Raw genomic sequence first — 66,180 nt, 5'->3', positions numbered from 1 at the left:
GCAAAACCATGAAAATCCTTGTAAAAAAAATGACGCCTGTCCACGTGATTCTCTCTAATGAAACACACTTCGACGAACATTAAGAACCCAGTTTTGACCAGGATGCAGTGCACGCTGTGCAGCATTAGAAAACAATAGAAACCTCGCTATCATGTAACCAAAACAATAGCAGACGCGCAGAAAGCATTATGGTCAATACTCGGTCTTTAAGTTTGATTGTACGCAACTCCTCTATCCTGTCAGATCCGCCACTGTTGGTCGCCATGTTGTTCTCGGTTGTCCTCAGGAGTCCTTTTATTCTGTTTTCCCAGTGTCAAATTATATTTAAAAAAACACCAAGTTTTAAGAATCTACATTCAATTTCCAGGCACACAGAGCTTGAAGGCTTCGTTAAAGTGGATCCAAAAATAGTGGAAAGGCAGTACAACTACAGCAAGACAATGAAAGACCAAATCATGACACATGGAAGAAACGCCCTGGTCGCTGCCATTCTTCTCGGAATGATTCTTGGCGGAATAATAGCATGGAGGACCTGCAAAAAACAAACTATTCCCATTGTGCTTGGAGTTTTAATCGGAGGAGGAACTGCAGTCACCATTAGTGGGCTACCTTATCTCGTTTTGACAAGTGTGGCAAGAAGAGGAGTATATAGATGGGAAAGCCTACAAGAACGGATATCGAAGCTTAAAGCCCTGGATAAGATCATAGATAAGAAGGGCGAGGATTTGTATCCTGTTGCTCACATACTGCTGGATAGAATTATAAACAAGCGTACTAGTGTAAGGGATGGATCAGAGGCACTGATTGAACAGTGCCAGGAATACCAAGGAACATCGTCTTAACAGACGTGTTTAAAAGAAACATTAATATCACTGAACTCTTCCTACCCCTCCAAATTTTGGGTCTAAACCTAAGTAGCGGGAAGGAGAGTTTAAACAGAACTGCCCATAGGGCATGGAAGGGAGAAATTCTGGTCTTAACTACACAGAAAAGTGTATAAGGTCTTGTGTTACACTACCCAATATTTCCCTTTATAATAATACATGTACATGCCTGAAAAGACGGTATTTTTTATACGTGGCATGTTTTACGTTTGTGATTCTCGGTATAGCGGGCTGGCACTTCCCATAGCCTGTTCCAGGTGTTTATTTTCGCCTTTTCTCACAATCTGAGAAACTGGAACAGGAGAATCTTCCTGAAACTCAGGAACAGACTCATTTCCAGTTCTCCACCAACGCTTCGCGATTCGTGCTCATTCTTAGCTCTTCCACGCCATTTTGGCTTTCTCGTAGCGTTTATGAGATTGTCTGCAGTGCATGTGAGATAAGCATTCTCTGATTTTTCTTTCCGTGGTCGCTTCATATTATTGCATTTTATTTTTGATGGACAAAGAGAAGTAGTGTAAAGTGAAAGTATTTTAATCGTATTGCTGGTTTTCAGTGTCACGCAATTCAAAATAGATCAAAATAAAAATCAAAACCGGTCAATAGATAAAGTCCAGAATCTGGGAAATGAAAGAAGGTATATATGCAAAGACTCTCGCCAAAATTCTGGTCACAAGAATTTTTCTTACGCGAGATATGTAGAGAAAATTTTTTCCCAAATTTATAGATATTTGTATGGAGACGCCATGCTGGTGCCCATCCGTATGGGCACCAACATGGCGGCTGGAAACCAACAGAAACATCCTGCCACTGAGTTTTGCTACAAAACCGTTAATTTATCCCTCGAGGAACTCTAAAACATTAAAATAATACTTTTTTAAGACATGAACTGTTCAGATAGCCAAGTTCCCCGAAATAAGTCAGTTTTTTAACCATCATGACAGCTCTCTAGGCCGTCATGTAAATGCCGCGTCACGCAAAAGTTTGGAAATTCAAGCGTAGTGTATTACAAAACCACGAAACCATTCGAAGCGAAAATTTGTATGAATATTAGTTTTCAGCTGCTCTTATACATCATCAAAGTAAAATCTCAGGAAGATCAATAGTTTTGTAGTTCGAATTTAAGTGACGTCATGTGAAAACCAGCTATACATGCCACAAAGTACGATACACCACTCTACAATCAGTGTGAAGAGGACTGAAGAGAAGCGTACATACTCAGCAGCCGTCTAGGTTTTTTGAGACGGCCGCGTTAAATATTGCAGTCGTTAATTGTAACCATTAGGTAATCTGGTATAAAGAACTGTTTTTACTCATTCATTACAGTTTGTCATAATAAATATTTTTATCCCTAGTATATTTATGGAAACATTCACTTTCAAAAAATTACGAAATTTTTCATCGTATTAAACGCTAAAATTTACCACCAAAAATTAAACATGAAAGTCTTCTAGCATACGTGTTATGGTTTGCAAGCATACATTCCTAAACATTACATGATTCCTTTCGATATATAATCAATCGAAAGCGGTCTTAAGTCATTCTTTATGGTCTTTATGTTCCTTGCTCATGATAAGCAATTCGTATAGGCTTTTATAACGAAAGCGCCGGTGTAGTCCAAATGGTTAAAAAGATCCGTCGATAATCAAAAAGTAAAAAAAAAAAAAAATCAAATGTAACAGACGAACCTGTTAACAGTCAAAAGTTACTTTGACCACTGTAACTTTGCGTGGGATAGCGTTGGGGAAACTTAATCTCCTTTACTTAATATCAGCTAAGCTTCAAAGATTAGAAAGCGGGGCTGACGATAGTGCTAGGACGCACGACCTAGCTATTTGTCGATTGTTCAACGTTTTTTAAAAGGGCTTACACCCTGCCGAGTGAACTTGCAGCTAACAAAACGATGACTTAATTGTATTTGTCACGTATCTTTCACGTAACCTTTCTTCGATTGTACATATGGAGCATGCACAAAAACTGGTTTAAATAATCCGTACTTCCAGCCATTGAGAGCTGCAAGTACAAACTGTATGGTCCTTGGCTTAACGACAAGGGACACTGGTAAAGCGACTGAGAACCGCGTGTCCTTGTGGATTCCCCCGAGTTTGACTCTCATGGTATTGTCTTTGCAAACATTCGCGACTTCGATGCTCAATAAGCGAGTTTGCTTCTTGGAAACAACCAGCCTTTTTAAATATCGGATTGTGACCAATAGGCATTTGGATTCGAGAAAACGCGTGGTGCTTTTCATTCCGTAGTCTATAAAATGGCGCGTGCGGATTAGTTTTTCCACGGCCGATCCTCCGCGCTTCTCGTGTTTGTTTGAATGGTGCACCGCGCATGCGCAAAGCTGGACGTCCACGAGTCTATCGACGCAAGTTTTGTATTTACTGTAGAAGCTAAGTCGCGTGTATTTTATCAAGGTGATGCTGTGTTCGCGAACGCTTGAATGTTTAAGATGAACTTCAAATCGTTCTTTCGATTTTACGCCGTAAGCTGGTTCAACGACTAAAACTAACGTAGTAATGTAGTGTTTGCCGACAAGCTCCTGTCTCGGCCGCTCAATTGCTTTTCCTACATATCTGGCACAATTACCGAATCCACTATTGCGTTTTGCTTTTGTTCTACCCACTCCTCGCAAGTATTGCGTCTGTAGCATGTTATTGATTTGCCCGAGGGCAAACTCCGCTAGCCAAATCACATCAGTCGATTGAGGGCTCAGAAGCTTTGTCCAGCCCTGGCATCGACACTTGACATCAGAGGAAAGACCTTTTATATCTGCGCAAGTGCGATTTGGCGAGACAGGTTTAAACAATCCGCTGGCTTCGACATTTGCGCTTTCGTCGTCCGTCATTGCTGCAATAGATGTAAGTGTATGATGTAAGTCTGAAACCGTGACTAGGCGTTTCTGGTTTAGAATAAGCGCATTCATCCTATCCTTACCAAGCCGCTCTGCAACTTTGTGCGGAATTATCATAAAGAACATTGGGCTGTACACTTCTAAGCTGCCTGGAAGTGTCTCGATCGCGTAGTCCGTTGTCTTGCCCCCGTGATCTGAAAGAACAATGCTCAGCGTGTTGTCACTTCTTGCCATTTCCTCAAGGAACTTGGACAAAATAATATCATCACTTCGAATGCGTTTTCCAGAGGGTTCGTGCCCTGTATTGAGATGCGTGTATGCTAGTGCTGGCGCTACTTCTGGGTTTCGATCGACCAGCGAGAGAAACCTCCTAACGTAAAACAAAAGATATTCACTCATCGATCTTCCGTCCCAGCAATGATTATTTTTGTAGTTTCCACTAAAAGGATTTGTAGCACCGAGCTCCTTTAAGATATCACAGGAGAGCAAAGTTAGGCCTTTATTGTCCACGTACGGACTAGTTGCTTGTTCAAAACTTTCAAAGACGCGTTTAAATGCCTCCGTAAAGGGCTTCACTTTTTTCTTGTAATCGGGCGAGAAAAAACTTCCCCATTCATCGAACCAGCATAGGTCCTCGTGCATTAAAGTTTGGTAACCAAATTGTTTGAATATCTCAGTAAGCACATTGATACCGTTCACTCGCTTTGGATTTTTGCCATTGCTGCTAGTGCCTTGTAGGGATTTCCCCGCCATCATGAATTGGGCATTTAGAAGAGTGTACGCCGCATAACTTTGAACGAGCTCAAAATCGAGAACTGTGGCCTGGAAGCTAGAAGCTCTATAAATATCGCGAAGGGACTGGGCCGTCCGTGGCATGGACCGGTAAAAGTGGGATCTTGAAACAGAATCCTCGAGAACAATATTCACATTTATTTTCTTTGCTGAGCGCGTGGTTTTCTCTGCTGCGCGTTTTAAAATTGGCGGGAAAATGAGAGCCTGCTTGACTTTTGTCCTTCCCATTTTACACTTAAGAAGGCAAGAGTTAAAACCTTGGATTGAATTCTGTGTGACTATCCCGGGCAACTCCTGTTCCAGTTCGCCTACGCTGTGGAATTTAAGCCAGTTCTTTTCCTCGTCTGCGATCCCATATTCTGGATCAGAACAACCAAGGAGAATCGGCGATGATTTGGAACAAACGTCTCTCCAGCATGTCACTGACACCTTGTCTCTAGGACTGAACCGGGACTCGGAGAGAAACGTACAGATCGGTCGACTTGCTGGCTTTCTGCATCGAGGCGGCTCGGACGTCAGGTTGTACTCTCCAAAGTATTTGAAGGCCTTGTTACATTCTTCTTCTGTTTTCTTGTGCAACACACAGCTCATGTTAGGCGATGGGAATTTCCCTGAAGATTGTAATCCTTCGTACGAACACTGATGAGTGGCTGTAGAAGTTGAAGGGGCTCGAGCCTGCTCTGACGTTAGTTCTCTGGGATTTCTGTCGTCGTCGGACAACGTACGAAGCCGTTCCTCTAGTTCAACAGCTCTGTGTTTACTGAGGGTTACCGCTGCCTCCGTCATATCGTAGGCACCATGAATCAACAGGTGTTCAGGATAGGCTTCAAGGAGTGTCTTTTTATCTACAACGGAAAAAGCGGTCATGATGGCTACATAAGAGGCAAAGAAGTGTCGTCAGTCTTACAGGTTGAAAGTCAGGCTTAAGTTTCTTCCAGTCTAAGGAATTAATAGAGGCAGCGTAGCGAAGTCAGCTGTTAACTCCTGAGGCCCCAGAATGGGTCTGTGTATCCCATATCCCGTCAATTTTTGGCCTAAATATCTCGTGTCCCGTAAATTTCAACTTCAACAACTATCAATTTTCCTACTCGATATCAAGGAAAATTTGTTCTAAACTTGACTTATCCAGTTAATGTTTCCCCACAAATATCCCGTTTCCCGTGAATTTTTTTACCTTAATATCCTGCATTCCCCCCAAAACCCCTTGTGTGACTTGTCTGTGGAGCATGGAGCGAAAACATTAGCCCTAGATTTCACGGACTAGGGAAGAGAAGGATTGTTTGTATTGTAAAACAACTCACCGAAGGAAGACAGATCATATTTCTGGCGTAGAATTATGATAGATTCCAGGCCCCACTCGGGATTTCGGTAAAGAAATATCAGTGACATCACAGCAAGGCATAGCAGAGTAAAAAACAGTTGTTTCTGTAAAGAGATAATATAACCAATTTACTAAAGTGAATATTCGAGGTTAGTATCCCATCAGGTTGGTGCTTATTTAATGTTTTCCGTACCATAAGGATGAGATACTAGTTCAAGGCAGCGATTCGTGAGGAAACGATTCATGAGGTCGAAGACAGAATTAGCTGCCACCTGATAGAAATCAAGAGCGAATAAACTAACAGTTTTAGAAGAATTCTAACTAAAATTCCTTCAAGTAATGATTTTCAATAATTATTTCTGTACATATCAAGTAGTAATACGCTTAAAGGACATTACGCACAAACTAAATTATCATTTAAAACTTGCAGCTAAGTACTCACTTTCATTAATTTATTAACAATTTTGAATTCTTTAAAGCCACTAAACAAAACGCGAATTTCCTTCTTTTAGACTTCACGGGATTCAAATTTTTCTGTAATATTTCTAAATCCTTCCAAATTAAACTTCGGAAGAAACGAGAAAACGTCGCCATTTTGTAGACGACCTCTGCCCAGTTCTCACCAATGGTCGATAGTGTGCGACAGCTCAGCCAATCAGATTGCATCTAAATTAGTAGAATTATACTAAGCAGAAAATTTGATTTAATGATCTGTTCTAATAATTTGGCGAGTCGTGAAAAAATTGTTCTGCAGTTGACGATTTCCCGGCCGTTATTCTCAACAACCGGCTACTTAACAAGTTATATATATTGAAATTGTAAAGAGAAATTACACGTTGATCACTCTTGTAACTAAAGTAAAAGCAGAATAGTTAACCTCTTTAACGCCATAGTTCTTACTATTGATAGAAGACCCCTCGAGAAAAAGCATTCCTTCATCCTGTCACCTTCAAGAACATCAACGTTAGACTGCCACTCGTCCGGCCATGAGATGTTGTAAACAAAACTGGTGCTGGACCACGCGGCTATTGCACGGGGCACGTGCTGTTATACGGTGCGAGTCAGTCCTTGTCAGTCTTTAACCCCAGGCGGTTTGAGCAGCTTAATTAAGAACACAAACACCTTAACTTCAGACTGTGTGGGTCATGAACAAGGAACTAAATGCGACAGGCATCTCTTAAATTAACCCGAACAATTTAAAGAAAGGAAAAATTGACCGATCAGCGTGAAAAGACCAGAGCAGTACCTTTGTGGGTTCCTCATATACGTCGGTTATAAGTTAAGGCGTTTTGTGAAGCCGGTGTGTTGTGATCCGTGCAGCGATCGTTCAACGAATCGTTGTCTTATAACGAAACTATGGAATTAATCTCCCGAGCGAACAACAAAGAGATGTAAAGTTCTTATGAATAATCCCTTGATTTCTTAATGAATGGATCACTGAACACCACCTGCTCCCTGCTGTTGGTGTCTAGAATGCCTGCTTTTAAAAGGTTTCCGAACATATATCGATTACTATGGAATTTCGACGAACTCTTCCGGCGGTAGTTCAATGGAGAGTGTCCCTGCTTTGGAAAGGTTCCCGTAACTGGGAGGCGTCATGGTGAAGCGTCTACCTGCGGTTGTACAGGTCTGAACTTGTGGCTTTATTGACAACGCCATCAAGTAAATTTTCTTTTAAGCTCATTTTAGGGCTATTAACTAGCCAAAGGGGACATTTTACTGATGTAACATCAATTTCTCAGAACTCAGTGAGATTGCGCGAAATTTAGTAGAATCAGAAAAATAAACAACAGAGATCTACTGTTTAATATTCTCGTGTTTGAGTTAGGTTTTGTTGTTAGTGCACGCATGTTGGTCACCGGTCATTAGTCACTTGCAAAAAACTGGCTTGTTGCGTGAAATTTTCTCAAGAACTTAAAATTTCATTTTGCGATTTTTCACGACTTAATATTATATTTCGCGAACTTTTTAAACATGCGTCTCTTGTAATAAAGAAGCAGAGGGAAGCCAGAATATAGGCGCTTCATTCGACCAAGTTTCTGTTAAATTTCCGGAAATTTCCAGTGGACAATCGCGGTACACCCAAATTTTCTAAAATCCCTACCCGGGAATTCCCGTTCCATTTGTCCGGAGTCCTGAACTTTCGCTTGAATGGAAAGCGCCCTGGCAGGACCGTGAACACTTGGCAGTTTTTTTGTACGTTGTTTTTAAGTGACCATAGAAAGAAGACTCTTCCTATTAACAAGAGTATGTAGTGTTTTTACACTGCATACGATTTGCATTTTTACAGTGTACCACGCTAAGATGAGGCTTCGAATTCACTCCATAGTCATCCAAAAAAATGTAGAAAAAAGTGTCAAGTGTTCACGGTTCGATTGCCATTATATTACTGTAATATCTCGAAAATGTCGTCAACAGTAAGATTATTGTTTGTCCAAATTAGTTCCAAATCTTAGAGATTATTTTAATGTACTTTCTGGAAACGATACTCTCTGTGTTCTGAAGTTAAAGCATGTTAAACGCTGTGAAGTTGATGGAAGTGTACATGAGTGTCATACTGAGCTGAATAAGTTATGTTATTGGACCTTACTGGAGCCCTGATTAGTTCTGATTATGGACAAAACGTTAGCTACTGAGCTAGGTCTGATAAATGACTGTTTTAAGTGTTATAGCCAATACCTTATCACTTTTTAGATTTTTTATCCTGACTTCTTAAAACTTCTCAATTGTAAATTATTAGCCCTAGAAAAATATAGAAAGCTGGTTGTACAACTGCGAAATATTTTCGTTATCTGTGTTTCTGATCTTGTACTGTTCATGAAAAGGTTTCGTGTCGATACAGTGCTTTGTTTCAAAAGGCCTTGAAACTTACGATCACGTTAGTACAAAACAGTTGTCTTGCGCGCTTAAAATAATGAGGAGTTATTTCGAATCGCAGTTGTATAGCCATATTTAAATTACAAAAATACTAGCTAGTTCTCTTCCGTTGTCTTTGACTACCAAATGTTTCTTTACCAAGGGCGTAATATCTTTACACAGCTGATTTTGCAGAGTTACTTATACTCGTTAAATTGGAACGAGATATATAGAGAACATAGTGTTTTGTTACTAACACACTTTTAGAATAAATAACACCACAAAGCAAGTTTCCACACCACAAAGCAAATTTCACTCCTCATAGAAGTCTCCATCGAGCTCATAATCTAATTGTTTTAGCAGATCTCTTGCTTAAATTGTACTCAGCTAACCATTTCCAATTCTTTTCAGTACATTGTATTTAACTTTACGCTTTAGAAAAATCGCGCGGACTGAATTGTCGTTTGGAATTTACAGCTCTACAGCCTTTTCAAATGAGCCCAGTAACCGGGCTGGTAACCGGCCGAATTTTGATCAGGGAAATTTCTGCCGCCCGTTCGACCAGGATGAAATTCAAGATAATAACTATGCCTGATTTTGTCGCTAGGTTGCGAGAGCGAAGCTATTTTGTCAAACAAGTTTCGTCCCGGTCACTCGGGCTGGACTGTTCATATGGGAAAATTTTCATCCCGGTTACCGAGATCTCGGTCCCAAAAACCGAGATCTTAACCGGGCTAGCCCGGCAGTTTCCGTCCTTCTCCTTCCGTTTGCCCAATTTTCTTGTATTTTTTGCTGGACGGCTTTAGATCGCCCTTGGTTGTTGTTTAGACAAGAAACAACAAACACAGCAGTAGCTGTATGTTCGATGCTATTGACATTTCTGCAAGAAGTTACGCATGACATATCAGTCTGGCTCTAAAATTACTTCATCGCCGTCAAATAAATCATGATAGGACAGATAATCTGACTTTTTACTGAAGTCCACTTTGAATTCATTTATCTAATTTAAGAATTTTCAAAAGAATATTTCCAGCCTAAAGTCGTAGAAAAATAAGACTATTCAGCCTGAGCGGGAAAAACAATATTCTTATAGAAAAAGGAAAGTAGTGTACCATATATGGTTTTTTCCCCTGATTTAAGGGAAAGCCGGGATGGCGGCGTCCGGAGCATGCGCATGTTAGTTATCATGGACTGACTCCTGGCTCTCTCTTTGGCCGCCAGGGTTCATCCTCTAGAAAGAGTGCGCGGAGATTGGAGAGAGGTCAGGGACTGGACTATATGATGACGGGTCCGACTACACAGATGTAACGTTTCGTGCTCGCGGTATGACTCTCATACGACAGAGAGAGAGAAGAGAGTTCGAGTCCCAAAGTGAACAAGGATTATTTTTCATTTCTTCGTTTGTTTTTCTTGTTGTTATTTTTTGACGTGTACTGATCCCGGGGTACTGATATTACATACCAATTATGATTTCAATTCGGTCAATGGGTTGAAACCATTGACCGAAACGGCCATTAGTTGTACATGTATACACCGGATTTCAGACGTTTCGTGACTTGGTTACAACTTGTCAGGCTCTTTCGTCAACCTCAAGATCATATTCCAAAATACACGCCGCATCAAATCTTCCTTTCCATGAAAGATCGCTTGAACCGCTTTCAGAGGTCCAAAGTCATCTATAAAGCTGATTGCGGGGACTGTGATGAATTTTACGTTGGCAAAAACAAAAGGAAAACTCCAGGACAGAAAAACAGAACATTTCAAGGCCCTCGCTAAAAGTGACCACTCATCAGCCATTGCTGATCATGTAAAAACTACTGGTCACAACATAAAATGGGATTATTTTGACATTTCAGAACGTCCGGAAAAACTGACTTTCTTTGCAAAACTTAAAGACACTCTGTTCATTCAAGAGCTAAAGCCTTCTCTTAATGTCAATGTCAGTAGAGAAGTTGTAGCTGTTACTCTTCAGGTTAACGTACTGCTGCAGATCATTTTTCTCAGTCGAGGTTCCAGATTTCTAATATTTACGATATATAGTTTTCATGTCTGACTTTGAAAATGTATGTAAACTAGCATAGGAAACGTCAATTTCTGTATTAAAATGGGTTGGAATACAATGTTAATCACCGCTGTTTGCGTTACAGTATTCTTAATCAAGTTACAATGGCCTAAGAACAAGAGTTTATACAATAATAGACATAATCGTACCTATAACAGAACTCTCGATCGTGATTGGTACTCCGCGCGCCTATTTGTCACGTAATCGGCGTGCGATCACGTGGGTGTCCAATTACAGGTATCCAATTTGAACTTGTTGTAATTGGATACCTGTAATTGGATACCCACGTGATTCGCACGTCAATTACACGCGCTTTAATGGCTTCCTTCGCAATGTTTCCTACAGTTTTCAGAACTTATGAAAAGCGCTACAGAAGTTTTCGCTCAAAAGAAGTTCTTAACCTTAAAAGACATTTTAAATTTCGAAATTTGTTATAGGTACGATTAATTAGTAATTGGACCTCGTGTCGTACAATTCAGGGAGTAATTGTGCTTGTAATTTCAAATCGGCCTCGCGCTTCGCGCTCGTCCGATTTTGAAATTACTCGCGCGATTACTCCCTGAATTGTACTCCACTCGGTCCAATAACTATTACTAATTTAATATAGACATAATAATAATAATAATAATGATGATGATGATAATGATAATGATAATTATAATAATAAACAACGATAATAAATTTTATTCTTCATTAAAACTTTACGTGATAATTATTTACAGCACAAAACTATTTACAATAACACTTCTAATAAAGTCAAGGCAAAATGTAGTTAACAGACATGAATGAAATTGAGAAGAGCTGGAAATTGGAATGACTTGTTTAAAATGTCACAGAAGGTAAGAAAAGTATCTGTGGTTTGTGTCATCGATTATACGCGAGAAGTAATCAAAAACAAAAGAAAATAACTCTCACATTTACAGTACACATTCTACTAATTATGGAATGTTACTCGTCTTCGCTTCAATACTGCTAATAGTAAAGATAGAAAACTGATAGAGAATACATTAAAAACAATAATAATAGTAATAATAATAATAATAATAGCGATAACGATATCGATGATAATGTAATGATAATGATAATGATAATGGTAATGCTTATGCTAATGCTAATGCTAATGCTAATGCTAATGCTAATGCTAATACTAATGCTAATGCTAATGATGACGATAATAAAATTATTCACACAGGGCTAAATCCACTAATTGACCATGGCGCTTTACATTAAGGATTATTAAAGAGCTAAAAGAAAGGAAATAAAGGGAAAAAAATAATAAAGATAAACTTAATTAAAACACCTCCTTGGTCAGCTTACCCATTTGACCGGGTTCCTGCCGTACACGACCACCCAAAGAGAAATCAAAGAATATCGCAAAATTGATGAGCCGTTTTACTTTTCGAGTGATTAAAGCCTTCAGTAGATTGAAATTTTTAAGATTCGAAACGGACAGGAGAATTGCGAAGAATTCGAACGCTACGTTTCGTTGCGGTACTGTAAATAAACATGATATGGAACGGCGAAATTATGGAAACAAGTACGTTGATAAAAAAAAAAAAAAAAAAATAGAGAAAAAAACATTACGCTCACTCGTGCTAGAAATGGATCCCACGACCTACAAATTACAAAGCACTAACCCTATCTAAGTCACCACGTAGTTCTAATTATAAACTTGTGTAATAAAATAGGTGGAAAAAGCGTTTATGAAATGATGCCTCACGGACTGACTCTGCCCGAGCATGAATAGTGTTATTATTGATCCACCACGGCGCGCCTGGGTTAAGCAGTCACTGATATCGGCTTAGAAAAGGAAAAACAGAAGGAGGTCGTTAGAAATCTTTGAAACGCGGTGCTTTTCCCGGGGGGGGGGGGGGGGGACTCCTATATAAAAAGGACGGTTTGCTCGTCAGAAATTCTGAAAAGAGCCCTAAGAAGTACCAAGATCCTGTTTTGTGGAGCGTGGTTTGAAATGTTTTTCTCCCCTAAGAGTTACCAATTCTTACGAAACACATTATCTCCTGTCACATTTTTTCGGCTCAATACCCTAAAAGGTACCGCGAAAGCTCCTGCTGTGGACTTTTGATGCAAAACGCCCTAAGAGGAACAAAACTGCTTTTTTTAACCCCTAAACGTTACGACGAGCTCCCCAGTCCTATTGATATGGGAGTCCCCTCCCCCCGGGTGCTCTCCTTGTGGTATAGAAATGTTCTTAGACAAGGGTGCCGTACGAGGAAGTAACTCCGACAATGCTTTCCGTGCTGGCAGAGTGCTTCACTTCTAAGCCTGATCTCTGAAAAGATATGAAAGAAAGTTCACTTGAAAAAAAGCAAATTCAATCGAAGCACACATCTAAAATTGCACTCAAAACCTACCGATTTTTCCACGCACTAATCGAAGACGAGTTAGTCATGAAAGATATACAACCTTTATATTGATGGAGCGTTTGATATCTCGTTGTCAAACCGAGGCAATCTGAACGGGGAAATTGCGCAAAGTCGAAGACGAAGGAGCCACGGTCTCACATCTCCTTATGTATTTTGTTACCATTACATTTTGGGCCATTTAACAATGCCTTCACTTTTCTAACTTCGCTTTACTCCTCTGTAGCTCGATAAATCTGATAAATGGTGGCTTTACACAGGACGCAGAAAAGAATCCCATTCTTTTCTGCGCCCTGCGCGTATCGAATGGTCTTTGCGAGCATTTACAAGCATGTGAGCAGTGCCTTTATTTTTACGAGCACGAGGAGTGATCAAATTTGCCATGCGAGCAGCGAGCACTTAAGACTTGCCTCAAGTCCACCTTTTCTTAATCCTTGACTTACTTATCTCCCTCGAGCGAAGCAAGAGTGTAATCTTCGCGCGACGAAAACCTTCGCCTAGTCTCGCGAAGCGAGGGGCAGATTGAGCGACGAATGCGCGAGCGCGAGCGACGAAGTCGCGAGAGGTCGGCGAAACTAACAATGGAAATATTATTGGAAAGGACTTTTAGAAAGTCTACGAGCACTTTAGAAAATACCTGATGACGAGCAGCGAGCACTTCGTAAATTTAACGCACGCAACCGGACAAATATAGCACACGAAACCGATATGATAATAATTGTACTGCCAAAACCTATTTTCACTTTTTCAGTTCCACTCAGATCGTTTCAATTTCTAAGCTCAATTTAAATCCCACACAGTTATTTTTCTTTAGTTGCGATTAATTTGACAGCAAAACTATAAATAATTCTGTAATTAATATTTTAGCGACAGTGGACACACTGTAACAACTAACATTATTGCAAAAGTTGCAGTCGCAGAAAGCCGTTATTTGAAACCCTTTCAATCCAAAGCAAAACTAAAACGAAATGTGAATTAATACGTACCGTGTTTCCTGAGTCAAAATTTGCTTGTTTTGCTGGTATTTACGCTCAGCTAGGGCTACCTGCCTTATAAACACGTCCATGAAAAAGAGAGAGAGAGAGAGAGAGAGAGAGAGAGAGAGAGAGAGAGAGAGAGAGAGAGAGAGAGAGAGAGAGAGAGAGAGAGAGAGAGAGAGAGAGAGAGAGAGAGAGAGAGAGAGAGAGAGAGAGAGAGAGAGAGAGAGAGAGATGTCGGATCGTTTCCCAAATGTCCTCGTTCCTTTTGCCACTTTTCGTTAAATCTGTTTAAGTCTTAGATATTATATCATTTCATTGTCGCTCCATGGCGTAAAAGCATTTAGAAGTTGAACTGCAATTTCCCAGTCAATATAAAATTGAAAAACAGCAACGTTGTTGGATTTTGAAACAGAGTTGAAAAATTAAAGGTAAACGGTCCAAACTGTTCTCTCACAATAAGACACTTGACTGAGACATGGAAGGGAATGACTAAGTTAAATTTATCAATGTTTCAAAATCCGTGAAATCCGTCTTAGTAAAAAGTTTCACTTAACTGCCTACCAGCACTGGAAGTTTCCACCGAGGGTTTTTCCTAATAAGGGCGGAAAGGACGGATTTCGCGGATTTCGCGGATTTCGCGGATTTTTTTAATTGGTTTTATTTAATTCTTCTCTTTAAGACTGTCAGTAAAATATTATTAATAATGTATTATAATATTGTTTATATTATACTTACAGTTTTAAAGAGAAGATTTAAATTAAATTAAAAAATCCGCAAATTCCGTAAAATCCGTCCTTTCCGCCATTAATAGGAAAAACCTTCGGTGGAAACTTCCAGCACTGGGAGGCAGTTGGATGAAACGTTCTTGTAATCACGGCGGAAAGGACGGATTTCACCGATTTTGCGAAAATGTTCAGACTTGTTTTAATATCTCTTTGTAAAACTAAAGCATAACGTTTTGCGCTTTTATCCTTTGGCCTTTGAAATACAAGATTTTACTTATCTCTGGTTTCTATATTCTGTTTCAACTGTTTTCATTGAGCCACATCCCACATTTGCGGTGACATAGAAGATGTTACATCTTTCTCCAAAAGCCAGTGACACTTATACGTCGCTTTCCTACCTTCCCCAACATCAAGATGAGAACTGTCTCAGTTTATTTATTCTTGTTTGTGTTTTTAACATGAGTCGTGATAATTGTGTGATACACGATGAAAACACGCCGCTGTAGATAATATTTTCTCAACTCTTTTCGCTTGCCTCATTAGTTATGGTTGATGTTGTTGATAGCCCCTACTGGGACCATGTGTAGACATCATTTCCTAAATTCCTCTCACACGAATTTACCGTCACTGTGGCTTGTTAATCGAGTTTATTGTTTGGTGTAAAATAACTGTTGATTGCTGACCAGTGCGACAAAAAATGGCATCGACATGAAAATTACGTGGCAAGAAAAGTCGTCTAGAAAACTCAATGGAAAGCATCAGCAACATGCACCTGAGACGGATGAGGAGCAGAGTGTTTTCATCACTCAGCAGTGTAATGGAGTGGATGAGACGGAAGAGGTACAGAGTATTTTCATCACTCCTCTTCCGAGCACAAGTGGTGCGTCTGTGCCTCATTCAAGCTTCGACGACTGTGCAGTCTCTGCTGAACTACTCCGAGCTAGTACTTCTAACAAGAAGAAGCGAAAGAGGCAACCCAGCAGTCAACAAGCAGTCAAAAAATCCCAGAACGTTCTAACTCGATACTTTACTAGTCAAAAGTAAAAGCGGTTTTTTTTCCTCGTAAGATAGGCCGTAGGGTGGTCTTTTTCAGTAGTTTGATAATTTTCCACATCAAGTAAATAGAATTAGGCACTCAGAACGCTACATGTACCTACGATAACTCGTTACAAGAATAGACTTTTGTGTCCAAGAAATTAGAGTTTATTACAGTTTGATCATTTATAAAACGCGTTCCATAGATGTGTTAACAGGCTAGCTGTTTGTCGAATTGCGATAATTAAATGGTCCAGTTTCCTCTGCATTTTAGTTGGTGTGCATTTGTTGTTTTTTGCTAGTTGAATTGCTAACCGAGTGGCATTTTCATTCCAGCCCTTTTCTTTAGAGAGTCCGCTGTTCTTCCGTCTTGAAATCGGAAATCGTCATCTCTCAAAATAGCAGTCCACTGTCCAAACCCGTGCTTAGTTATCCCTTCCTTTAGAAAATCGTCCTCTTCTTTTGTGAATTTCAAAACATGACGAATGTTCCTCTGAGAGCGCAAGATTCTTTTAGGCAGGGCGTCCTTATTGGGGGAGGAGTTGATATTTTGCACTCTTCCAACTGAAGGCCCGGCGTCGGAAGTTGAATCTCCGAGTCTTGCGTGGACGTCCTCGTCCACCTCTGAACCCTTGGCACCTTGAAGTTTTTGCAGGCACTCGTGACCCTTCAAAGCAACTTCACGGGATCGTTGCTTTTGATAGTGAACTTTGGCAACAGCAGAGCTGTGTTTTTGGTCTTCCGACAAAATCCTCTGCTCCTCGCTAGTGAGCTCATTGAGGCTCTGCGTTTCAACAATTTGGCGATAACGCGTGGGATGGATGTACCTTCCAATTGCATCAAACACCAGTTTGCTCATGATCTCCCCCAATTTACCATGTTGGCCTCCATTTCTGTTGACGAGAACGAAATCGCACTGGGGTTTAAGCAAAGGTCTGACGTTCGAGATGTAGCCATTGACAACTTGCATGTTTGCATCGGTCAGAATCAAAGAATCAAATCCATACTTTCCACCAGTCTTGAACGTTTTCTGATCAATTAATCCACCCTTTTCCTTAGCTGTAGCAGTCATGTCCACCGTCAAATATTGATAAGTCATGGGACGCGACCCCTTCACTTTGATGAACAGATACATGGCAACGAATTTCGTGGCAAATGTCAAGTCTGAAGGGTTAACTTGAGCTGGACTCGATTTGCAAATCTTCACGGTATTCTCGTAACGCGGCAGATGAAATTTCACCGCCTCCAACAACTCCTCCATTGTTGCCCAATGACCTCTCGCTTCTAGTGTTTCGATGCCTAAATCTTGTGTCCACTGCAATCTCATCATCTTAGCAACCGTCTTTCGCGCTCTTTTGAGGTACAGCTCTGTTGCAGAGATCTTTCGAAAGACTGCCTCTGATGCGCCATGAAGCTTTCTGAAGTCGATCATTTCAGAAATGGCATCTATGTAGCCTAAACGTCCACCATGTCCAAGCTTGCATTCGTCTTGTAAGCAGTCGATAAACTTGAACAACAAATTTGGAGAACACAAACTAAAGTCCACCACGTCAAAAGTCAACTCTTCCTCGTCTTCACAACAAAATCTAAGAAACTTGAAGCATCTTGTCACTATTCGTTGAGCTGCGCGATCTTTCTTGCAACCGCCACCACTTCCAGTCAACCATCTCGTGAATACTTCGCCAATGTCACACGACAAATGAAAATGAGGGAAGTAACTTTCCGGCATGTTTTGTAGTCTCACTTGTTTGATCTTGAATTGTGTTCACCATTGGAACATTTCTTGCTACCTTTAGCGAATCTGTGATTTCTTTCGAATTGGGCTTTTCATCGAAATAAAAGAACCAACTGTGCTTGGTATTAACATGTTTTCTGCACCCTCTTTGACTTTGAAATCCACCAAGGTCACACTCTTGTATTGGGCAGTGATACAAGCTGTCGGTTTCATCCTTTTCCAAGTGAAGCCGTTTTGGTTTGGGTGATGCTCCATCGATATCCGACCAATTGACCTTGCACTTCTTGCTCATTTTGCCTTTTGAAGAGCATTTGGCCAACACGATCTCCTTTAAATCTGACCCATGGCCAAGGAGCCGTTGACAAGCAAAGGAACTGCATATATGTTTGTATTTGCCAAGTCATGCCCTTACTTGCCCGCCCTCATTACTATTGTGCAAAATTCATGACAGTGACATGCAACCAAACTTGCCCAAGCAGGTCTGAGCGCGCCCTATTGTTTGCCTTACAAAGTACACCTCCATTTGGGAACAAAATAGGAATGCGCAGAGAAATGGTCTGAAATCTGGTCCCAAATGACCAATTTGAGAACAATATGTTCCGTTCACAGAGAGGAACTCAGAAGAAAAGGTCCTAAATTATCAATTTGGGAACAGTATGTTCCATTTACAGATAAGAACTCGGAACAAAACAGTCCTATATTTCGTAATAATTGGCCAATTTGGGAACAAACTGTTCCATTCACAGACGGGAATTCGGAGCAAAAATATCAATTTGGGAACGGTATGTTCCATTGGCAGATGAGAATTCGGAACAAAACAGTCCTAAATGACCAATTTGGGAACAATGTGTTCCATCAACAGATAGAAACTCGGAACAAAACAGTCCTAAATGACCAATTTGGGAACAATGTGTTCCATTTACAGATAGCAACTCGGAACAAAACAGTCCTAAATGACCAACTTGAGAACAATGTGTTTCATCAACAGATAGAAACTCGGAACAAAACAGTCCTAAATGACTAATTTGGGAACAATTTGTTCCATCAACAGATAGAAACTCGGAACAAAACAGTCCTAAATGACCAATTTGGGAACAATGTGTTCCATCAACAGATAGCAACTCGGAACAAAACAGTCCTAAATGACCAACTTGAGAACAATGTGTTTCATCAACAGATAGAAACTCGGAACAAAACAGTCCTAAATGACTAATTTGGGAACAATTTGTTCCATCAATAGATAGAAACTCGGAACAAAACAGTCCTAAATGACCAATTTGGGAACAATGTGTTCCATCAACAGATAGCAACTCGGAACAAAACAGTCCTAAATGACCAACTTGAGAACAATGTGTTCCAAAAAACAGATAGAAACTCGGAACAAAACAGTCCTAAATGACCAACTTGAGAACAATGTGTTCCATCAACAGATAGAAACTCGGAACAAAACAGTCTTAAATGACTAATTTGGGAACAATTTGTTCCATCAACAGATAGAAACTCGGAACAAAACAGTCCTAAATGACCAATTTGGGAACAATGTGTTCCATCAACAGATAGAAACTCGGAACAAAACAGTCTTAAATGACTAATTTGGGAACAATTTGTTCCATCAACAGATAGAAACTCGGAACAAAACAGTCCTAAATGACCAATTTGGGAACAATGTGTTCCATCAACAGATAGAAACTCGGAACAAAACAGTCCTAAATGACCAACTTGAGAACAATGTGTTCCATCAACAGATAGAAACTCGGAACAAAACAGTCTTAAATGACTAATTTGGGAACAATTTGTTCCATCAACAGATAGAAACTCGGAACAAAACAGTCCTAAATGACCAATTTGGGAACAATGTGTTCCATCAACATATAGAAACTCGGAACAAAACAGTCCTAAATGACCAACTTGAGAACAATGTGTTCCATCAACAGATAGAAACTCGGAACAAAACAGTCCTAAATGACTAATTTGGGAACAATGTGTTCCATCAACAGATAGAAACTCGGAACAAAACAGTCCTAAATGACCAACTTGAGAACAATGTGTTCCATCAACAGATAGAAACTCGGAACAAAACAGTCTTAAATGACTAATTTGGGAACAATTTGTTCCATCAACAGATAGAAACTCGGAACAAAACAGTCCTAAATGACCAATTTGGGAACAATGTGTTCCATCAACAGATAGAAACTCGGAACAAAACAGTCCTAAATGACCAACTTGAGAACAATGTGTTCCATCAACAGATAGAAACTCGGAACAAAACAGTCTTAAATGACTAATTTGGGAACAATTTGTTCCATCAACAGATAGAAACTCGGAACAAAACAGTCCTAAATGACCAATTTGGGAACAATGTGTTCCATCAACAGATAGCAACTCGGAACAAAACAGTCCTAAATGACCAACTTGAGAACAATGTGTTCCATCAACATATAGAAACTCGGAACAAAACAGTCCTAAATGACCAATTTGGGAACAATGTGTTCCATCAACAGATAGCAACTCGGAACAAAACAGTCCTAAATGACCAACTTGAGAACAATGTGTTCCATCAACAGATAGAAACTCGGAACAAAACAGTCTTAAATGACTAATTTGGGAACAATTTGTTCCATCAACAGATAGAAACTCGGAACAAAACAGTCCTAAATGACCAATTTGGGAACAATGTGTTCCATCAACAGATAGCAACTCGGAACAAAACAGTCCTAAATGACCAACTTGATAACAATGTGTTCCATCAACAGATAGAAACTCGGAACAAAACAGTCTTAAATGACTAATTTGGGAACAATTTGTTCCATCAACAGATAGAAACTCGGAACAAAACAGTCCTAAATGACCAATTTGGGAACAATGGGTTCCATCAGCAGATAGCAACTCGGAACAAAACAGTCCTAAATGACCAATTTGGGAATAATCTGTTCCATTTACAGAGGGGACCTCGGAACAAAACAGTCCTAGTTTATCAATTTCGGAACAATGTGTTCCATGCACACAAAGGAGCTCGGAACAAAACAGTCCTACTTTATCAGTTTGAGAACAATATGTTCCATTTACAGTTGGGAACTCGGAACGAAATGTTCCTCTTTTACACTAGAGTGAACGTTTTGTTCCTACCATGTAAAAAATATGGTCCTCTTATAGTCAGTAGGAGCACAAAAACGAGGAACAGTCGATACTTGAGGAACGTTCCTTTTGGAATATAGGAACAGCCAACAAAACTTTAAATCAGCGAAAAAACGAGGCAAAGGCTAAAGAAAAACTCAAAAAAGCGTAAATCAAGCGCTTAGGTGAAAAGGAAACAATCTTTAAAAACTGGTGAAGTTTGTTTCGCTTAAAGGCAACGAAACACGCCACGATAAATTTTTGGGAAATGTAAAGGAGTGCTACTGGTAACCCTCTTGCTAAGATAATCCTAGCACTAGGGAGCTAGGAGGTAGGATATCAGTACGGGTCCGCAAATGATCCCAGGACCGCAAATGATCCCGGACCGCAAATGATCCCCAAATTGAACCGCAAATGATCCCGGACCGGAAATGATCCCCATATTGGACCGCAAATGATCCCGATCAAAAAATAAGGAATGGCATGGATTTATATCAGAGGAAGGTGAGAACATGTACAAAAATTATGAACTAAAAAACAAGTTTTATCATTTTACAAAAAAATATTCCACGGTTGCTGTTTTGTTCTTCGAGCAGTACAGATCGTTTTCACTGTCACGCAATAAAAAAAAGTAATAAATCGAAAACCAGCCAATGAAAAAAGCTAAGAAATTGTGATGTACGCTATAGAAGATAACTAAATAAGACTCTTCTCCAAGTTTTAGGCCTGTGCGTTTCCCCAAACTTCAGAAATTCGTCGTAAATGTTTCCCAGAAATTTACAGACCCCAGTAAGAAAACGCCATGTTGGTATACATCCGTGGGACACCAATATGGCGGCGGGAATATAGTGTAAACATCTGGTACTTACTTTGGCTTTCTAGACGACTGATTATCGGTACTAAACAAACAAGCATTTACATAAGCACTTTTCCTAGTGCTTTAACTTCTAAAAAGGCTCAAAATCATGAGATAAGTATATATTTTTCAACAAACTCGATCGTAGCCTTGTGTCACGCAACCTCCATAACCCTGAAATTCAAAATGCTCTGGTTTCCAAACGAAGTACGCTAATTGTAAACAGATATAAATATACCGCCTCTCATGCCTGATGAGGATAAAAGCACGTCACGTGAAGTCGATCTATTGAATTAGAAGTCTTAGAAAAACACATACTTGTAAACATTCTCGAAATCCCGGTGGCGATAGTATCAAACACCTATCGAACAGCTAACTTATCAGAGCGAAGAGCAAGCCTTGGCCTTGCTTGGTCATGAGGCTGAACTTCATAACTATAGCTTGGAATTTTGGCTCCTTAGAATACTCAAGTAGTCATTTCTGAGGAATTAAAGCCAAAATACGAGCAAGGAAAAATTACAAAATAAATTTGTTCAAATTTCCAGGGCTACACACTAGGTGTTTTACAGAGTGATGAAACGTTGTAGGCTTGTGGGTCTACTCAGGTGACAGCGCCTTCCTTAATAGTTGCTTCGTGGTTAAATTTTAGTTGAAAACTTTAGACGAGTGGCGTTAATGGCTGATAAAATGCGATTTAACTATAACACCGAAATATCAATGTTTAACAAAGCAGGATATGTAGCATATGTTACACTGATCATAATTTTACTGAGAATTGCAAAGAAATGCAAGCCAAGTCGTGTTTTGATGATTGAGTGGTATATTCATAACATCGTAGTTAGCAACAAAACTTAGTCGAAAGTATGAAAAAAAAGCAAGTTGTTAGCCATTATAATTATAAGATGGCTTTAATAAAAACATCGGTATTCACGTACGCCAATTCCCTATCCACACCATCCCACCATCCATGCCATTCTCTATTTTTTAGTCGGGATCATTTGCGGTGCCTATCGGGGATTATTTCCGGTCTGGAATCATTTGCGGTCCAATTTGGGGATCATTTGTGGACCCGTACATATCCCTAGCATGCACTAGGGCTACCCTATCTCCTGACGTTGTGAACACACCACGAGAAGAAGTTAAAAGCTCCCAGACTTTGAAGAGTTGTGACATAAAAAAATATGTTTCTTTTTGGTTATATAACTCTTAGGAAATGTACACAACGTGGCATTTAGTCTGACAAGCATTTCGAGCTCTTGATGATCGGCAAACCGTGTTTCCCACTGATTGACTGAAAAAGATTTAACGCAATGAAGCTTCATTTGGAGGCTCCCATGATCTAACCAATTGCAGCCATGTAGCTCTGGCAGGCTCTGACAGGCTCTGAAGGTCAAACAGTAATAATAGTAATTTTCTTCATGTCATCATGACTATAGATTACTTTCTCCCTTTTGCGGGTGCCTTTCACGAATAATTCTTCCGCCTGTCAGTTTCAATAAAACAAGGAAACATGTTTTAACATTCATATAGTGCGTGCATGTTTCCCCAACTTTTCTTAGTGTTTTCTTAGTTCAACTTTTCTTAGTTCAAATTCTCTGCCACTACACAGCAGAGAATTTGAACAAAAATTCGAGCATGCGAGCAGTTGCAAAAATTTTGCAAGCACGAGCAAGCGAGCACACATCTAACTTTTGCGAGCAATTCAAGTAAAGACCAAATTTTGCGAGCACTTTTAAATGTAATGACGGGGTCTTAAATAGGACCATTCCTTGCTTTACGTGAAACGGGTCGTGCGCGCTTCTTAGTGGCTGCAAGAGGAATGGACACTAGTTTATATGTTTATGCAGTACGAACAGGGCTGAATAACGTCTGCGCATGTGCGAGATCTCATGGCTCGCGCTGCCGCGAACGGCCTGGGCACCATAACACACCTCGAAAAAATGGCGGCGTTTTCAAAAAGTTTCGTATAGCGCCCGGTTTATGGTGAAAAAGTAGAGCCAAACTAAAAACGGTAGAAAGAAATCTTTACACTAGTTCCCTCGACCATTGGCCGGCACATACCTTTTTGTACACAGGGGTTTAAAGTTTGTACAATTGGTGAAAACAGCGCGTGAACACGATAGATTTATCGAGGACTTCCGAGATGACATCTTTCGCCGTGTTTTGGATTTTATTTACGTCCATTCTATTGTTCTTTGGGGCACATGCAAAACCAAATGAGCGGACTTGCTGGTTTGTTAAGCGAACACGAGCTGGAGAAACATGCCAAGGTCGATTGAGGCGGTTTGACGAGGCCATTGCTCGGTTCGTGGACGGGAATTTAAATTGCTGGGCCTGTACTCGGCATTGGATGAGAGCCACTCGGGAAGCGAATGAATATTGCTCGTCTCCACTCTTGGAGCACTCCACTGAGCTGTCGAAAAGAAAAGTCCCCAAGCGGTTTTACCGTCTCTTTGATCGGGTAGGAACTAATGTCCCTACTTACCGGCCCGGAACCCGATGGTGTAATAAGTGTTCCATGATTGCTGATAGTGTTTTCTCCAGTGAACCAGACTATGTTCCACCAGTACAAGTAAGTGAAGTGCTTGTTTTCGTCTAATGCAACATTGAGATAATTATACAATATATAACTAATATTTGATGCCCCTGAAACTGAAACACCAGTCCCACAAAGTCCACACACACACACAAAATAGGCTGGAGGCATATTTTGTTCGTTTGTTTATTTGCCAATTCTATCCACCAAAAAAATACTGCATATTTGCTAGTTTCTTATCACAAAAAATCGTTCCAGAACTATACTAAAATATTTTATCATGTATCTGCTCTTTACATTTCAGAGAAACAGTAAACCGTCGACCTCCTCTCCAACCAGTGTTCAGTCGCCTGATGGCAGACAGGTACATGTACATATAATAATTAAATATGATAATAATCAATTTCTAATTATAAAAATTGCCAGTAATAACAACATGGAGATAATGTTTTGGTATGAATCTTCTTAGGAGAATGCTTCACAAAGCATGGTCAGTCAACTTGGGAAAACACTGGAAAATAAGGAAATAACATCTTCAGGTATACATGTAGAAGTTTCAGCAAATTTACTATTCCTGTAGGATAAAGTATACTGTTTGTATAATGTATTTACTAATTAAAACTAAATAACTCTGAGGAGGCACTGCAACAAGAGGAAACATGCAGGTACGACAGATGAGTAAATTTGTATATTCTAAAATGATATGATTTTTCTGATTAAACATTCCCTCCACACCATCCCCCACTGCATTAATTAATGTTTAAAAAATAGTTATAAATAATTAGAAATGGTTCTTCCATTCGAATGAGTGTTTACGCACATGCAGATGCAGTAGAAAAGCTTTTAAGAGTCCCTGTCCATAAAAATGGAAAATAACTCGGCAAGGGTCGAAAATTCGATTTCGCTCATATTTTCATGGTAGATAGGCTAGGGCATGACAAAAACTACTGGATAGTTTTTTTGGCAAAATATCCTTTTATTTCAAAGAAATATGCAAATTACCAAATTCCGTTAAAATCGTCATTTGACGCGCCATTTTGTTAAGCAAGTTTGAGAGCCTCGCATGCAAAACTACATCATTCTTCCGTCTTTAAAACACTCAAATATTTTTGTGCAATGTTTAAATGTGTACTGGGTTGATTTTAGGGAAAGTTGCGTTGTCGTTTTGGGTGCAAAATAATTAAATTTCGAAGACATGTATTTCATTCACTTAAAAGTACTTCGTGAATATAATTAATTTTCACCTTGTGCGAAACCTTCAAATGGATCAAGCTTCTGGTGGTTGAATTGCAGAAGGATGGTCTACAGATTCCTGTAAAAATTTCTTTGGGCAAATGATTGTGAGCGACGCGAGAGCTTTTCAATGTTCTTCAAAAATGCAAACATTTGGCCATCCGTCGTCAAATTTCAATTTACGGGTTAGACGCATATTTTAGCATGCGCCACATGACTTGACCTATGTTAAGTTGAAATAGACACAGAGCTGATAATTTCGAAATGTTCTAACCTCATTTGCTGTAAAAGGCAGGTCTAAAGCCGATTTGACGTGTTTCTCTCACCATTCGTCGCACATAAAGCAGAAGTTTGCTTTTGTTTACATAACGTCCGTTGTACATCGCCAACTGTCAACTTATTTAACGGTCGAATACCATGAATCTGTGACCCTCTTTCGACACATATGATCACCACTGCATCTAAGTCAAAAACGGCTAAGTCATTTGTAGATAGTTGCTTGCTTTGCACAACACCAAACTATTACGTTTGATCATCATGGTTTGATGGCTTGAATCCTTGCTTGAAGCGGTTCCTTGTTCGTCACGCAATGCTGTCATCCCATTTTAGGGGGTAGGTGTAGGACAATTCCTATCCTAATACGTAAGGCTCTGTAAGGCTTGGAATCACTGGGAGTACACAATCGTGTTGCGTAGGAAGAGATTGAATTAAGAAATGAAAAGAATAAATAGTTTACCATTGCCCCTGTTGTTATATTTTACTCGACCACCGCTACCTACATGCCCTGCGTAATACTGTAACGCTAAACTCATACCTAGGTCTTTTCGCACTATGCAATTATTTTTGGTTTATACATGTAATACAGTGGGCTACCCTCGGGGAAATGGGTGGTGACCGCTTAATGGGGCTAGCCGCTCAAATAGAGGTTGGTGTACCTTGAATATTTAATTTTTCACCATCTTTCTGCGCTTATGAACATCACTGCATCTAAGTCTAAAACGGCTGAGTCATTTGTAGATAGTTGCTTGCTTTACGCTTCGCCAAAATATTGCGTTTGATCGATTGCTGACCATTGTTGATAAACGTGTCGGCGCAGCACAATCTTACAGCCGTTATTTGTTCGTCACGCAATGCTGTCACGGCATACGCTGCACATTATAATCTATTTTGTATAGAGTACTCTCAGGATAAGTGAAAGAATTTAATCATTGTTCATCTGTTTGTTCATATATATAATAATATGTATATATTTATATAATCGTGTTCCATAGTGTACGTGGCGTCGGTCCAAATCACGTTTGTTGTACGTTCTGATGTACGTTATTGTCTTTACCCCTATTAAGCGGCAACCCAAGCCCACTGTATTACATGTATAAACCAAAAATAATTGCATAGTGCGAAAAGACCTAGGTATGAGTTTAGCGTTACAGTATTACGCAGGGCATGTAGGTAGCGGTGGTCGAGTGAAATATAACAACAAGGGCAATGGTAATACAGTGGGCTACCCTCGGGGAAATGGGTGGTGACCGCTTAATGGGGCTAGCCGCTTAAATAGAGGTTGGTGTACCTTGAATATTTAATTTTTCACTGTCGGGCTATAAATTTCTTGGCGAACATGGAGTCAATTCAAGACAATCATGATAGACGTGTGTTTGAATTATCACTCGTCATGCACTTCAGTTTCAGACTCTTATCTGCCATCGCCCTTTCCAAAATAAAGTTCTTAAATTTTGGGTGGCCGCTTAATAGGGGTAAAGACAATAATGAAACCCTTATCGGAATGACCAAATGGTGGCCGCGGAGGTAACCGGTCAATAGGTGTTTTATTTACAATATTTTACTGACGATAATTTTGGACTGTATTGACAACAGTCCACTATTTTCTGTTACATACCAATGCCTTGCCACCAAGCAAACAAAATACGCCAAATAAAATGGCATGGCCAGGGCTATTTACTCACGTAATTACTAATTAAATTTAGTGTGTTTTTCTCACGAATTAGACACGTTGTGATTTCCTATTTTTATTTCAGGTAGTTCTTGCTTCATTGATCTATAATTTGTTTATGGCGATTTTCTTAAAATTCTAGTGAGTACAGGCACTAGCTTTATCAGCTGATGTCTGAAACGTCAGAACGTACAACAAACGTGATTTGGACCGACGCCACGTACACTATGGAACACGATTATATAAATATATACATATTATTATATATATGAACAAACAGATGAACAATGATTAAATTCTTTCACTTATCCTGAGAGTACTCTATACAAAATAGATTATAATGTGCAGCGTATGCCGTGACAGCATTGCGTGACGAACAAATAACGGCTGTAAGATTGTGCTGCGCCGACACGTTTATCAACAATGGTCAGCAATCGATCAAACGCAATATTTTGGCGAAGCGTAAAGCAAGCAACTATCTACAAATGACTCAGCCGTTTTAGACTTAGATGCAGTGATGTTCATAAGCGCAGAAAGATGGTGAAAAATTAAATATTCAAGGTACACCAACCTCTATTTGAGCGGCTAGCCCCATTAAGCGGTCACCACCCATTTCCCCGAGGGTAGCCCACTGTATTACATGTATAAACCAAAAATAATTGCATAGTGCGAAAAGACCTAGGTATGAGTTTAGCGTTACAGTATTACGCAGGGCATGTAGGTAGCGGTGGTCGAGTAAAATATAACAACAGGGGCAATGGTAAACTATTTATTCTTTTCATTTCTTAATTCAATCTCTTCCTACGCAACACGATTGTGTGCTCCCAGTGATTCCAAGCCTTACAGAGCCTTACGTATTAGGATAGGAATTGTCCTACACCTACCCCCTAAAATGGGATGACAGCATTGCGTGACGAACAAGGAACCGCTTCAAGCAAGGATTCAAGCCATCAAACCATGATGATCAAACGTAATAGTTTGGTGTTGTGCAAAGCAAGCAACTATCTACAAATGACTTAGCCGTTTTTGACTTAGATGCAGTGGTGATCATATGTGTCGAAAGAGGGTCACAGATTCATGGTATTCGACCGTTAAATAAGTTGACAGTTGGCGATGTACAACGGACGTTATGTAAACAAAAGCAAACTTCTGCTTTATGTGCGACGAATGGTGAGAGAAACACGTCAAATCGGCTTTGGACCTGCCTTTTACAGCAAATGAGGTTAGAACATTTCGAAATTATCAGCTCTGTGTCTATTTCAACTTAACATAGGTCAAGTCATGTGGCGCATGCTAAAATATGCGTCTAACCCGTAAATTGAAATTTGACGACGGATGGCCAAATGTTTGCATTTTTGAAGTACTTTGAAAAGCTCTCGCGTCGCTCACAATCATTTGCCCAAAGAAATTTTTACAGGAATCTGTAGACCATCCTTCTGCAATTCAACCACCAGAAGCTTGATCCATTTGAAGGTTTCGCACATGGTGAAAATTAATTATATTCACGAAGTACTTTTAAGTGAATGAAATACATGTCTTCGAAATTTAATTATTTTGCACCCAAAACGACAACGCAACTTTCCCTAAAATCAACCCAGTACACATTTAAACATTGCACAAAAATATTTGAGTGTTTTAAAGACGGAAGAATGATGTAGTTTTGCATGCGAGGCTCTCAAACTTGCTTAACAAAATGGTGCGTCAAATGACGATTTTAACGGAATTTGGTAATTTGCATATTTCTTTGAAATAAAAGGATATTTTGCCAAAAAAACTATCCAGTAGTTTTTGTCATGCCCTAGCCTATCTACCATAAGAATATGAGCGAAATCGAATTTTCGACCCTTGCCGCGAAATTAAGAATTTGTCTGATTTTTACAGGCAGGCACTCTTAATAAACATTATACATTATATTTTGTAGCCCTTACCTTTGACCAGTTGGTCACTCAGTGCCAGACCGCTATGTTTAAATACTATGAAAGCAGACCAGAAGTACCACTCTATGACCCAGCTGTGATGAGGGAGTTTTGTGAGAAGAATGCTCCTGGGCTTTTCGATCTTCTACTGAAGTCAATCACAAGAGATGACAACAGAGTATTGCCTGATAGGGAGTTCCTACAAAGGCAAAGAACAGTTTCACTGTTACACATTCTATCATACTTCAGGTTTGTACTTTAAAATTTAATTAATTTGGTTTGTTCCTGGACAAGGAAGAGTGCAGAGTTGTTAATACAGTATGTCAAGTAGGAATTTCTAAAGCCACATGATATACTGTGTAGTAGCATGATTTGATTGTTTTAAAAATTACAGGTCACAGAAGACATGCCAGCTGCAAAAGGACAGTGGTCTATACTCATCAATTGGGGGATTATCATTACAGGGATTGTCTCCTGGACCAGTGCTAGGCTTCTCAGTTAATCCCAGAACAGTCCAGAACATGAAGACAGACATGGCCAAGACCCACAATGATCATGTTACTAAACAACTACAACAATTTAATGCTGTATGTACATACATTGTACACAAGACACAACATTTATATCAATACATGCACAGATACACATACATTGGTTCAAGAATGATGAACATGTGACAAACTATAATTACACACATTTTCATTTTTCAGCTTGACTGCTTCATGATAAACCTCCTGGATGATTATCACAATATCCACAGCAAACATGTTCCAACTGACCTGCAAAAAACCAAGATTGCACACATGGCCTCCTCCATGCTAGACATACATCCACACATCCCAGCGATAAAGAGAACCATTGTCAGCCCACATCGACAAGTCAAAGTAAACATCAGGGGGGAAAACAAGATGTGCCTTGGAGGAGCAGACAGTTCTGCTGTGTTACTACACATCAACAGGGGTCTCAACGACATGAGAAATCACTTCATCGATCAGCTTCCGGCACAAATGAAAAATCTAAATCCAGAGAATTTCCATAATTTGGTGCAAAATTTTAGGTAATAGGCTTTCTTCATTATTATTGTATGCCTTGCCATTAGAATAACATTGACTGGAAAATCTAGAGCACAAAATATGTAAGGAATCCATGAAAATCTCTGAAGTAATACAGGCAATTATTTAAACAACCACATGTATTTTACATGTTTTCTAGGGTTTACCATCAGCCATGTGATGAAGACATTGAAAGCTTACAATCCTGCCAGCTTTTAGAGGAGTGCGAGCAAGATTCGAAAAGTCTAAAGAATTACAAAGAGTCTTTAGAACACGTGTTTTCAAAATATCCTGATGTTAACAATTATCTAGAGAGAAATCTTCTTCCCTTCCCTGCAGACTGGCCTGGTTGGTACTATTCAAAACAACTAATAGCTAACAACTCCACTGGAAAGTACACCTCACTAATACCAGAACAAGGCCAATTTCATGTTGCCTTAAATGCTGTTGAGGTTACTGTGATTATCTTCAAGCATTTTTTTGACAAACTGTTGTCATGTTTATTTGGTGGTTTGTTACCAAAGAAGCCACGTCCATACCAATCGTCACTATGTGTTACAGCAGCTTTACTTGGCTGGCTTATGGTACGGGAACAAGTGCTAAAGAAGTTTAATTTGTGCAAGAGTCACGAGTTCGTTTGCACTCTTTACCTACTGGAAGATGTTATTCCGCTGGTTTACTTCCAATACCAAATTTTCAGAACAGGAAATTTAGAGTTATATATGTCTGTGATGGCACAGATGGCCATTCTTTTTAACATTTGGCGCAGAAGGCATTATGACAAATCAACGCTTTCTTTCCTTAGTGACTCTGATTACCAAAAGACCTTTCTTCCCGACTACTGGAAATGCAAACAGCACTGGCTTTACCTATTTGTTGAAAAAAAGATCGAGATACGGCATTCTATGCTACGTGCTCACACTCAAAGCCCCGACAATGCCTCTAACATTGAGAGGGTAGCAAAGACCATAGCATCAACTGGATTTCTGACCAACTTTTGTGGAGCATTTGTACCAGGTTACATGAGGGGACAATCAAATTTTAACTTCTGGCAGATTACTGGCAAATCAGCAGAATTTATCCTACAATTGTTTTCAGAAATAGCCAAAAATACCAAAAAAGCTCATGTGGTAAGTATTACTAATTTTAAATGAAAAGGGGCTTTCGAGAATGAAAGATGAAAAAATTCTCACAAAAATGTGACAAAATGATGAAAATGCCTTGGTAACTTGATATAAAATTGTTTAAAGCAAGTCTAGAATTTCAGTAAAAGAGATCCAATTACCACTGAGCTCTTGCAATAATCAAAACATGGTTTCACAAATACTGTCCTAAAAATTACTCTTGTATATTCCAGATTCCAAGTGATCGTTACAGTAATGGTAAACCTAAAAGTTGGCCAAAGTTCAATTTCCCAACATATGGTATCAAAGCTGAAACCAAGTGTCTTCCTCTGTCGTACAACCTAAGTAAAACTCTGGGAAAAGAGCCAAATCCACAAGTTTGTTGTGACCTACCTGACTGCAACAACAATAAATTATGGTGGTGACTTTGTTTGCCTTGCCTGTTACCACACATTCCATGTGTCCTGTTTATCAAGAGATGGCTGCTGCAGTATATGCAAAGAACCTTTGGAACAAATGGTAAGGAATAAAGTCTCTCAGTTTAATGAAGGACTGTTGAAAAATGGAAGAACAGAATCAGATGGTGAATCAAGTGACTCTGAAACTGAAGATGACACAGCAACTGTGGGGCGCAGCGAAACAAGAGATGCAAATGCAGAGCAGTACTACACCTCTGAACTCTGGGAGCAGAAAGTAAATAGCAGCCTCTCAGCTATCGGAGAGATTGACCAACCACAACATCCTAATGCTCAAGCCTCACATGCACACACTCAGTCTCAGTCCTCAGTGGTTCAAACTAGCTCTATTGTTCAGCAACTATCTGTAAGTCCTACCAAGTCCAATAGAATTACAAGCTGGCACTTCCCACCTGAATATTCACAATCAACTTTACTTGGCGGACTAGGGAGTAACACATGCACATTTATTGCCCTTACATACAGTAAATTATACTTCAGCTCGCCTGAACCTCTTGACAGCAGCAGGCCACTAAGCAACACCTGGATTTACAGAGTTCTTGCAGCTATCATGCTTGGCAACCAATTTTACGACAGTGCTGCAGGAAACAGTGGTGGGCAGCTGTATGGTGTGCAGGAAGCAGCAACTAAAATGGAGCAGACAAAAGCCCTTGATAGCTTTGATGTCTCTGCAGAGTTGCCAGTCAGTATCATCAGAGAGCAAACTCCAGCAGCAAGCCTGCCGTACCACTTAAACCAAGCCCAGCTGAACAATACCAAGACAGCATGTATCTTCATCATAAATGACAAAACGGTGGCATTCATCCCTACACAGAATGGAATAACTGTGTTTGACAGTCATTACCATGGGACAAGTGGAGCATTTTTGGCAATGGCCCCAAACGATGCAGCGTTTGAACTGCTTTCATGGTTTAAAACGATTAACAGCATCCCACATAATTTAGGAACAGTAACATGTGTTTCATTTAGATAATGAAATATATCGATCCGGATCGATTAAGATAAGCAAACTCTGTACATAAAAGTACTCTACAGTTGTATACTATAGGTACATGTAGCCAACAATATACGTTCCTGGAGAAAGCTTTTTTTGAGCTTTAAGTCTTGCGAGTAAGCTTACGAGGGCATGCAGGTGCTGGCCATACAAGTTTTACGACAGCAATTCCATACCACAGCGTTTGTGTTAAAATAAATTTTACGACTCGCTAAAGAAAGGTGCCATTTTGATTACAAAACAAACTAAGATCGTAATACTCACGTCTGGCGACACTTTTCCAAACTCTCGTGTTGCCGTCAATGTCCCCCAAACATCATTTGTCTCTCAAACGAAGCAAACGACTGTCAATCGAAACGACGCTGAATCGTGGCGGTTGAATCCGAAGCTCTAAATATTTACCGCGTTAACTACAAGTTTTCTTGTATTTCTCGGCATTTCTTTGGGAACAAAAACTTCGAATTGCTCAAATTGTCATTTTCCAAAGCATAAAAAGGAGATATTTACGTTTAGGTGCCAAAATAATGGAAAATTTTCTGCTCCTTTCTATGGGGCGCCGTTTGTAAATTTATTATTTAGACCGAATTTATGCCACTTTCCCCCTATTTATAAATAATTGGAAATGCCACAAAATTTGTTTATAAATAAGACACAAGAACTTGTCCGTCGATATGCAAATAATTATTTTAGGTACGTCCTGATTTGTAAATAATCTTTTACCATAGAGTTATTATATATAAATAACAAACTAAACAACCTCAATTATTTATAAATCAGGTCATCTCTAAAATAGTTATTTACATATCATAAAGTTTGTAAATCCCATTATTTATAAATAAATTACTTCGCCGGTAGTGTAAATTCATTATTTAGAAATAATAAATTTCACCTCGCCGAGTGTAAATTTATTATTTATAAATAATGAACTTTACTGAGTGTGTAAATTCATTATTTAGAAATAATGAATTTCACCTCGCCGACTGTAAATTTATTATTTATAAATAATGAACTTCACTGAGTGTGTAAATTCACCATTTAGAAATAATAAATTTCACCTCGCCGACTGTAAATTTATTATTTATAAATAATGAACTTCTCTGAGTGTGTAAATTCATTATTTAGAAATAATGAAGTTTCACCTCGCCGACTGTAAATTTATCATTTAGAAATAATGAATTTACCGTGTGTGTAAATTCACTATCTAGAAATAATGAAGTTTCATCTCGCCGAGTGTAAATTTATTACTTAGAAATAATGAACTTCACTGAATATGTAAATTCATTATTTAGAAATAATGAAAGTATGAATGGCTGACCCAGCGTCTCTTGCCCGGTCAATTTCGGAAGTTGTTTCTCGCGCTATAAGTGAGACAGTTAATGCTGCCCTTGCTCAGGTAGGTATGCAGCCTGAAATTCAGCAGTGGCGGATCTGGATGATGGGCCCGGGGGCCCGTTCCCCCCCACCCCACGCCTCAAATATCTATTATGTCGTTCTTATTCACTCAACAATTCGGCAGCTCACACTGCAACAGGAACAACTACTCAAAGGCCGAGGTAACAGGTAAATTTTAAGAAAAGAAACTGCTGCACGAAGAAAATAAAAATCGCTTGGCGTGTTAAGTGAAAGGTCTGATTTCTATTGAAATAGACCTTTTTCGCTTGGGCGGTTTGTTGTTCCATTACAGACCACGTGATATTCTCTAGAGAATTGTTCTTTTATTCATCTAAAAATTATTTTTTCATATACGCGCAACTATTTGAAAATTTGAAAGGAAGAATTCTCAAGAGTATCATCACATGGTCTGAAATGGGGCAACAAACCGCCCAGTCGAAAAAGGTCTATTCAACAGTGGTTTAAACGTAAATTAATTTAGCTTTCTACGTGTACGATCTTTGGACTTGCCTGGAATAGACATGTCTAGCCGTGACTTGATCAAGCCAAACAAAGTGTGTCACACAGCTATCCGTCCAAAGGTCACAAAAGTCACAAAGAATTTAACCTGCGAGCAGGCTCACGTTTGAGTCAAACGCGCGAGTGACGAAGAGGAATAGCGATCGGCGGGAAAGAGGCGCCAAGAAGTGACTTTCTCCTCTTGCAGCTTCGCCCGTCGATTTCTCGCTCTCAGCTACGCCGAGCGCGTTTGTGCTCCAACGTGGGCCTGTTCGCAGGCTACAAAAAATTATTTAAGCAAGTAAATACATTATTCGATTTCCCGATTTTAAAAGCTCTGCATTTTCTTCATGCAGCAATTTCTTGTCTTAAAATTTACCTGTTACCTCGGCCTTTGAGTAGTTGTTGTCGTTGTCGTTGTCGTTGTCGTTGTCGTTGTCGTTGTCGTTGTTCCTGTTGCAGTGTGAGCTGCCGAATTGTTGAGTGAATAAGAACTACACAATAGATATTTGAAGCGTGATTCTCGCTTAAACGCAATTATTCAAAATAAGGGGGGAAGCCTCCCCTAGATCTGTCACTGCTGAATTTCAGGCTGCATACCTACCTGAGCAAGGGCAGCATTAACTGTCTCACTTATAGCGCGAGAAACAGCCTCCGAAATCGATCGGGCAAGAGACGTTGGGTCAGCCATTCATACTTTCATTATTTCTAAATAATGAATTTACACACTCAGTGAAGTTCATTATTTCTAAGTAATAAGTTTACACTCGGCGAGATGAAACTTCATTATTTCTAAATAATGAATTTCTAAATAATGAATTTACACACACGGTTAAATTCATTATATCTAAATGATAAATTTACAGTCGGCGAGGTGAAACTTCATTATTTCTAAATAATGAATTTACACACTCAATGAAGTTCATTATTTATAAATAATAAATTTACAGACGGTGAGGTGAAATTCATTATTTCTAAATAGTGAATTTACACACTCAGTGAAGTTCATTATTTATAAATAATAAATTTACAGTCGGCGAGGTGAAATTCATTATTTCTAAATAATGAATTTACACACTCAGAAAAGTTCATTATTTATAAATAATAAATTTACACTCGGCGAGGTGAAATTTATTATTTCTAAATAATGAATTTACACTACCGGCGAAGTAATTTATTTATAAATAATGGGATTTACAAACTTTATGATATGTAAATAACTATTTTAGAGATGACCTGATTTATAAATAATTGAAGTTGTTTAGTTTGTTATTTATATATAATAACTCTATGGTAAAAGATTATTTATAAATCAGGACGTACCTAAAATAACTATTTACATATCAACGGACAAGTTCTTGTATCTTATTTATAAACAAATTTTGTGGCATTTCCAATTATTTATAAATAAGGGGAAAATGGCATAAATTCGGTCTAAATAATAAATTTACAAACGGCGCCCCATACCTTTCTTGTCGTCATTCAACTGAACCTCTCTCCTCCGCAGAGGTTCCCAATAGGACTTTCGTTGTAAAAATCCGCTGGGCAAGGTGGGTGCAGGCGCAAAAGAACGGGATCCACTGAGCGGGGAACCTCTGCCAGATGTCACGCCCAATATGGCCGCCATCTGGGGGAGGTAACTTTTCATCACATGCCATTAGGGACAGCGCGTCTCCCAACCCCAAAATGCATCGGGAACGAAAGAATATCGAGATCGAAATGTATTGTGGGCCAAAATATAATCAGACAGTGGGAGCCTGGTCTCTAACACTTGGAACGCCTGGTTAATTTCAGCTTCAAAATGCAGATAGCGACCACCAGCTAGCAGTCCACATTTTCTCGCAATATTTCTGAAAGGAAACACGAATTATCCCTCGAATGTCTCAGTCACAGAAATTTTTGCTCATCAGATCAGTTGTGCACCATGGTATTTATTATCTTGCAATTCATTGACCTATTTGTTACTAGTAAACGAACCTTAACTTGTGTTGTCTATGTAGAAATTATATGTAGTTTCTTTAATTTGCTTAACAATAATCATAACGGCTTGTAGTGTATTAAATGCAGTAATACAGAATTTCATACCGTAATCCCATTATAATTCCACACACATATCAACATTGAAAGCCTGAAAATATATAATGTAATATATAATAATATTTATCTGTTTTTTGTTTCTGTAATGTTTCAGATTTGTTGCTTAAAAACAGTATAAACTCTAGAACAATATGAAATAACTATATTACAATACTGAAATGACAGTACATGTCAGACATGTTCTCAGAGTCCAATTTTCCTGAGAATGTTACTCGAGCCATGTATGGCAAAAAAATATCAAATTAATAGTAAACTTGTTGCAAAATCAATATAGTTCGCACTGTGCCATTCACGACTTACATGTACATGGACATGCATATATCTGTGGGGGGTTCAAGTTGATAAAAATCCTACGGAAATGAGCTGATATGATCAAATATTTATGCAAAGCACGATGCCCAGTATTGTGATAGCTCACTGAAGTTAAATGTGTGAAACACAAGACTAGTTTCACCTCATGCCAATAATGATTTCACATGCTTATCCCTGTTCTATTTTGCAGAGCATCAAAAAACATGGTCTAATGTTATTATTAATACCAGCTGCTGGAATAGTCTTGAATGACTGCTCTGTCCTTTTTTTGCTAATAACAGAATGATTTCAATTGAAAGAGAACTGGCATGTTCCATATGGGTCGTCCAGAAACAGTTAGAAGCAGCTTTTAAAATTTCACTAGTCTGACTTGTAATGATTTCATATATTTTCTAGTGCAAAAATGTGTCCTACACTAAATGCTCTAAATAATGATATCATCTTCTCTATTTAGCAGAGCATCACCAAACAATTTTGCCAAGGGACCTGTAGATGCAGGTTTTCATTATCCCTGGTGATCTTTTTCATTTTGATAGAAGTAAATTATGATGATGTTCATCACAATGAAGAAGCTAAAGACCTGTGGATAACATAAGCCAATATGGCAGTAGCCTGCTAGAAGGCTAGTGTCAGGTTGCACAGTTATCTCTAGCTGTTCAAATCGTCAAGAAAACATGTACAGCCTGCTACTGATCATATCACAAGGGCCATTTTCTAGATGAAAACCTAGGTCAAAAGGTTTCTAAAAGCACTCTTCTATCTTTGTACTACACTAACCACATGTCCTGCATTTTCATGGGGCGGTGCATTTTGTTCATGTTAGAAGGAGTATTCCTTTCCAACATTGTTGTCTTTCTTTTGTTAAAGGATTTTGTGTTTGCAAACATGTGTTGTAAATATCAGAGTAGTCCTGGAAATGGGTCATGAAAAAGGGTTTTACACATAATGCTCAAATTTGTTGTCATTATGTGAATGCTTGATGATCAAAAAATCTCACTATACATTGTGCTCAAAAGATGTCGACCAGTTTTTGTCACTGTTGTGCCCACGTAATTCTAGATTCTCTTGCCTCACTGTTATGCTCAAAATAATGCCAGCACAATGTGTAAAACCATATAATGACCACTAATGGGGGTGAGGGAAAGATGGAGTGGTCATCAGTGGAAGTTGTGGCACTTCCACAATAAACAAACTAAAAATTTGTTTCACACTGACAAGAACACAGCTTCGTCTCTGCTCATGGGCGACACAAAATATAACCAGTATTGGGTCGGGCGTTGCAAGAAAATTGATTCTTTGATCACTGGACCTGTTAACCATCGGAAAAGAGGGCTGTACAAGGCTGCCACAGCTGCGTTCACCAGAGTAATAACACCACATATATCAGTGCAACTGTATAGGGAATAGTTACTGCATCGCCAGTCACATTCATGACCCTGCCAATTAGTCACACTGGGAGAGTGGGCAAGCACCAAATGACTCTTTTGTATGTTTCAACTTGTGGAATGTGCCGTGCAAAATCATTGACGACATCAATGATGTCTGGGGGAGGTTGCCAATGATTACCACCATTTTCAGGGCTGCCAATGAAAGTTTTTCCATTTCTTTGTCCCACATTCAGAGCAAAACCCAGTCTTTTTAATGGTCCAAGGTCAAACAACTTAGCTTTCCTCGTCATCTTGTTGTGGATATTAACAATGATGTTAGGGCATAGTAGCATGGTATCGTTTTACATGTCGTTAAGCTGTTTTAAAACCCACGTGACGTGATCAGTAGAGACCCAGCCTTGCGTTCCTGATGCAGCAAGATGGGCAAGCTCATCTGCAGTCAATCCTGTCAATTAGTAACAATATGATATACTTTTCATCTGGCTTTATTAAATATTTTCTAAGGGAGTGGGGTAATAGACCTCAAAAACTAGAGTTGCAGTGGGCTGCTAGCAGATAAAGATGTATATAAGTTTATAAAGTTCTAAGCGTCACTGCTTTCTAATTCAACAAAACTGTGATACTGTATTGGAGATGGCATTCCCCAACCCCCCCCCCCCTCCCCCCCAACCCCCTTTCCACCCTTGGACACCATGTCGCAAAAATTTTTAAGTGAAAAGTAACCTTTTAAATCCCTAATCGCATTTTTTCAGGTACAAAATGAGCATATCCCATTTCTATTTTACGTCATTTTACTTTTTCGGGCCCGTGCACGCATTTTCGTTTTGTTTATCTTTAAAATTACATAAACTTTATTGCATATTTTAGCCGGTTCCAGTACCAGTTCAGGATATACCTTGAAAAATGAGCCTGCACATCACGACATCACTCCACACGAAGTCATTTCTTAATTTTTCTTTAAAAAAAAAACTTACCATAACTTGGTAGCATATCGTCAGATCAGGATTGTCCCAGATCATGGCTTTGAATTTGTCGATCGCTTCCGAGGAAATTTCTCGCCGAGTTTTGGGCTGGCGAAAAGCTTTCGAAAACCACCTCATCTCAGTATTGTAAGCACTGGGTTTGCCCTGTCGACGGCTCAACTTTGCAAGGATCATTCTATACGTAAATATTGAACAATGCTTGGAGCAATTTAAGTGGAAATTTTATCCAGGATTTACCTTTCCCGCTAAAAATGATAAAATTAACCAGGCGTACTCATGTTAGAGACCAGGTTCCCGCTGTCTTGTTATATTTTAGTCCATGATACATTTCGATCTCGATATTCTTTCGTTCCCAAAGCATTTTGGGGTTGGGAGACGCGCTGTCCCTAATGGCATGTCTTTTCATCAGTATTCCTCACCGGGGTATGCCGCACATGTTTGTCGGTCAGCGAAATGGCGGCCAGATTGGAATGTCCTGTTCTGCGGTTACGCGATGTTCAAGTACAAAAAACGTATTTGGATGCGTGGAAAGCTGGAAAACTTTGTTGTCCTCATTAAGACTGTTTGTCTGAAAGTATTTTGCTATGTAGCGATGGCTTAAAGCATCACTTCAGAATTCGACATTCGCGAGACCCGCCATGTGGCGATCAAGAAATTAAAGAAGGAAAGAATATCTTAAGGAAACGTTTGGCAGATGAAACTCTGAACAACTTATTGATTCTGTCTCAAAAGAGAAGAGAACAAGTAAGGTTTCTTTGAAGTGTTGTTAAGTTCATTGATTATCGAGTACGAAATTTCCTTGCAGTGCTGCTAAACTTAAGCTTATTGGTTATATTTTTCCTCGACCAAATAAATGCTTTTCATGTGTATTTTGAAATGTACTCGATCAAATCGCTGATATATTTCCTGTAAGAAAAATATTGCTGTAAAAAGGAGCTTTCTGTTCAGCAGTATAATCAAATTCGATAAATTTAAGCTTCAGTTGAAAGACTTTTCGTTAATAAACAACAATCCGTACCAAAATATTCTTTTAAAAGCAGCACAAAAATACCACATGTAAGATATGTATTAAATTTCCTGTTTTCTTGTTTTAAATAAAGCTCAGGAATGGTTGATTCGTTGATGTGTCAGTCTTGTAAATAGTCTTTATTTGCTGGAAATCCCCTTGAAAACTTATAAATTATTCCATTTATTATTTTATTGCACAAACACCAAAAATACTTAACAGTCAAAATAACTTCAACTAAATACATACAGTTGCAGTTAATTTTCATCTTTAACGTTGCATAATTATTTATTAAACTCGCTGATCACCTGTCTTCTATAACAATCCAGAATTCAGCTCATTATGAATCATTCACCATTGAATTCAATGATGAATGTTTTGCCTTAGTGGCAACACACGAGAAAGAGGCAGCAAAGCTGTTTGGCCTTTACCTTTGGCGTAAAGGAGTATTGAACTGGCTGGAGGCTGGAAATAAACCTGTAACAGTTGCCGTGAAGAACAAGTGGTTGGAGTCAACATTTGCCTTGTGGCGAAATAAGGAAAAAATCTATGCAGAAGCCACGTTTCATAAAAAGGTAGCTAGAAAGATAAATGGGGTAATTGTCTTTGTCCCACTCCAAATTTAATTGTGGATGAAAATATGAAAGACATACCATAGAATAAAACAATGCATTCTGTTTGTTGTTGGATGTTTTAAATTTTTATTCTTTCATTTTAACTTTTAACTAAATTAACATACACAGAGTAGAATTTTGAGACTTTCAGAACTGCACCTAAAACATACAATTTTTACCCATAAAGACAAGATTATTTTCTGACTACTCTGGGTGAGTGCTGTAAAATTCTATCCTAACACTAGTATTTAAAATTAAGTACTTTTAAAGAAATTAAAAAACACCATTTCACAAATTATCCTTACTGGTCTCAAACATTTTCATGAGTACTAGTTGGGAGAACTTGTATACACATCAAGACATAAGTAAATATTCATCATTGGAGATCATTTCTTTAATTCTCATTACCTATGTGTTACAATTCACTGATAACAGGAGAACATTGACCAGCAAATTAATTAAAATTAACCTCTGTTTGCCCAGATATATTCTATTCTTTTTGGCCAATTTTCTTGTTGAAATCAGCCACTGCCATGCCCCCCCCCCCTTAAAAATACCTTCACCATCTTCAAAAGAACTGCTTCATGTGGCAAACATAATCTTTTGTCTGCTATTTAAATTGTAGTTTCAGGCAAGTCCACTACCTACTCCTGCACCTGAAACCCAGCCAGTTCATGCTGGAATTATGCAAGGGGTTCCAGATGCCGTGTCTAAAGAAGATGAACCTCTCCATGTCATGAAGACAGTTTTCGGATATGATTCCTTCCGTGAGGGACAACAACAGGCCATCCAAGCCATAGTTGAGGGCAAAGACTGTGTAATATTGATGCCCACTGGGGGAGGCAAAAGCTTAATTTTTACTATTGCTTCCATAATTAAGCAAGGTCTAACTGTCATTATTGAACCTCTAAAATTTTTAATGGAAGAGCAGGTTGCTGCTCTGAGGGAAAAAGGTGTGTCTGCCTGTTACTTTAACTCTTCACTCACAGACACAGAGATGGATTTTGTAGTTCACAGTCTTACTCGGTTTAGGTCCCAATATGTTATGCTTTTTACTAGTCCAGAATGTATTTTTAATGTAAGACTTCAAAATGTCTTATCTAACTGGAAAGGCAATAGCCGGCTGGCCTTCATTGCCATTGATGAAGCTCATTGCATTGATTCCTAGGGAGTTGGCTTCAGACCAGATTTCACAAGACTAGGAGAACTAAAAAAGTTTGGAACTGCAATGGCAGCTTTTACTGGAACAGCAACACCCCATACTTTGCAGGTAGTTATTGACAGCTTAAAACTCCAGCAGTGTACTGTAATCAAGACATCTTTTATGAGAAAGAACCTGTTTATTGAAGTGCAAGAGAAGAAAGACAATGCAAAGAAACAAGTGGCCACAATACTACAGGAGAAATTTCAGAATAGTTGTGGAATTGTTTACTGTGCAAGGCGTCAGGATGCAATGGACATGGCTCAAGAGCTAAAGAAACACAACATAAGTGTCACATATGTCCATGGCACCCTAAGTGATACTGACAGAAAGAAACATGAAGAACTGTGGAGCAATGGCAATGCCAAAGTTATGTGTGCAACAAAGTGCTTTGGAATGGGAATCAATAAAGAAGATGTACGATTTGTCGTTCACCTAACATTCCCAGAATGCCTTGAAGACTATTACCAGGAAATTGGAAGGGCTGGGAGAGACAGAAATCCTGCAACATGCATTGCTTTGTTCAAATTTGAAAACCGGTCTTTTCATCTGCATAACATCAGTAAAATTCAAGATGAAGGTAACAGAAATGAAAGGTACAATAAACTCAATCAATCCAGCTATTTCTTTTACAACTCTAATGTGTGTAGGCATGTGGGTCTACTATCATATTTTGGGGAAGATGATTCAATCCCTTGTGAGGAGGCATGTGATGTGTGCACAAGAGGACCTGTAGCAGAGGAAATACAAAGTGACAAGACAGAACTTGCCAAAATTGTCATCCACTGTCTGATAGAAATGCAGCCACTTGGCCATGGAAAAGTGACTGTTACTTTGCTTTCTCAAGTTTTAATGGGATCTGCATCAGCTGAGATCTTAACTAATGGTTTGGATAAACTTACCAGTTATTGCAAGGCTAAGGAATTTTTACCAGGAAGAAATGGAAGAAAGCTGTTGGTAAAATTCATATACTGCCTTATTCTTAAAGGTTTCCTCAAAGAGAAAATTGATGGAGCATCTTCCAACATTCTCTTAACTGTTGGTGATGTAAATGGCATACTATCAGGATCAGACATGTTGACCTGAACTAAAACATAATTAGCCTCAGTAAGAGCTTAACCCTTTAAACCCCATAATCAACATACAAATTCTCCTTGATCTCTGCACTTTTAATTTGCTGTTTCTGCAGTTATGAGAAATTTTTGTTTCAGTTTGAAGGTAAATTCTCTTTGGTGATTGACTTAATATTGATATTGCAAGGAGAAATTTGAAGTTGATCACACTAGGGCCTTAAAGGGTTAATGCAGCACAAAAAATCCTGAACTTGTATCCATGACTGTTTTAATGATCCCCCTGGGGTCATGCAAACAGTTGACAATAATTTCATGTAAATACTCGAAAGACCAAAAAAGTACATCCTGAGTGATTAACTGGGTTTGCTGTTGTCAGCTTTAAATAACTAAGTTTTCTTTGGTCCAAGGTTATTGACTACTGGTACACAATTCTTCTTTATTTGCACCTTCCCAACAATCTGACTATCATTAGAGCACCTAGGAATAGCTTCTACATGTAAAATGATAGAATTAACCTTCAAAAAATTTGAGGGAAACTTAAGAAATAATTATTATAAATTGTGTGACTTCCTGACTTGCAATTGGCTCTATTTATTGTGTTGTTCCAGAAAACATCCATACCCCTCCTGCAGAAGGTTTTTTATCCCCTCAAATTTGTAATGACCTTCTGTGAGGTGGGTATATGAATATTTTCTTGAACTGCACATTTTCTGTCTGTAAAAGACACTTGGCAATTAAGTACTTCATGTTACACTTTGTTAGCCTTTTAAGCAGTGGATAAATACTTTCATAATTGTAAAACTTCACACTGCAAATTTCAAACTTAATTTGTCAAAAGGTCAAAGTGTAGGTCAGGAAAGGATTCATACAGCTTATCCTTGAATTTCTCTGCAACCTTTTTGGTGCCCTTCTCATTGACATCCAAATGACATTTTTGAACTTTACCACTTGGTTTGCCACTGCCTTCAAGAGTATACACATCAGGGGGGTCATCCGATTGAACTCCATTGAAGTATCCATTTTTTAAGCAAAACCACGTGCCTTTAAGCTGGTCTAGGAAAGAGTTTGGAACAGAATGTCTTTGGGTGGTGTGCTCATCAAAACCTTGTTTGGAGGAATATGCTTTCCTGACAGCTTTAAACAGATCAATACTAGACATTATCCTTTCACACATCTTCACTGAGGTATGTCCTAGAACGGAAAATTACAGACATATTACATAAGTGAGGTTTTTTTTTTCATATTTATAATAATTTCTATACTATGACAATGTTCTGACAACTACTTAAAGACTAGACATTTTAAGTGATAGAATTTTTTTTTTTGATATTTCATGTTCAATAGGTGTCCACAACATTAAAAGAGAGAGTGCCTTGCTTGGCCATCTTTACACAAAAATAAAGTTTGATCAAATGAATTCATTTTTGTAAGGTATTTGATTGGTGATGATAACGATAGTTATTTATAACATAGCTAGCAGAGGCTTGCAATCAAATACCTCCATTGTGCTCACTAAAGCATGAACCAGTTGTTAACTGGCAAATATATATGATTATTTAATTCATTCACAACTTATCTTTAGACCTGTGAGCTATATGAAATTTACAAAAGTTGACATGACAAAAATTGTTACAAAGCTGAAATTTTCCCCCAAGAACACATGCTCTTAAGTTCGCATGACATGTATCAATAAAACTGTTTCCTGCTATACATTGTAGTCTGGGCAACATTACAAAATCCATGACGTCAGAGGGTAACAGTACACATTTGCCTGCAAATGTTGAGGGCCATCCTTATGTATTAATTATGAATTATAACAAATCACTTACTCCCTTAGGAAATCAATTAGTTAACTTTGTTTTCCTCGAACAAAATTAACTGTTTTCCCTCAGGACCAGTCATTTAGTATCAAGTGTATTCAACTGAGTGTCAAATTTGAATTAATTTCATCACTCAGACAATTTTCCCATATGATTAGGGCACTATTGTGCTGGTTGGTCAGGACCACCTGTCATATCATTACAACTGAACTGCTCTTACCTGACACATAGATCTTGAGTGGCTGAACTATTTCAGCTTCCACAAATGCATCCAATTCCATGGCTCCCCCTTTCTTTCCAGAAAGGTTAACTGCACAATTCTTTTGAAGCAATTTGCAGAATGCCAAAGGCCATTTTCCAAGAAAATTGACAACATGAGCAAATGTTTCTGTGAAATAGTTCTTGAAATTCAAATGAGCATAAGTGGGCAACTGCAGAATATAGCAAACCTCTCTTGCTTGGCCTAAAACATGTGATGTGGAGATGTCAAACAGTTCAAGGAGAGGCCCATAGTACAGGAACATTCTTGAATAGTACCTGAAAGCAACATTCCTTTCACTTGATTGCTCTATCCATTTAATGAATGCATCATATAGCACATCATTGTGGTTCCCTGACTTTCTGAGGCTAGCTGACCTATCTCTCGGACCTGGATAACAGTCACTTTTAGCAAATTCAATTACAGCAGCTATTCCATATGACCTAGCACAGTCTTGTACTGCTTCTTTTATTCGATCTTGATTTCCTGTCTCAAACATTTTCTTCTTGAAAACATCAGAAATGAGCTTTGGTCTCTTCATTACCTTGTTGGCAATGTAGTGGAATCCACCAGGTCCTTGTTCTTTAAAACAGGCTTCACAAAGGTATCCTTTTGTATGCAGATCACCTGGTATTATCCCTGCCCACTCGTAAGCTGAAGCTCTCCCCATCACTCCCCTGATAGTTTTGCAGGTGCCTTGATCTCCTACTAAGCCTGTAACAAATCCTTCCGAGTTACGATCCACCTGTGATACTGGTTCATCAGATCCATCCCTGATCAAAATATCTGTTCTCTTAAAGGAGTCATCATAACCTGATATGTCATCATCCTCATTATCTGACGTTTGTGGGTTCAGTACTTCATATATTTCAGCTAGTTGCATTTGTTCTGCAATTTTAAGTGGGCATGGAATATTTGTGAACAAAGGCCCTCTCACACAAGCTCTGTGATTAACCAGAAGTTCACTGACCTGTTTGTTTTTCTTTATCACTGCTATTACAAGACGTGTTGCACCACACATTTCTTTTGCATTTGGGTTGCAGCCAGCTTGCATAAGACAACAAGCAAGGTCATAGTTTCCTTGTTCCACAGCCATATGTAACAAGGTACGGCCAAGATGGTCTCTAACATCCTGCAGGTTAATGTTGCTCAAGTCTTGAATAACACGTTCCACTGAATCACTTTGTTTAGATTCCCACACCTTATCTGCAATGTTATTATACAGCTCAGTGAAAACTTGATCACACTTTGCAAAGCGACTCTTAGCTTGCTGAATAGTTGTTCTATTTTCATCATCAGAATCACCTGCAAGCTCATCATCACCATCATCATTTGTGGTTAACTCTTGAGAACTGTCAAACTCTTTTTCTGTTGCCTCCAAGGTTTTTAATAAGTCAGCCATTTCATCTCTGTGTTCATACAACATGATTAAAAACTCAACATGTTCCCTGGCTTTTTTAAGGCTGAAATTCCTGTTCCTTTTGTCAAATGGCAATGTTTCCAGTTTGTCCACTTTATTGCAAAGGCCAAATTCCTCAGCAAACTGATCTAGAATCACACTTGTTCCTGTAAGGGTTGCATTATTTTCTAATGACAGAGGTAATATGTGAACATCAGTCTTCACTGTGGACATACTTGTGTCAAAAATGTTTTCAATGCTGGGAATGCTCAGTTTCACATTCTGTTGGGTACAACCATCAGCATTTGACAACCACTGGTTACATTGTTTTTCATTCATTTCACAAATGGGTTTTTCATGTGGTGGAATCTTGTTCAATCCATCATAAAGCAACTGGAGAATGTAACTTTTACTGAACTTCTGCCAAATTAAAAAATGTTCATTACAGTTTTCCAATTGTATATTGTTAGCATTCCACCCTACCACATTGTCCTGGCTCTGCAGTGAAGTGTCAGGTGTACTCAACAAATCTTCAATGCCAGTGATGTCTGGGTTTAGTAATCCTCTAACAGTGAAGTTCCACATGTTCACCTTTGGCACCTTAAACAACCTATGGTGTCTTTGATATCCCCTGTGAATGTTCACATTGTCCAATAGCAAAAACAAGGGTTTCTCTGCTGGTATATTAGAGTGCAGTTTGTCAAACTTTTTCCTGTTGTACCTGTCCAGGAATGACATAAGAGTGTCCCAGTGAAGAGTTAATCCAACTTTATTCAGCATATTGACCATTCGTGTACCAGCTCCATAAGCAACCAGAAGAATTGTAAAAACTAATGTTACATCATTTTGGCACTGATTGTTTCTCAGGCTTATTAATAGGCTTAGAGAGTGAACTGCTCCTTTCTCCTTTCTCCTGTCATCACTTGGAAAGAGAGTCTTAACAATGTCAAAGAGAAAGGGAAACTTCTCTGCAACATTGTTTACAAGATCTGTAAAAATCTCCTCATTGATAAAGACTTCCTCACCACTTCTCAATCCAAAACTTAATGTTTTTGATAACAAGTCTACCTCCTCTGTAAGTTTTGTTTTCTCTGACTGAGAAAGTGTGGATGACTGATCAGTTCTCATTAAAAATTGAATTTCACGCTCATAGATCTTGTCAAGTAATTCTGATTTAGCAGTTAACAATTCAGTTTCCGTTTTGTAAGCCAACAAAAGTGCTTGCAAGGCATTAGTCTCTCCAGCAGTTACCTTGGCAATAATATCCTCCAGAAGATCATTTCCTCTTTTTCTTGACTCAGCAATAAGGGCTTGTACATTAGCTATTTCACTATCCACAGTAACTGTTCCTGATTTATCATCTTCACAGTTAAAAGAAACTGCTTTTCTGATGTTAGTATAAACCCCTTTTCTTTTATTTAATTTGGAAGAGGGGAATGTTTTTGTTACAGCACGTGTGGCCAGCCCTTTCTCTTCTTTGTTTAACTGTAAAGCACTGAGAATGGATTCTTGTGTGGCTTGTTTCCCTGGACTTTCCACAAACCTTTCTTGGAGAACAGAAGAAAACGTTTCTTTCCTGTCCTTGTAAAATCGTCCACTTAAATTCTGTCGAGACCGTTTACTGGTGGGCTCAACCTTCGATGGTGTTAACTGTCTTTTCTGTGGGTCATCTAAAAAACCAAAGGAGGTTGTGAGGTTTTCGTTTAAAGGATTTACACATGGCAAAATGGCCACCAAAAGCACATAAAGCACTTAAAATAGAGCATTTCAATAACACAGCATATATATACAAAAGGAGATACGGCCGGATGTAGAAAAAAATTAAATAAGATTGAAACGGATTGCGATACCGATTTTTTGAAAAACTAGTAGACGGAACAGTTTTCAAAGTTTAAATCGTTTGTTTGTAACTTTTTATATGCTTAATTGTTACTTCCGAGAGACAGATTTGTTTGTAACGAAGCTATGGCTTTGTAAAGTTAGTGAACTAAAGGCCGAAATTTAATAAACGAAATGCAGCTAGTAGGGATAAAAGACAAAAAGAAGACATAGAAGAGGAATATTTACCTTCAAGAGACATCTCTTGGAAGGAAATGTCAAGCGCTTCCTCTCTTGCTTCCGCCATTTTGACATTTGACCTCCAAAAAACAACGTACTTGTCACTACTCCCCATAGTTTCAGCCAGGTTCCAGGGGGGGCTTCGGAGAACAATATTTTTGCTGTTTTTTGCGAAAATATGTAACGTTGTCTGGAAAATAACGATTGCTAATTGTAGTAGCATACCTAGCGCTGATTTTTGCCAAGTTTCAAGCTCGCAAAGTCCGCGAGGGCTGAGAAATTGATCAATGTACCAGAAAACGACAAGCTTCTGGCAGAGGCTCTCGCGGCCGCTCTCGCCATTTTATTACGCCTACACTCACTACGTACAGCGGACTCTCCCCACCTAAAACCTGTCAGAGCCTCTGCCAGGAGGGAGAGGTCAACTTTGCTTGGGTTGCCATGCGATTGCGCGCCCGATGCCATTATGACGTCACTCGTGAGCCAGCCCGTGAAGTTTCAATGGCCGCTAAAAAATGACACCACAAAAGTTTTTCATCCGATGATTACTCAAAGAATTTGAAAGAAAGCGATCAACAGACAACAGGAATAAGATAACCTATTAATATTGTGTCCAAAAATACCTTGGATTTTAAAAATTAGATGTCGGAAGGCTCAAAAACACGCAAAATTTGGAGATCGCTCAATTGAAAACGCGATTGAAAAGTGAAGCTTCGCGCCCGTTCCCTGGGCGATATCTGGAGAACCCAACGATGAACAGCACGAACACAAAAATGTGATCTTGATATGGTTTAAAACGTTTGAATGGTGATGAAAACGAATCATTTAACATATGCATAAAAATGATCAGTGGGTTTAAACCCATTATTTTGTAGACGATAGCGTGGAGGACCTGCTGATCAACACTCGAAACCCTCGAAATATGAGAAAGTATTCGTTGGAAAATGCTCCCTTACAAAGACATTTGAACTATCAAGTCATATGCTGGGTTGGAAATTAAAGTAAATAATGTACCAAGGAATTATTTTTCTGCGCTAAATTATCCGAAGAACTGTCAACGATAACATTTTCTTCAGCGAGGCCAACCAACTGACGCAAGCCGAGCACACGTGTGGATATTTTAGGTGGTAAAATGATATACTATCACTGTACGGGAGACCTAGATGAAACGGATGATATTCAGAATAACATGGATGAGACCTCTTGGTAGAAAGGTGCTTTATTTCATGTCAAAATGTTTGTCAAATATGAGATAGGAGCAGGATCTGTTTCCTCGGGCGTCCGCATGCAATGCAAAGCTATTTCTTGTCTCGCACCTCTCACAAGAAAGGTATCCTAAACTGGTGCTTTGGGTTCTAATTTTTTTTTAATATCACAGTGAGTTCAATTAAACTTGTATAGGCTGTAAAATAAAACTCAAAGGATGTTACATGGAAGAACTAAAAATTACAGAATCTAGTTCCCAGCATCAAGTGAGTTAAAGAGGAAAGAATAATGGCAATAAGAGTTACCTTATCCAGGAGAAACTTGTAACGCCAAAATGACTTATTGCCAAAACAAAGAGTTCAGTAAGGAAGGTTAAGACAAAGCTGGAAAGATCAATATCTGGTGATCTCTTATTATAACCAAACCCCTTGTTTTCTAATAGCATCTGTCTTGAGAAACTGTAATAGCTTTACTGCCTCTAAGTTTGAAATGATAATCAGTTATTTTCTTTATACTTTATGCTTTTAAATTGTATCATAAATCTTACGTAAATAAAGATAGCTTTAACTATTGTTTTACATTAAGTTTAAACTGACCTACAAAGAAATATTCTAGAGAAAAGTGTCACAGAGGTTGTACTTGTAAACATGAACCCACAGTCTGATTTCTCCTCAGCGCCATCCATCCCAGGTTCCCTGTTGCTTTTTGCATTGATGAGTTTATTATTGGCTTCAAGAGAATGATAAGCGTACATTTTCAGCAAATAACAAAAAAAACCCACAAGACTGGGTTTTAAAATATGTTTAACTGATAGTACAATGACAACAAATAGATAGCTTTCCATGGTGGTTGCGAGTATTGCCAGAAATGGGGCCACCTCAAATGGTCTTGCAAAGGTGGTGGAGGATGGTAACGTAAGGTTTAAAAAGATCAAATACGACTCCTGTTAATAATCACCAGTTGAAAATTGGAGTTAATGTCCCTGCCCCTTACCACAAGAAGAACAGCACACGGGGTTGGGCCTCAAACGAGCAGTTTAATGTAATGTATATATTGGGACACAAAACAAACTGCTAGGGGTAGGGAGGGTTAAGGGAAACAGCTAAACGATCGAACTTAACAGCAATAAGCGAGTGTACAATGTGATATGATGCTAGCACGTGCCGGCTACATTAAACTATATTAACAATATTAACATCACTTAATGTCCCTGCCCCTTACCACAAGAAGAACAGCACACGGGGTTGGGCCTCAAACGAGCAGTTTAATGTAATGTATATATTGGGACACAAAACAAACTGCTAGGTGAACGCGAAAGCGTTGGACCTGTAATCGAGACAAGGCATCAGAAGCAGAATTTAGTATCCCAGGGATGTGCACAGCCTTCAATACAATGTTAAACTTGGCGCAGATGAAGAAAAGATAACGGACGAGGGACATAATGTGGCGACATTTGCTGGAACCGGAGGTCAGAATGCGCACGACTGATTGATTGTCACAATGAAACAAAAGACTTTGTGAGGTTAGGGAGGGGGCCCAGACTGTCATGGCCATGGTGATGGCATAAAGTTCTTTGTACGTTATGGAGCGACGACTGGGGATACCGACTTCATTAAAGGTTGCACAGAGCCAAGCGGTGCCAAATAAGGCTCCAAAGGACTCGGCACAGGCATCAGTAAACAGGTGTAGGCACGCGTTGCTGAGCCACTGTTCATCATAGAACAAACTGCGACCATTCCAATCAGAGAGAAATGACAGCCACCATTCGACGTCTTTGAAGAACCACTTAGTAAGACGGATATGATGGCTCGGGTGGGATCCTTTGGACAAAAGTTCGATCATTCGACGAAGAAACGTTCTACCTGGTCTGCATACGGAGCAGATGAAGTTGAGTTTCCCAATGAGGGACTGGAGCTGTCTCTTTGTGCAGGAGGCTTTGGTTTGCCACATTCGAAGTAAGTTGAGAGTCTCGTCCAGACGGGTCTGTGAGATGCGCGCCTCTTGAGCAATGCTATCGAGTTCGATACCCAGTAGTTCTAGGGTAGTGCATGGCACAACAGTCTTGGCAGGATTTGAATTGAAGCCGAGATCTGCACAGGTACTGAGCATGAGATCTAAGTTGGTTTGGCAGAGGGGGTCTGGGGCAGGGGGGCCACAGGTCCAGAAGTCGTCCAGGTAGTTCCAAACGGGGCTGGCCCCACGGTCGCGCATGGTGAACGATAAGATATCCACGTACTTGAGGAAGAGTGCGGGTGAGCTGCGCAATCCGAAAGGCAAAAAGGCATCGACAAAGTAAGCAGTGGTGAGTGTGCCATTAATGTCAATTTGCCATGTGGAGCCAAGGAGCTCCCAGTCTTCGCGACGCACTAAAATGTGACGAAAGGCATCAGATAAATCAAGTTTACTCATTAATGCGCCTTTTCCATGGAGTTTAAGTTGTGAAATCGCGCGGTCAAGTGTGTCGTAGGTACAGGAAAACAGTTCTTTGGGAATGCCATCGTTGACAGAGTGAGCGGCGGGCCATGATAGATCGTGAATTATGCGCCATTTCGTAGGCATCGAGTGCTTTTTAGGAATAGCGCCCATCGGCGATCCGACAAAGTTAGCAAAGGGCGGTGTAAGAAAAGGACCAATCTTACGATTAAGACAAAGTTCGCGTTCCAGTTCTCTCGCCACCGCCTCGGGGTTTGTTGATGCTGATAAATGGTTATCATAGATCTGACTGTAACGGTTTCCGGAGAAACCGATGTTTACTCCAGAACGAACGTCGTGTAATAAATCATTTGCAAGCGTTTGATCAGGGTAACGTGATAAGCAGTCCGTCCAGGTATCAAGATTGAAGGGTGAATTAATGTCCGGTAACGTATTTACAATCGGCCAGAGAGTGCTCCCCCCGGCAAGCCTTGCAAACGTGGGCGCGCTTGCACTCAGTTCCTTGTTGGCAAGAATTGCGCTGAAACAAGTTGCAGCCTTCTTTGCCGTTGCTTGTGAACCACTTGTCGTATTTCCAGGCGTAATTTTGCTGGCTTGCGTCTGGGCGCGGGCGCGAGCTAATTTTCTTCGCGCCTTGATTTTCCTCCAACGCGGTTTTCGCACGAAAAAGGCAATCACGCACCAAATGATTCGGGGATTTACAACGCTGACAAGAGACGCCTTCTCTCCTGACGGCGGACGAGTCGAGAATTGTTGTGTACAACGTCGTGTCAACGGTGTCGAAGCGTGCAGAGGTATTTAGAGTTTGGCTGAGACGAAATTGGACATCGTAATTGTAAACGGCGCTCCACACGAATTTCCTGTTCGCTTTTTGAATCACGTCACGGTAGCGGGCGAGTTCCTTGTAACGAAGTGGTGAGACATCCATCACGAGCGCCTCATAAATGTTCCACGCCTCGAGCCACGAGTCGAACGATTCGATAGTTACGTTCTGGGTCGCGCTTGCTTTCCGATCGCCGGTTCCAGAGATAACATCGCCACATGTGTCGGGCTTAACTTTGAGGCGGGGAAGGAGATCGAGAAAATCAACATAAGCGCCAGCTTTTACGGCTTGAAGTACGGTACCTGCAATTGGTTGGCCAGAGCCACTGTGTGAGCCAGATGGAGGTTGCTGTGTCATCTGGATGGGGGAGTTGTTGTCTTTGTTGTCGGCGCGAGCGGACGGTTCGTGTGTTGAGGCACCGCCCCCAATTTTATCCTTGGTTGTTGTTAGTTCGGTTACCGTGTCGCGTAGTGTTTGCTGCTCGAGCTGCAAGGCTTCCACTTGGCTCGACAAAGCTCGTATGGCTTGGAGCAAGGCGTCCTGCTTATCGCCAGAATCAGGAGCGAGTTGTTTCTCCTCTTCGACGGGCGACTCCTCCATGGTGCCGTCGCTATCAGGATCTCGTTCTTCGGGTCCTTCGCAGTGTTTTCCCATTGCTGCAAAATCGTGCTTATCTTTCGGTGTTCCGCAACCGGGGCATTTATTTTTGCGTTTGGATTTGCTTTTCGAAGACATTGCGTTGAAACGAACCGGTACAAGTCGAAGAGAGCAAACAGCTAAACGATCGAACTTAACAGCGATAAGCGAGTGTACAATGTGATATGATGCTAGCACGTGCCGGCTACATTAAACTATATTAACAATATTAACATCACTAAATGTTTATATCACCTCCCTTCCCTCTTTGGTTTTTGCATCGCCCATAACTCTTTTCAACAGAAAATGTAAACTAAAAGATAAATTTCCTAATGAGATCTAACACCAGGAACTCAATATGTATTTACGATTAACAAAAGTAACTCTCACAATTAAACAATCCAACCCCGTCCACCTTTAAGTCCCGTCCAAGCAGATACAATGCGGTAATGTACATGCAGCTAATATCATAATTTATAAAACATAAAATAGCTCATTTCAATGTATTGAATTGAGGTCTTCAGATTCACATAAAGAAATTTTTTCGGCACCCTCACCTGTTGAGAAAGTGAAACACAAGTCACCCTTGGCAACATAATCAGGGTAACCCTGGTAACTATGATAAAGTTGGGTCTGATAGGGTTGTCTCCAGTACCCAAGACCATATAAATGGGGCCTTATACTCTCCTCTGGAGAAGCTCCCCATGGAAACTGAATATACTCGAAAATACCAGTGTACGGTCTAAGCAGCATGAAAGAGGCCTACGCAGAGGAGAGAGGGCCTTGTATGTCCATATATTTAAAGAAAAGTCTTACAAGACTAGACTGCAAACCAAGGATAAAATGTAGACTGCAGGCTTTTTAAGAATATCATATTCCCATTTTCATTTATAGAAAGAATGAGCTAACCTTACATCGGCTAACATGAGCTGTATATTTCAGGCCAACCGGAGCACTTAGCTCTCTATAAAAGGAAATAGGATATTTCTTAAAAAGTCTGCAGTCTGCATATTCATTTTATCCTCTGTCTGTATTTTAACCACCGTTGTGCAGTAGGCAGGCTTTAGGTCTTATTTAAATAATGAAGCCTAAGTTCTTGTCTGTGAAAGTTCTCATTTCCATCATTGTGGATATTTCTGTTTGCTAGGCCTGTTGCAGAACATGTGCCGAACACGAGATCGCAGATATTTCATACTCAAATGAACTGATCATTTTTACTACCGATTCTTCAAAATCATCTTCAATTACAGTGTTTTCCTACACATATAAGCTCTTCTGTGACCACGTTACACGTTTCTTTAAGTTACCGATCACGTAAAAAAGGCAATTTTACGGGGCGAATGGTCAAAATTTTGCCCCACATATTTCCACCGGAGAGCGATGACTGTAACACTTTAAATACACTTTATGCAAGATTTTTCACTTATAATTAAAATCTACTTACTTCTCAAGAAAGAAAAATGATAATTACTGCTTGAGATCCAAATACAACACCATTTAAAGCTGGAATGATTGGAGAAATGCGCCTCAAAAAGTTGTATCAACTAGAGGTAACGCCGCCATTTTTATGGCAAGCCGTTTGTAGCAAAATTAAATCCTTGCAATGTATGTTTAATCCTTTAAATAACGGTTTTATTTAAAGATAGAAAAAGGCATTCAATGCAGTGGTAAATAAAATTTTGGTTCAATTCAGTCTTTTAATTTTCACAATTCAATCCAATACCTGGAATATTGATTCAGTCCAATGCCTAAAATATTGATTCAATCCAATACCTAAAATATTGATTCAATCCAATACCTGGAATATTGATTCAATCCAATACCTAAAATATTGATTCAATCCAATACCTGGAATATTGATTCAATCCAATACCTAAAATATTGATTCAATCCAATACCTGGAATATTGATTCAATCCAATACCTCGAATATTGATGCAATCCAATACCTGAAATATTGATTCAATCCAATACCTGAAATATTGATTCAATCCAATACCTCAAATATTGATGCAATCTTCCTGGGCCGAGTGCGGCCAACAGGAACGAGAGTAACTGAGCACTAGAGAGCACTGAAAACATGGCGGGCGAAGGAGAACTAGATTTAGAAGTTGAGTTTCCTAAGTTTCTTGCAGACATTTTGGATAAAACGGAAATAATTTTTGAGAATTTTGGCTCAGAAGTTGCAGAAGCACACGCCGAAGTTCTTGATCAAACCATTAGTCTGCTTAGGTAAATGAGACATTGCTACAACCGAGACACAAGGGACACGGAAAATTTAGATTCCATTACTGCCGCTTTTGTAGATGTAAGTTAACCAATTTTTTATGTGATAAACATATTTGTTTATTAAAAGCTGTGTGTGCTAGCTTTTTGTTGCATATAACATAAACTGTGGCAAATTTTGCTACCACATTGGTCTTTGGTATTGTGCATATTTCTGCTGTCCAATCATTACTGGCACACTAAACTTTGAACTGTAAACAAAATTTTTGTTGTGCCGTGTGCACAGTCAAACATGTTTCTCACAAAAACTGTTTGTGTAAACCTGGCTTTAAGTTATTTTTGAAATAAGAACCTTTACATTTTACAAGACAGCAATCATTGAACATTGGGATGTGTTTTAAGTTTTTCAATGTTGTTGTCTCATGTTTTGCATTATTTAACCCACATGTGGTACTTCTTTCCTAAAAACGACGTTTTTCTTGATATTCTATGACAAGCATGGCACCAATTTGTTGTGAATATTATCGGGTATCCAGGGCTCAAGGCTAACACTACTGCCAACTAGCCACACATTTAAGTTTTGAATAGTAGATTTTGCACTTTCACTAGCCATTGTGACAATCATGATGGAATGGAGTACTGGTCTACTGGATGAAAACAAAATTGAGAATTATCCTGACAAAGTAAAACTGAAGAGAATAGAAACTAATGAAAACAGGGAAACTATAAGTGGATTTCATGGAAATAATTGCCTTAATAAACATATGATAAATATTTAACTATTAAAGGGAGATAAAAGAAAATGGCAACACTGATAAAAGTACATCAGAGTTTGAACATAAGCATATTCAAGAAAAGCAGGATTCGTGTTTGTGGGAGTGAAATTTTCTTAGTGATTATTATTAACATTTTTGATGCAACAAGAAATGTTCAAGATTGACCACTCTTATAAAAAAGTCAGTGAAGCTGTGTATGAAAAAGGCTGGCTGGTGCAAAGTTAGTTTTGGCTAGTGACATGAGTCCTGTTAGTAGCCATTATGCCAGTGCACCAAGAGGTTAGTCTTGTGTCCTGGGTACTTTTGAAAATAAGATAACAAATTAACCTTGCAACATTTTAACATCTGTTTTGATAAGCACCTGAAAAATCTACAAGGCAGAGTAGTGCACATGGCAGTTATCAAATGCCCTGATTTCTCTTCAGTTTAGTTGTGTTGCTAGAAGTTAGGCATTCTGTAATTCAAGCAGTTTCTGAGTTTTGTATATCAATGAAAAGGAAGATGAGAAAATAATTTATTTGATACAGGGTGAGGTTTTCTGTTGTGAATTGAGTTCCAAAAATACTTTAAGGGCCATAATCTCCTTTACCCAGCCCACACACATGTAGTATTATGCAATTGTCAGTTGCCCAAGTTTAACTGTCACTAGTTCTAGAGCCTCCTGGAAGATGTCTACTCCCATTTGACTTGATTATCTTAAGGGATCTAGCCTTTCCAATACAAATGACTGCACTGAATCATGTTGTACCAGGTCAATTTCTTCAACTACAACATTGTTATCACTGCCCAATGGAGTTGGACCATCAGGATCATCACCATAGTATTCAAAATCATATGACTTTCCATTTGAAAGGGGGTTTTCAGGCTGCATCATATGATTAAGCCACATTTGGTATGGCAACCAGTTTTTTTTTCTGTTCTTACATTTTGGTGGTTGAAAGCTTCAGTGAACTGGCAAAGAGCAAGGTTTATCCTTGGTTGAAAAACTAAGTGTAAGGTGGAAAGATGCACTGAATTATCAGTGTCCAGGATGCCTGACAATTCCATACTACAAAAAGTGTAAAAGTACAAGTGGGAAGCACAACGGAAACATCCCTCCACAATCTTTCAATTCGTTGGTTGTGTTGATGGCCTTGCAGTGAAGCTGCCCCTCTCCTCTCTTCTAACCTGCTCCATTGTATCGCACACACCAACGTTTTCAACACCATGATCTACTCGTACTCTCGAAGGCCAAAATTCTCCGTCTCTCTTAACAGCATCCAGAAACAATTCACGACCTGTTGCTGCTTTATTGTTGGCACTACATTTCAAAAACATTATTCTTCGAGAAAATCCGTCTATACAGCCGAATTAGTATTTTCCATCGGATCAGAGAGTGATGTCCATCCAGATGCCAAAGCGAATTTACGCACCCCATCTCAAGACCGTATTTTGGGGATCTAAGTTTGCTAACCTTTCTCTTATTCTTCTCCGTTGAACCCGTAACCCAATGGACTTAAAGAAACCTGCAATGAAATTATATCCATACTCTTGAATGATTTCGGTTCCTTATCAGGTAAGCTGTTGAAACCCCTCATATCTTCTCAGCCATACTCTGTCAATCTTCTGTGAATTGTCCATCTCCAAACTCCAATCATCTTTGTTATCGTTGTCCAGATGAATCCTAGTCCTCAAAGTTCCTCGAGCACCTCAACAGGAATTTTAAGAAATGGTCTTCCATGACTCCAACTTCTGAGTCAAAATTCTCAAAAATTATTTCCGTTTTATCCAAGATGTCTGCAAGAAACTTAGGAAACTCAACTTCTAAATCTAGTTCTCCTTCGCCCGCCATGTTTTCAGTGCTCTCTAGTGCTCAGTTACTCTCGTTCCTGTTGGCCGCACTCGGCCCAGGAAGATTGCATCAATATTTGAGGTATTGGATTGAATCAATATTTGAGGTATTGGATTGAATCAATATTTTAGGTATTGGATTGCATCAATATTCGAGGTATTGGATTGAATCAATATTCCAGGTATTGGATTGAATCAATATTTTAGGTATTGGATTGAATCAATATTCCAGGTATTGGATTGAATCAATATTTTAGGTATTGGATTGAATCAATATTTTAGGTATTGGATTGAATCAATATTTTAGGTATTGGATTGAATCAATATTCCAGGTATTGGATTGAATCGTGAAAATTAAAAGACTGAATTGAACCAAAAATTTTATTTACCATTGGATTGAATGCCTTTTTCTATCTTTAAATAAAACCGTTATTTAAAGGATTAAACATACATTGCAAGGATTTAATTTTGCTACAAACGGCTTGCCATACATTTTCGAAAATTCTCTCCATTTGCGCGCATCTTTCGCCGTGACGTCATAATGGCCATGATCAGAGGGTCAGCCAAATCTGACGTGTTCACCTCTCCCTCCTGGCCTCTGCGGAGGAGAGAGCAACTGAACACGTAAGAACCACACATCACGTTCGCGCCGAAATTTGATTTTGTTGTGCTGACCTCTCGCACATGCGCAGACGGTATTCAGCCCTGTTTTGCTGTACGAGTTTGTTGTACGTGATCTGCGAAGATTCAGTGCTGCCTCACTCGTTTACAAGAAGAATGAAAGGCCTGCAAAGATATTTGATGGTGAGTAATATCCATTTTGTTCACAAGAATTATTGAAAACCGAGTGCGGCAACTGGCCGCGAAATTTTGACAGATCGAGTCATAATTTAGCAGCTGAACGATTTGAGGAAATTTTAAGAACTTCATACCGTAAGACATCTAAGCTTAATGCTATGTCTGGAAAAATGTAAAATATAGAATGTAGAAAAAAAATATATTAAAATGAACATGGACTTAAAAGAGACTCAAACATTGCCCGTGATCCGTGGCCTGCGTGCCGAGGCAAGAGCGAGAGCAAATCCGGCTACGTAAGGTTGTTCAGTCTCGAGGTCTCCACGTGCTGCGATAAATTATCGAATTAATGTCACAAGATTTCCTCGCGAAGCTTATCTATAAAAGAAGTGTTCATTCTCGTGAAAACTAGCCGAGGTATTCACGAAATGCCCCTGTTAGTATAAACGGCCAGTGTTGAAAATGAATCGTCAAGGAAAGATTTTAACCCAGTTCGCATTCCTGGTAACTGTTACCTGCTTCATGTACCCAAGTCTGCTCTTTAAGTCAATATGGGGAAGTTCTTCGCGATGGATCGATCTTAAACGTAACGAAACCTTAAAACTGCAATTGGGATCAAGTCCGGCGCCACATCTGAACCTGAACTGCGTTGAACCTTCTATTAATGACTTCCCGGGTGATTTTATGACTCAGGACCAGCGACTAAAGCATGGAGGTGTCGTTTGTCATATCCTTTTGGTAATTTACTTGTTCGTTGCGTTGGCCTTCGTTTGCGATGATTACTTCATTCCTTCCCTGAAAGAGATCACCACAAAGTTTCAGTTGACTAGTGATGTTGGTGGTACAACCCTTATGGCAGCTGGAAGCTCTGCCCCTGAGTTTTTCACCTCATTTATCGGCGTTTTTATCACAGAGAGTGACCTTGGCCTAGGAGCCATTGTGGGGTCTGCAGTATTTAATATGCTATTTGTTACAGCAGTCTGTGGTTTGTTTGCTGGGTGTGTGCTACAACTTACACCTTGGCCTCTGGTGCGTGACTGTGTATGTTACATTCTGGGTATCATAGCTCTGGTTGCAGTTACATATGACCAAGTTATTTACTGGTATGAGGGTGCTTTGCTAGTGAGCATGTACTTCCTTTATTTGGTTTTAATGTACTTTAATTCAAGCCTTGAAGGTTACTTAAATAGACTGAAAGGAGCTAAAGAAGGAGACCCTGATGTTGTAAACAATGAGAGAAGTAACAATGAAAAGAAACCCCTCCTGAAAAGCCATTATGAAGATGATGAAGAAAAATTAAATCTATTGGAAGAAGAAGTGCAAATTATTGATGGATGTGATAATTCACCATTTTCAGTGCCCCAGGGATTTGTCTCACGAGTCCTATGGATCTTAACTTTACCAATTTCTTGCTTGTTTTACATCACAATTCCTAACTGCTGTAGTAACAGATGGGAGAAGTGGTATCTCATCTCATTCTTTGTATCGGTGGTGTGGATTGCATTACTCACCTATGCCTTAGTTTGGATGGTGTTAACCATAGGCTTCACAATTGGAATCCCAGATGTTATAATGGGTCTCACATTCCTGGCTGCAGGGAATAGCACGGCTGATGGAATATCTAGTTTGATTGTTGCACGACAAGGAAATGGCGACATGGCTGTCGCCAATGCTGTAAGAAGCAATTTATTTGACATTTTACTGTGCCTTGGATTGCCCTGGTTAGTGAAGACAACAGTAGTGGACTTCGGTGGTTATATCCCTGTCAAGAGTGGCAGTATGATTTACTCATCACTTTTTCTCTTTGGCACTGTGTTTGTGGTAATATTTCTGTTAATGTTAAACAAGTGGTATTTAAACAAGTGCACTGGAATACTACTTCTTATTGTTTACTTAGCATTCATTTCAGTTGCGACTCTTTTAGACCTGAATATTTTGGGGGACTTTAACCTCCCACCATGTTAAACAGTATTTAGCACAAAAGAAGCTAACTAATACAGGGACCATAGCTTTATTTAGCTAAACCAGATAGAATGTCATGTTCCTGCTAAAGAGGAAAAAACGTGACAATGTTATAAATTTACTGCCACTGAACTTGTTTGGAAGATTTTGAGTGATTCTGATTTGTACAGTGGAACCCTGCCTTATGGCCACCCCATTTGTATGGCCACCTTGTTATTACAGCCACTTTGTTCTGGTCCAAACAAAAGCTCAGCCATTCATTTTCTTATGTAAAAAGCCCCTTTAATATGACCACCCTGTTAATACAACCAAATTTTTGTGGCCTGTTAGTGACTGGATTAACAGGGTTGCACTGTACAAATGTACATGTACATGCATTGTACTATAAACTTTTAATACCCTCCCCTGACCCACCCTGAAAATTAATCAAAATATAATTTTATTATCTCAGGTGCAATAATAATCCCTCCAAAATGTGTTATTCCAGAAAATAACCACACCTCTCACACAGAGGGTTTTTTGGTTAGACCCCTCCCCATCCCTCCGAAAATTCCAGTTCCACAATTTTGGCTTTTGAGACCCCTCACCCTCAATAACTCTCCTTGGGATGGTTATGAATATTTTCTGGAAGCACACAATGTATATGCCTATGGCTTACATTTACAACTGTACATGCAGATTTAGCTTTTAATGTTAATACCACATGCTTAGCTTCAGAGTGAAAAAAATTCAATTTTTGCTGTTCTCTCTAAAAATAAACCTTGAAGTATGAGCTTTCAGACGAAAAAGGAATTCAAAGACTAATTACTTGTATTTATCACGAAAATGGACACAGTTGTTTTCTTCTGGAAGTTAAAGGTTCTTGTTGATTGACAGCTAATTGTTGTTTTCCTAAAACTTTATTTTCACTGGATGGTCACACTCTGAAGTTTGAAATTTGGTAAGTTTAAGATTAACCTTATCTCCAACAAAAGCATGTTGGGAAATTGGACAAATACAATGTATTCTAGAAATTAATTCGTTGGGAGTCATTTCTGTGCAGTCACTCCATACTTGTGACAACAATTTTGAAGATGTTATATATAACTTTAATTTTGAATGCAGTGGAACAAAGGAAAACCACAACATGTTTTTTAAATGTGATTTCCAGTCCATACTGTGCAATCTCAGCCCCCTAATGTTTATAAACAGTAGAAGTCTCACTCGATGGAATGCGAATCGATGTTATTCATTACAAACCACATACCTTATCTTTGAGGCCTTTCAAATTGTTTTTCCAATAGCTTCATTGAATTTTTACAGCTGCAAAGTTGTTTCATTAAGTGATATGAGAAAGAATGAAGCAAAAAGCTTCGCATCATAATGGTGGTTGACATGAAACTTTGAATTTACTTCATGTAAGTTGTTGCAAAATGTTTACATTTTGTGATGTCTTACATGAAACAAAACAAAATTCGTAAACAAACTCTTGAGAGTGCACAATACGGACTGGAAATCATCTTTAGGCATTTGAGTTCCTGACCTCGAAAAAAAAAAAAAATCCCCCCCCCCCCCAAAACAAATTATGCTGAGTTGGACCTCAAAAAGGTGGTTTATACATGTACCTTCCAGTTTAGACTTACGGAAAATTCAATAATTCAGAGAGCTAATTCAAGAGTTGTAAGGCAGCCTTAACAGATATAGGGTTTAAGGTATCTGCAGGCGATGTACATGTAATCATGAGGTACCATGCAACATTTGCCGGCACAGGGATTTTTTTTTTCAGTTGAATCAGTGTTCAAGTCTGAGTCAGATGGATCTATAAACAAAAAGCACTTAATGACTCAGGTCCTGAGGGAAACAGTTAAGTTTGTTTCCTGAGAAGCTCTGTACTTTTCGAAAGCCTTCGATAAAGTCCCACAACAACGCTTACTAATGAAGCTGGAGCGTCATGGTATCCATGGTAACCTCTTATCTTGGATGGAATCCTTTCTCACTAAGAGGGTTCAAACTGTCATCTGTGAGGGTGCAACATCTACCTCCTCCCCAGTGACTTTGGGTGTACCACAAGGATCAGTACTAGGCCCGCTGTTGTTCCTAACATACATCAATGACTTGCCAAATGGTCTAACCTCTACAGTAAAGCTGTTTGCCGATGACACCCTTTTGTACGGAGTGGTGGTTGAAGACTCAGATTGCGAAAATCTCCAAGACGACCTCAATAAACTAGAAACCTGGCAACATAAGTGGCAGATGCAATTTAACCCTTCTAAATGCAACATCATCTGTATTTCAAATAAGCAATGTCCTCCCCAGCGGTCATATTTGTTCTGTGGGTCCAAACTTGAGCAAGTAGATTCTGCATCGTACCTAGGAATTGCCGTTAACAGTAAATTAAGGTGGTCTGACCATATCTCATCTATATCAAGCAAGGCGAGTCGATCCTTGGGGGTGATAAAGAGAAATCTCTGGAACTGCCCCAGGAAAGTACGCGAAACGGCCTACACCAGCATCGTCCGACCCAAATTGGAGTACGCAAGTGCCTCGTGGGACCCACATTACAAAAAAGATATTTCAACCCTGGAGAGAGTTCAAAGGAAAGCTGCTCGTTTTTGCCTTCAAAACTTCAACAACACAGCAAGCGTGACAGACATGCTATCTGACTTGAAATGGGACACATTAGAAACAAGACGAAAGAAAAACAGACTGACTCTAATGTACAAACTTAGTCATAACTTAATGGACATAACCACAGAAAATCACTTAATATTAAACAGTGAAAAAAGAACACGCAACAGCCATGCTTTTAAGTATAGGATGCCAAAAGTATCTAAGGACGTTTTTAAGTTTTCTTTTTTTCCTAGATCAATAACAGAGTGGAACCTACTGCCCGCTGACTTAGTAAATTGCAAGTCATTATCTGATTTTAAGTTAAATTTAGGAAAACATGTGAAATGAGTAAAGTAAATTGTACTTAAGAATTATTTTGTAATTATCCTTTTTGTCTAGCTTATGCATATGTGCATATATGTTTGGTACAGTTGATGTGATGTCTTGCGGGACTTTATCAACTAAATAAATGTAGATGTAGATGTACTTGAGAAACATGGAGACATGTGGGAAGCAAAATGAATGGTTCCCCAAGGGACCAGCCAATAAGTGTTTAACATTATATAGCATAACAAATACATGAAAATAATTGACATGCAAAAGCGGTTGGTGGTCACAGAGGGTAAGAGGGCACTGTTACACTCTGACATCATAGATTTTGCAGTGTTACCTACCCAGAGGCCTTTGGGAGGAAAAAGTTTTATTGTTAAGTGCCATGTGACCTGGAAAAAAGCCAATGAGAGCGTGTCATGTTGTTGGGGAAACAAATTTCTACTATATAATAATAACTTTTAGGTAGTTTCAAAAATAGGAACTAAGAATATAATATCCAGATAAGATCAATGCAATCACAAGGTTTTATTTTGTGTAATGACCAAAGGTTTGTAAATTAATTTTATGTGTTCATATGTTTTCAATTAAGGATGGCTTAAAGCACAGATAGAGTGATTTGTTATGAATATTATTATTATGTGTGTTAATAATTAGTATCCTCAGTTTTAGGCATATAGAATTCTGTAATTAAATTATTTTTGGAAACCTCTGATCACAAAGTTAAAGTTCTGTTTTTGTGGCTGGGTCTCCAACTGGGCAGGTTCAACCACAGGGGGCTTGGACGTCAAATAAGTTATGCTAATTTACACTGGGTTTTTAACATTGGGTTTTTCCACTCACCGAAGTTTCAGCCTCTAAACTGCCTGCTGTCCTGAAGAAATTTGTCTCGAAAGAAGGCCAAAATTTGACTTTGGATGCCGCCATTTTGAAACTGTACTTGGCAGCCAGGCCATGTTTATGTGACGTTATTTGATCCAGCTTGAAATTGGTGGGAACCAGAAAAACCTGCAACTGACTTGGCATCCTTCACAAGGTCAGAAAAATTCATTCCTTTCTAACCAATTACCCAATTCACTATCTTCACTGCTATCATTTGGGGTGTTTGGAGCATGTTCGCCTTGAAATGATATGGCTCAAGAGCAGCCATAACCAGTAGATTGGTAGTTTGTCAGAAATCCCTTGGACAGAATGATGTCATGAAAATGTGGCCAGGCTGCTGAATACTGTTCAAAATGTTGGCAACGATGTCAAATTTTGGGCTTCTTTGGAGACGAATTTCATAAGGAAAATCTGCACTTTAGAGGCCGAAACTTCAGTGAGTAGCTAAACGTAGTGCAAGATTTTTATTTGCGTTGACCAAAAAAATATGTTTTTTGGAGTGATCTTCTCCTTTAAAGTCTGCATCGAGGCAAATTAATTGTCTCATCTAGTGAAAGCTTATCCTGGTTTTTGGTGGTATTGGTACTTACATTGTATTACTCCCTGGTTTTACATAATTCGTTGCTACCCATTTATATTCTGGGGTAAAGAAAGCCACTGTGAGAGTGAAGTGCCTGTAAATCCCAGTTTGAATAACAGTTGATGAAAGGGCT

General features: G+C 39.2%; 8 protein-coding genes, 1 long non-coding RNA gene and 2 pseudogenes across 9 annotated transcripts in view; 5 read left to right on the top strand and 6 right to left on the bottom strand.

The window, feature by feature from the left end:
- LOC110061643 (uncharacterized) overlaps window positions 1-2,558 on the top strand; it is a 9,971-nt gene extending 7,413 nt beyond the window's left edge. Inside the window, exons 3-4 of the mRNA XM_089289935.1 lie at window positions 368-1,423; window positions 2,031-2,558. Of these exons, the coding sequence (XP_089146061.1) occupies window positions 368-842 (475 nt within the window). The 3' untranslated portion in view covers window positions 843-1,423; window positions 2,031-2,558. The remainder of the gene's footprint in view (window positions 1-367; window positions 1,424-2,030) is intronic.
- Window positions 2,347-5,539, bottom strand: LOC110061634 (uncharacterized). The gene has a single exon (XM_020768467.2). It carries the CDS (start codon window positions 5,401-5,403, stop codon window positions 2,806-2,808), a length of 2,598 nt encoding a protein of 865 aa, XP_020624126.2. The 5' UTR covers window positions 5,404-5,539; the 3' UTR covers window positions 2,347-2,805.
- Window positions 5,540-16,164: 10,625 nt separating this feature from the next.
- Window positions 16,165-18,197, bottom strand: LOC149112182 (uncharacterized). Its single transcript, XM_089290679.1, has one exon. It carries the CDS (start codon window positions 17,623-17,625, stop codon window positions 16,207-16,209), a length of 1,419 nt encoding a protein of 472 aa, XP_089146805.1. The 5' UTR covers window positions 17,626-18,197; the 3' UTR covers window positions 16,165-16,206.
- A 5,260-nt stretch (window positions 18,198-23,457) lies between these two features.
- LOC149112181 (uncharacterized) lies at window positions 23,458-24,646 on the top strand. The gene is made up of 2 exons (XM_089289929.1): window positions 23,458-24,173; window positions 24,442-24,646. The coding sequence occupies exons 1-2, from the start codon at window positions 23,745-23,747 to the stop codon at window positions 24,604-24,606; spliced, it is 594 nt and encodes a 197-aa protein (XP_089146055.1). The 5' UTR covers window positions 23,458-23,744; the 3' UTR covers window positions 24,607-24,646.
- A 4,634-nt stretch (window positions 24,647-29,280) lies between these two features.
- On the top strand, window positions 29,281-33,100 carry LOC149112180 (uncharacterized; annotated as a pseudogene).
- Window positions 33,101-36,681: 3,581 nt separating this feature from the next.
- Window positions 36,682-40,121, bottom strand: LOC149112179 (uncharacterized). Its single transcript, XR_016207312.1, has 2 exons — window positions 39,542-40,121; window positions 36,682-39,012 (listed from the first exon to the last, which is right to left on the bottom strand). It is a non-coding gene; the product is annotated as an uncharacterized LOC149112179 (long non-coding RNA).
- Window positions 40,109-44,861, top strand: LOC149112178 (uncharacterized). The gene is made up of 3 exons (XM_089289927.1): window positions 40,109-40,294; window positions 40,886-41,131; window positions 42,339-44,861. Exon 3 carries the CDS (start codon window positions 42,399-42,401, stop codon window positions 43,455-43,457), a length of 1,059 nt encoding a protein of 352 aa, XP_089146053.1. The 5' UTR covers window positions 40,109-40,294; window positions 40,886-41,131; window positions 42,339-42,398; the 3' UTR covers window positions 43,458-44,861.
- LOC149112177 (uncharacterized) lies at window positions 41,229-48,244 on the bottom strand. Its single transcript, XM_089289923.1, has 2 exons — window positions 45,485-48,244; window positions 41,229-44,635 (listed from the first exon to the last, which is right to left on the bottom strand). Exons 1-2 carry the CDS (start codon window positions 48,048-48,050, stop codon window positions 44,268-44,270), a joined length of 2,934 nt encoding a protein of 977 aa, XP_089146049.1. The 5' UTR covers window positions 48,051-48,244; the 3' UTR covers window positions 41,229-44,267.
- Window positions 48,245-48,329: 85 nt separating this feature from the next.
- Window positions 48,330-53,415, bottom strand: LOC149112176 (uncharacterized). Its single transcript, XM_089289926.1, has one exon. The coding sequence runs from the start codon at window positions 52,770-52,772 to the stop codon at window positions 51,438-51,440; it is 1,335 nt and encodes a 444-aa protein (XP_089146052.1). The 5' UTR covers window positions 52,773-53,415; the 3' UTR covers window positions 48,330-51,437.
- LOC149112175 (uncharacterized) lies at window positions 48,330-54,315 on the bottom strand. The gene is made up of 2 exons (XM_089289928.1): window positions 53,745-54,315; window positions 48,330-50,915 (listed from the first exon to the last, which is right to left on the bottom strand). Exons 1-2 carry the CDS (start codon window positions 54,175-54,177, stop codon window positions 50,773-50,775), a joined length of 576 nt encoding a protein of 191 aa, XP_089146054.1. The 5' UTR covers window positions 54,178-54,315; the 3' UTR covers window positions 48,330-50,772.
- A 5,397-nt stretch (window positions 54,316-59,712) lies between these two features.
- Window positions 59,713-65,307, top strand: LOC110049598 (sodium/potassium/calcium exchanger 3 pseudogene; annotated as a pseudogene).
- The last annotated feature ends 873 nt before the right edge of the window (window positions 65,308-66,180 follow it).

Source organism: Orbicella faveolata, unplaced genomic scaffold (genome assembly GCF_042242905.1).
Source record: "Orbicella faveolata isolate gen_17 unplaced genomic scaffold, um_ofav_v1 contig_2, whole genome shotgun sequence".
Classification (NCBI taxonomy): Eukaryota; Metazoa; Cnidaria; class Anthozoa; order Scleractinia; family Merulinidae; genus Orbicella; species Orbicella faveolata.
This window is presented reverse-complemented; position numbering and strand designations above follow the sequence as displayed.

Excerpts from the sequence above, each read along its gene's own strand:
- LOC149112181 (XM_089289929.1), top strand. The coding sequence starts at position 23,745 with ATGACATCTTTCGCCGTGTTTTGGATTTTATTTACGTCCATTCTATTG. Across the intron at positions 24,174-24,441 it reads ACTATGTTCCACCAGTACAA|AGAAACAGTAAACCGTCGAC; the intron begins GTAAGTGAAGTG and ends TTTACATTTCAG.
- LOC110061634 (XM_020768467.2), bottom strand. The coding sequence starts at position 5,403 with ATGACCGCTTTTTCCGTTGTAGATAAAAAGACACTCCTTGAAGCCTAT.
- LOC149112182 (XM_089290679.1), bottom strand. The coding sequence starts at position 17,625 with ATGCCGGAAAGTTACTTCCCTCATTTTCATTTGTCGTGTGACATTGGC.
- LOC149112175 (XM_089289928.1), bottom strand. The coding sequence starts at position 54,177 with ATGTCTTCGAAAAGCAAATCCAAACGCAAAAATAAATGCCCCGGTTGC. Across the intron at positions 50,916-53,744 it reads CTCTGGCCAACCAATTGCAG|CCAATAATAAACTCATCAAT; the intron begins GTACCGTACTTC and ends ATTCTCTTGAAG.
- LOC149112177 (XM_089289923.1), bottom strand. The coding sequence starts at position 48,050 with ATGAGAACTGATCAGTCATCCACACTTTCTCAGTCAGAGAAAACAAAA. Across the intron at positions 44,636-45,484 it reads ACTCAAGATCTATGTGTCAG|GACATACCTCAGTGAAGATG; the intron begins GTAAGAGCAGTT and ends TTTCCGTTCTAG.
- LOC149112176 (XM_089289926.1), bottom strand. The coding sequence starts at position 52,772 with ATGGGCGCTATTCCTAAAAAGCACTCGATGCCTACGAAATGGCGCATA.
- LOC149112178 (XM_089289927.1), top strand. The coding sequence starts at position 42,399 with ATGGCAGCTTTTACTGGAACAGCAACACCCCATACTTTGCAGGTAGTT.